The sequence below is a fragment of the Nuphar pumila genome, chromosome 2 (assembly GCF_984573655.1).
Source record: "Nuphar pumila chromosome 2, dmNupPumi1.hap1.1, whole genome shotgun sequence".
Lineage (NCBI taxonomy): Eukaryota > Viridiplantae > Streptophyta > Magnoliopsida > Nymphaeales > Nymphaeaceae > Nuphar > Nuphar pumila.
The window spans coordinates 11,094,755-11,155,702 of record NC_143250.1 but is presented as its reverse complement, the minus strand read 5'-3'; the positions used below and the strand labels follow the sequence as shown (position 1 = coordinate 11,155,702).

The following is a 60,948-nucleotide window of genomic DNA, read 5'->3' as shown; positions in this document are numbered from 1 at the left end:
AACAAAGTTGTATAGACTTACCTTCATTAACACTACTTTTTACCATGAGCATATTATACCTACAACACTAGTTATCACTTCTTCATAGAAATGATTTTATTTGAAACATTATACGAGTTTTTTCCCCCATCGATGACAACTTATGAGCATAAGAGTATTGCATCTTCCAAGGTAGATCATGATCTAAAGTCATAAAATGAGATTCTCACCACATTGAAGCAAAACATCGCAAAGGCCCAACAACACATGAAGTAGATCAAGGACAAGGGTCATTCTAATGAAGCATTTGAGGTAGGAGATTGGATGTGGCAAAAACATAATCCTAGCAGTCAAAAGACTCTTGGACCAAAAATATCATAAACTTCCGCTGAAATGTTGTGAATTATACCAGGTTGAATAGCAGATAGGAAAGTTAGCCTACCATCTAGCACTTCTTGAAGAGGTAAATATTTACCATTTCTTCCATGTATCTCGCTTCATACCATTATGTGTTGAGTCTCTAACCATTGTGGATGTGCCCAATGAGAAGGACCATGTACCCTAGCCTACCATCATCCTGAAAACCAAGAGATTGCAAAAATATGATCGGATGATGTGAAAATATCTAGTTAAGTGGGATCATAGTGGAAAAGACTCAGGAATGTGGGAATGATAATTCAACTTAAAAATGAGGTTTCCAAATTTTTGACCCTTAGGGCAAGGTATACCGAAGTGTGGTGGAGTTGCTATGGTCCTATATATAGAGGAAACATTAAAACCATTACTTTAGGATTCAAATGTCACCTCATTCAGTCAAAGAGTCTTCCCAACTCCTAGCAGGCCCCAAGAAGGTGGTGTGGTTAATGATATAACTCCTCTTTAAGAAAAAAAGTCAAAAGACACATGTCTACACTAGAATAAAGGAGAGGAAGGCTAGTGGGGCCTTGTGGGGTCAACAAGTAGGAGGCATCCCTACTTCCCTAAAATCATAAGAAGGTGATAAGGGTTCAGCTAGTTCATGCATTCTTTATTTTAATTATTATTTTTAGGTAATAAGGACAATATGATAAGGCCTAGTTAGAGTCGAATTAAGAAGGGACTCTAGAAATCCCTTTCCTAGTCTAGTTATAATTGCCATATAGGATCTCTTTGGCAGTTAGAGGGTGTTTGTGTTATTTGCATTAGATTTATTTTTGGATTGGAATAAGACTCTTACCTAAACCAAAATCTATAAACAGAGATTTGGGGTTCCCTTGTAAAGCATGAAAAATTTAGAATAGAATTCACTTCTCGCTATCTCTCTTTTCTCTCATACATCAGGGATGTCTCCATCTCTCTCTTTATCTCTCCTCTTCTCTCATTGTTCTCTCTTTATTCACTTTAGGATCACGCCCTTAGGTTGGTCGGTCACCCCTTCCGAAGAACTCAAGCTCTTGATGCCCAAACACGTACGGCCTTGCTTTCCTAGTGACTAAGTCGATTTTCCTTCATTACAGATCGTGTGCCAATGCTCCATAACATGAGAGACACCTTCCTCAACCTGCTACAAATTTGTAAGTGACACCAATCTCAAACCTCAATTTTAGCCTAGCCTTTACCTAATTTTTGGGCCAAAATCTGAAATTGCTTTCTACTGATTAGGAAAACACATAGTTTTGATCGTCTGATCTCACCAACACACTCTAAAACTTAGCATGATATCCTAGACCTCTAAAACATGTATTAGATCCCTTCATACATCCCAAGACATCCCTAGAACCCCTAGTTCAGGTCCTACAAGTAATGAACCTAAAACCCTAATTGAACCCAAACCACACCTACCTGGCTAACTATTTGACTTAGTCCTATTGTCCCTCTTTGTTCACACCAACGAGGAACCTATGTCTTGTTTTCCATCGTGTCAATAAGGGTGTTGAGCCCACAACATGTAACCTACAGGACCCACAACCTAAGCCCTTCAGGTTTGATCTGTTTGAATCCATAGGATTCTAATTAAAGTACTTGTCTGTTGCAAACCCAGATCTCCCAACCAGTCCCAACCCAAGTTTGTCTAACTCAAGCTCGAAAAATCCAAAGGGTATAATAGAGGAATCTCAGTAAGGAGAGTGTGATAAGCTGAGGTAGAGGAGACGATGGAGAAGATAGAAGAACTGCCTCTAGCAAACGAAGAGGCCAATGTTGAGTCTGAGGTTAAGATTGATGTTGATGGTGGTGAGAGAATAGAGAAGCAAGCTCAACAAATGAAGGAGTTGGTAGGTGGGGTAGAGTGGATGAATAAGGGTTCTCAAGGGGCGGAGAAGTATCATTGGAAGTCTGAGTTAGAGAGGGCGAAGCAGGAGGTGAAAGATCATCCCTTGAAGGAGAAAGTGTATACTTCGACAAAGAGGTCACAACGACAAAGAAGGTCTAGTTCTCATATACGGGTACTTTCTTAATTTGTTAGTGTATGCAATATGTTTATAAGATGTTTGCAATCAATTTCAATATTATATTTAATTATTGATTAAATTGTCACATATGTGTATGTATAAAGCATGTTTGAAAGATAACTAGTTTGAGTATTGCAGTTCAATAATTAAATTGTGATATATGTGTAAAACATGTTTGTAAGATAATCAATTTGAATATTATAATTCAATTTAAATTATCACATATATATGTGTGTGTGAAGCATGTTTGTAAGATAACTAGTTTGAACATTATAATTCAATAATTAAATTTATGATGTGTGTGTATATTTATGAAGCATGCTTACAAGATAACCAGTTTGGATAATGCAATTCATGATCATGTATTTAATGAAACAATAAATCTATTATCTGTTATTGTGTGTAATTGCATTTAGTTTACTAAAATAAATCAATTTTAGTGCTATATTAAAGGATTAATGTGTGATATGTAATGGATTCTATGCAAAATCTTGTTAATGTATGCACTAACTAATACATTAAAATTAATCAATTTAAGTATTATATTCAATAATTAAATTGTAATATGTAACTGATTCCATGAAAACTCTATTGTCAATATAGGATCCGCAACCACAAAGAGCAAATGATCCAATAAGCTATAATATGCAACCTAAATCAAAAGTCATTGTATTTATCTTTTCATTTACTTCAGAGTATGTATCATTCATGCATTTCCAAATTTCATGTTTAACTATAAAAATAACACGTTCATCACCATGCCTACATCTCAAGCATACTTTACAAAGTCCATAAATTCATATATAGTTATGTTATCTGCCTTAAAAGGCTAGATGTTATCTACATTATTGCAGCGAACATCAATTGCAATAGTTTGCTAATGTAGATCTGCATCTTCTGCAAAATATTTTTTGATCATATACAATATTAATTATTGGTGCACATTGTTAATTGTGTGCATATATAACATCTATATTCCTAATTGGTTTCAACAAATACATGCCCTTCGTGTACATGTTAAGAACAATAATATTGTTAACTGTTTGGGAAAGTTAAATGTTTGGCTCAAGACTGAACTCAATACATAGTACTTGAGATAGATGCACATTTTTCAAAGGATTATCATCATCCCCATCATCGCTTTTTATGTGGATATTTTGTTTATCAACTGCTTCTTATACGTCCAATTGCTTTTTGTATATCACTTTCAATTGTTTCTTGTTTAATTTTGAAAGCAATTAAGTAAACATCACTTCTACATAACATCGAGTTGACATCATCATCAACCAAAACTTCTATATTTGTTAGCTTTTTATGTTTGAAGAATAACTATATCAGAAGCTCAATAATTGTTCTACATATCTAATTTTACGAGACATCAAAGCTATAAATTCCTTAAAGCTATTATTTTTTTAACACCATTATAGATCTCAAATTAAGGTAATCAATGAGATGATAATGCACTTTAACCCTTTTTAATATCATCAATAACCACCTATACCAACCACACAATATATTATTCATCAAATAAAAATAACATGTAAGAAAAGGTCATCCATATAACCTTCGTACATTTAATTAACACAACTACCTATAACAACCACTCTGAAAACCGATCACTATAACCATAACCTCATTATCCTATTGAATGCTTATATATAGTCAACCCCAACCCCATTACACTAATTAAATATTTGTGCACAGGCAAGCCTCCCTTATATGCTTAAGCACAATCAACCCTAACTCCATTACCTCAAGTCAAAACCATCAAGTATTAAATAAAAAGCAAACAAACATAAATCATGCACAATAAAAAATAAATACTATAACTCCAATATATATATATATATATATATGAAAACAACCATAGCATAGTCAACCCTAAATATACAATGTGATATCAAATATTAAATAAAACACAAATAAACATTAAAAAAAATCATCCACGACAACAACCAAACATAATTTCTGCAAGGTTATTAAATATATATATCTACAAAAAAAACTTCAGAATGCAATAAAATAATACATATATATAGAGCTCACCTTTCACCTGTACTAGAGTTGACTAGAAGATGAGGAAGTTGATAAAAAAGATATTGCAACCTCGTTGGAATCTGCAAGGTGAATTTCATAAAAATCACTGCAAATGAAAGAGGAAAAAGGGTTAGGTTCTAGAAGAAAAATGGTTAGGGTTCTAATGAGAAACAAACAAAAAAATAAAAAATGAACCTCAATGACTTTATATATGAATCAACAAGCATGTAAAAGTAAGAACATTCGTAAAATGATATTGAGAATGTCATCCCGGCTTTACGCGAATGTAAGAACATTTAAGCCGTATATTACAAACATCATGATTTTATGCGATTTTAATTAAAGGAGGTTTACAGGGCAACATAAGTGAAGGTCATAAGGTCCGCAAAATTGTTGAGCTTAAATTAAACAATATGCAAAGGTAAGCACATTCACAACACATTTTCAAATGTTAAGATACATTTGTGGTCATATGTTACAAGTATTTAATTAAAAAAGGTTAGCACAATATCTACACAAAAGTCATGAGGTCCACAAACCTTATGCGATTTCAGTAAAAAGAATGTATGTGTCAATGTTAGTGTCTACACATCCAAGTGTATCCGCTCATGTCACTAAGGAGTCAAGGACAACCAAAATGGTGTGCCCTTATGACATAGAAAGGAGATGAAGTACATACTTGTTATATGTAGTTGAAAATGACTCATCTCCACCCCCTTCTCCACTCCCAACACCATTCTACCCTCAACATCATTTTCTTCTCTCAGACACTTGTGGGGGTAAGTGGAATTAATTAAACTCATTAAACACCATCTTCCCATACATCTCTAGCTCCCAAACACAACTTTAGGCTTTGTTTGGGAGCCAATGTCGAAAGTGAGAACAGAGATTTCCAATATCTTTGCCTTGTCTCTGCTGCTTGTTTTCCTGTAGTTGGAGGTGAGCCGAGTTGGGTAGCTGGTTTTGAAGATGTTGTTGTGAACTCCGCTCCCATCTCTGCCAGCCCATGTCCCTCTTAACTTAGGCTCCCAAACATGGCCTTAGTTGCAATTGGTAACCCAAAAACATATGATTATAATCGGATGCGGACATAGTTTTGAAGTTTTGTTATCAAATCCTATAAAATGTCTGAATTTGAAAGATATCTGAATCCGTTTGTACGTATAAAAGCGAGAATTTCACTATTCGAATCCGAATCTGAATTCATTTAACCAACATCCGATTAGTCAGTCGAATATGGTATTGGCCGCATCCTATCCGAATCCGAACCGTCTATATTCCTAGAATACTACAGACAGTCAATAGTGAAAGGGACGGTAGAGACCCGAATCCCTTATCACTAAAACCCTAACCTCCCAAGGTTGCTCAACAAGCGAAACAAAAGAACCCCAAGTAGTAGTACGAAGGGAGAGCCGTCAAACGATCGATAGAAGCATTGGGTAGGCTAGTTTTTTTCGTTAGGGTACTTGGGTTTGATTCCTGATGGCGAAGTCGCTGCGGTCGAAGAAGAAGAAGAGGTTGAGGACGCTGAGAAGGGAAATCGCAAAGCCTTTCTATGACAAGAAGGAGGCCGCCAAGCTTGCCGTTCAAGAGGCAGCCTTGGCCGCTCCAAAACTGCAGCTTCCAACCCCATCTTCTGCACCCAATGCCATCACCTCAGCCTCCACCAACATGGGTACGTACCACCCACCATTTCTCTCTTCTCCCTTTAATGGGTTTCTTCTTTTCTATTCACAATGGTTTTTGTTTATTTACACCCAATAGGAATCGTTTCATAGGTATTTGGTTTCTTGGTAGTTATCTTTCTTTTGCATCTGAAGGTTTCTGTTTTGATGATTTTGTTGCATTACTTCAGGAGATATGTTTAGTTTACTAACCCTTTTGTGCATCCTTTCTGTATGTGATAATTAGGTCTTGTGCGTAACTCATACTTGTTAACCATTTCATGTGTTGTGCCTAAAGATCATCATTTTTAAAAATTTTCTGGCTGCTAATTTAAGATTTTTTCCTGTTTTCATGGAAGTGGGTTCTGAATTTGTGTCCTTAGGTGGTGTTACTTTTTTATATTTTGGCGTACATCCACATGTTGCAACGTGTAACTCTGAGCAAATTCTTAGACGCGTTTTAGTGATAACTTACCTTCACTAGGATTCATTTCGGTACGGTAGGCATGGGCTCGTTCCTTGTGTCGGTTCATTTTGGAATAGTTGTGATCAGAAGGACCATATGCATCTGATGTCATGGACAGATTTGTTGGGGGGGGGGCGGTCTTCGTAAATTAGTGTATGTGAATAGAGCCAATCTGGCATTCCTTTCAGTGACTATTCTTGAGTGTAATTCATTATAGACCAGATTCATGTATTCCAAGTATCTCCATTTTAAGAGCCTTTGGTCGTTTGATCCGGTACGTCATGCATCTTGGGCTTGGAGAGAGCTTATTTGGGGCTGCCGTGCTATTAAGGCTGATATTAGGTGGCAGTTGGGAAATGGGTGTCATATCAAATTTTCGTCTGATCGGTGGCTTGATTCATCTACTTCCGGTTGCCTTAATGCCTCCTATGACATGGTCGTTGATGACCCTGCCTTGTCCCAGTTCTCTTCCATCTTATCTTGTTGGGTTCCTCAGCTTATCCACCTTCACCTTCAATCAGGAGCAGATAGTGTTGTGTGCACACAGATTTTTTCTCGTACTTTTACTCGTTACAGCTTGTGGGATTCCCTCCATTTCCATCATACTATAGACCCGTCAACTTATGATTTGGGATTCTAAAGCTCATCCAAGGCACTGCTGGACATTGTATCTGGCGCTTGAAAACAAGTTCCCAATTCTAGACCGCCTACAACATACAGGTATTCCCTTAGCTAATTGTTGTGTGCGACATGCGGAGGAGTTGTGCCAACATATATTCGTGGACTGTATTGTGATGACTAATGTCTGGAGGGAGGTAATGAATCAGTTTTCTATTAATATCTCCCCTTGAGAAGAGTTTCAATGATGGAGGGGTAGGAAATTCAAATGTTCTTGGATTCAAGCTTGTTGGAGATTAGCCTTTCACATAGTCATTAGACATATATGAGCCATTCACTATAGAATTGTTCATGACGGTTGGAGTTATTCTATCAAGCGTGAGATCTGGAACTCATGCTTTGATTACTTTCTGTGTTATCCTTGGAGGCTGGACAAAGAAATCCTTATTTGATGTTGGCCCCGCTTCAACATAATACTGGATCCTTGCCCCCCCCTCCACATGTTGGCAGCATTGATATTCAAATTGTGTCATACTGCAACCACTTCAAGATTACATTGCTTTTGTATTGAGAGCAAGCGATGGCACTTTTATTACAGCTGGAGTATCATGTTTGGAGCCTCAATTCCTCTTTCCTGAAACTTATTTTCTGGAAAGTTGTTTGTCTTTTCTTCCGGTAGGGAAGCGAACCATTCCTGTGTCCTCCAATAGTAAACCTTGGAGGATGCAATCAGTGTTGGAAGGAGAACCCTTTGTGGGAAACCAATTTCCCTGTGTCCAGCAGGTTCTCCGCTTGATGCATACAGTGCCTTCTAGACCTAGTGTTCATTGCTGTCTTTTGTTGTCCAAAGTCAGAAGGTCTGGTGACTTATTTGGAGAGAGCGACCGGAGTTCTGGCTGTCATTTTGATGTATATCTCCTTGTCTATGTACCTGTTGTAGCCTGTGTTTATATATCACCTCAACAAAGGAAGGGGCCTTAATCTTCCAGCTTTGTTACCGGGAAAAAAATTCTATTCATATTTGGTTATGTATTTAGGTTTTCTCATTAGTGCCTGTCCTTTGGATGGGCTGCTCTACTAGCAATATAGCTTCATTTGGGTTGACAGGAACGTTGAAAAGAGCTCATGGTGGGGACCTGGAAAAGGCCTCACAAGGAGAATATCCTGTAGTCTGTGATCATCAATCTCGCTGCAACAATAACAACAACAACAACAACTACGCCTTCATCCCAAAACAATTGGGGTTGGCGATATGAACCAAAAAAGAAAGTCATTCTGGGTCTTCCACATGAATCCTTCTCCTCCAATCATTTCTATCCAATGCCATGTCCTCGGTGAGGTTCAAAGCATTCATATCATTTCCTATCATCTCCATCCATATCTTCCTAGGCCTACCCCGACCTCTTTTAACTAATATATTTTCTCATTTCTCCATCCTTCTAGCTGGAGCATCATTAGGCCTTCGCCGAATATGTCCAAACCATCGTAAACGATTCTCTCTCATCTTATTTTCAATGGGTGCAACGCCTAGCTTCTTACGTATCTCCTCGTTCCAAATCTTATCTTTTATTGTATTTTCACACATCCATCTAAGCATACGCATCTCAGCTACACTGATTTTTTGAATATGATGTCTCTTGGCAGCCCAACATTCCGTACCATATAGTAAAGCGGACCTAATAGTCGTCTTATAAAACTTTTTCTTCAACCGCAATGGCATTCTACGATCGCACAACACTCCAATTGCACTTTTCAATTTCATCCACCCAACCTTTATCCTATGATTTACATCTCCATTAATTTCTCTATACTTTTGAATGATAGATCCCAAATATTTGAAACATTCATCCACCGGTATTTCTTGCTCACCAAGCTTCACTACACTCCCATCACTACTTCGTTGCTTACTAAACTGACATTCCATATATTCTGTCTTACTCTTACTCAACTTAAAACCTCTTGCTTCCAATGTCTGTCTCCATAATTCTAACTTAGCATTAACCCCAGCTCTAGACTCATCAATCAAAACAATATCATCAGCAAACAACATACACCACGGTACATTTTCTTGAATTGATCTCGTAAGCTCATCCATCACTATAGCAAATAGGAAAGGACTTAAAGCAGATCCTTGATGTAACCCAACCGTTATAGGAAAATTGGTTGTCACCCCTCCACAAGTGCGGACATTGGTTACTACTCTTTCATACATATCTTTAATTATACTAATGTATCTGAGAGAATGTCCTTAGGTACTCTATCGTATGCCTTCTCCAAATCAATAAAAACCATATGCAAATCTGTGTTCGTCTCTCTATTTCTCTCAATAAGTTGTCTAAGATGATGTATAGCTTCTATAGTTGATCTTCTAGGCATAAAACTAAATTGATTCTCCGATATCATGAAAACCTTCCTAAACCTAGACTCAATCACCCTCTCCCAAAGTTTCATAGTATGACTCATGAGTTTTATACCACGATAGTTTGTGCAATCTTGTATATCACCCTTATTCTTATATAGAGGCACCAAAGTACTCTTCCTCCACTCATTAGGCATCTTATTTTTTCCCCAAATCTTGTTAAAAAGATTTGTCAACCATTCTAAACCTTTCTCTCCCAAGCATTTCCAAGCCTCGATAGGTATACCATCTGGGACAACTGCCCTTTTTTATTTCATTTTCTTCAAAGCTTCTACAATTTCTTTCTTTTGAATCTTGCGCATGAAGTCACGATTCATCTCATGAAAAGGAATGGATAAGTCTCCAAGATCCTGAGCATGACTTCCATTAAATAGCTTATCAAAATAATATTTCCATATCTCCTTAATCTCCTCATCTTTGATTAAAACCTTTTGTGTTTCATCTTTGATACATCTAACCATACCCAGATCCTTTGATTTCCTATCTCTCATCTTTGCAAGCCTATAAATATCCTTCTCGCCCTCTTTGGTATCCAACTTGTCATAAACCTCCTTATATACCTTATCCCTCGCGTTTCGAACTACTTTTTTAGCTTCCTTCTTTGCTATCATATACTTCTCAAAATTCTCATTATCACGACTCTTACTTAGATTTCTATAACACTCTCTTTTAACCTTAATAGCTAATTTGACATCCTCGTTCCACCATAATGTGTCATTACCTAGCGGTGCACCGTCTTTAAACTCACCCAATACCTCCTTAGCCACCTTTCTCATGCCACCCGCTATCTTATTCCACATTGATTCTAAATCCTCCTCGAGACACCAATCAACTTTTTTAACTACCTGCTCTACAAACATTCTTTGTTTAGCTCCTTTCAGTGCCTATCACTTAATTCTAGGATCTATCCTATGTTTATTCCTTTTGCGGCATTGTCTAATTCTAAGATCTAAAATTAAGACTCTATGTTGTGTAGCTACACTTTCTCCCGGTATAACCTTACAATCGATTCAACAACCCCTATCTTTCTTTTTAAGTAGAAAAAATCTATCTGACTCGTATTAACCCCGCTTTTAAATGTTACTAGGTGAGACTCCCTCTTCCTAAACCAAGTGTATGCTAAGATCATATCATAGGACAAATTAAAATCTAAAATCCTTTCTCCATTTTCGATTCTTTCTCCTATACCATAGCCTCCATGGATACTCTCAATCCATCCCTACTAATGCCTACATATGTCCATTAAGGTCACCGCTGATGAAAAACTTTTCTCCATAAGATATCCCTTGTACTACTTCATCTAAATCTTCCCAAAATTGACGCTTAATGGAATCATCTAAACCTACTTGAGGTGCATAAACACTAATAATATTAATAATATCCGTACCTAATATTAATTTAATAAGTAAAATCCTATCACCCTTCCTACGGACCTCAACTACATTATCTATAAACTCACGACTCATAACAATCCCTACTTCATTCCTATTTTTATTTATTCCTGTATATCAAATCTTATATCCCCAAGGTTCTATCACTTTTGCCTTCTCACCTACCCATTTGGTCTCTTGTAGACATAAAATATCAATCTTTCTCCTACACATAACATCTACTAACTCTACCAACTTACCAGTTAAAGACCCTATGTTTCAAGTGACTAACCTAATTTTATGATCTTGGACTAACTTCTTTACCCCCACCCGTCCAACAAAGTGAGGGAACCCTTGCCTATTTGACACCACACCGGGGCGCCGGTGTGACGTGTCGCTTCCGGGCGACGACCTAGCAACCCTTGCCCATTTATCACTGCCTCTGGGCCTATAGAGTACAATGCGTCGCTCGGTAGGGAATGCCCCAACGAAATTCTCATATTGGTTCATATTCATAGGGTATGACTAAGTTTTTATGCTGGCTGTCACTGGCCTACCGCAACCCTCCTTTATCCAGGCTTGGGACCGGTAGTGTATAACTAAACAGTTATACACAGGCGGAGTTTGAGATCTCGCTGCATGCCCTCGAATTCCAGCATCCTTATACTTAACGAGTTTGAGATCTCTCCAATTCCAACACATTTATTAGGAAAGATAAATTAATTCTTGATGGATCTCTCAAAAAACCAAAAGCCAAACTGGCCTCGAAGAGTTGGTAATTGTTTGTGTAACAAAGAACAGAGGGCAGAGGAATCCAAATTATGGCAGTTTAGTTACCGAACTTTGGGCACTTGTGCCAGCCTTGCAATAAGAAAGTCAACAAGGACTCGTTATTTGCTTCCATACGTTGTCATCATCTCGATAGATAGCCGGCCTTTCCCAGTTATCCAATTCCTGATCTTCTTCAGAGCATGATTCTTCAGTAACTAAAATAAACGTCTACTTGTGGTGCTGTTTGTAATAGATTTTGTCATTAAATGTTTTGTAAATGTGTTGAAATCTATGTAAGATCAATTTATGTGTAACATGCTGCAGGTATGCTGCCAGCGGTGTTGCCATGTGAAATGTCCATATTTATTCTGTTTTACGCTAACAGCTCAATTATCTGCCCTGACATGGTAGCTTCTTAAAATCTTGGCACAGCACAGTACCATATGCATTTTTGCGTTTGACCAAATTGTTTGAAGCAAATACCAAAAAAAACAAAAGATCATATATCCGCCAAATAACCTCAAGCTTCTTCATCTGTAAAGTGACCTAGAAGGTGTACCAAGATAAACTCACATGGTTCTTATGATGTATGGGAACTAAATAAACCGAATAGCCAGATGCGGATAGCTGTATAATTCCTTTCAATCACATGCGGTGGCAGTTTTATTCAAGTAATATTCTGTTTGTTGCTTTTCTACAGATGTGGATATGACTGAAAGCAAACCAGCTGATGGTGTTGCTGAGTTGGTGCTCAAGCCAACAGGTGGTGTGAAAAAGAAAATGAAGAAGATAGCAAAGCTGAAGAAAGACGTACGCAAAAAGAACAAGAAGAAGCGTAGATTTTAGCCAAAAGTACAAACTAAGGAGTTGTACCCATGAGCGGTGCTGGTAGATTTACTTCAATTTTGTGCTGTTTTGTTTTCAGTGGGTGAATCAAAGATAATGTTGACATTATTGTTTCTAGTTGCAGAGTTTTGCAGTAGATATATTGTCTCTGTTGCTTGTGTTTTTCTCGTGCAATTCTAATTTCAATGCAAGGAACAAGTTAAATTATTTTGTTTTCCACTTGAAAGGGGATGGTTTTCCCTCAGTCACAACTGTCGGTATTTTGAAATTATTGTGATCTTATTGTGGCATTTTCAAAAACTTATAAAATCCCAATGATATTTTTGAAATATTACTTATTTTTAAAGTATCATGATTGTGTCGATGTCTTATCACAATTTTAACCTTTTAAAAATTTTATATTTGATCTTTTCCTATATTATAAAATTATAAGTGCTGACAATTTTCCAAAATTTTTAATTTTTTTATTTAAATCATGATATTTTCAAAATAATTTCCAAGAAAGTGGTGTTTCCAAAATATGATTTATTTTCAAAAATTTCATGATTTTGTCGTGATAGACAATATTCACACTTTAAAATTTCAAAACAGTTATGTTTCTGTTTATATTATATATTTCTATGTTTTAAATTTTATAAATGCTGATATACTTCCAAAGATTTTCCTAAATAACTTTTTTTTAATTTATTGTGAGATCTTCCATCGCCAAAGAGATCCTGATGCTGATGTTCGGGGCACCGGTTTTTCTCTAATGGCGCATGAATCTCTTCTGCTGTGAAAATAATAGAATGCTGAAATTTAAAATACTTTGATTCACCCAGTAGTCTTTACAAGAACATAGAAGGGGACACATTTCCTAAACTTTTGTTGGTACAAATTCATATTTTTTTATCCTTATTTTATCATGAAACCAACTGTAAAAATGTGATCTGCATGTTTTTCTTAGTGGGGATCGGCTCTTAGAACGTCCGATTAGGACAAGTAGGCAGGTTTTTATATGGCCTTAAGATATCACCAGCTTAAGATATGCAATACTTACCTAAATCATAAAATCATGTTTTTTTTATTAAAAAAACATGATTAGTCTCTACTATTTCAGATATAGTGAATCCATTTATAAGGTCCAATTGGATCAAAACAACCTGCGAAATTGAGATCTAGAGCCGGCCTTTGTACCTACAAAGGTTTGTAGCAAACATTATCCCAACACAGTATCTTTAAAACTATGAAAACTGTTTATTTCCAGGACAATAGTTTCTCTGCAATATAATTTTGGAACGAACTTGTAACTTATACATAACAATCACCAGTTCACCACATATGTGTTGGTTCTTCATTACTCTTGAGAGCATGACCGGGGCTTGTACATATGAGCAAAGCAATGGCTGGCTTCTTCATGTGAATTGAAAGGGTCCTCTCTTTCTTCTCTTCACTCGCATCATGCAACATATAGCTGGTATGAGGGACTCAAACAGGACGTTTTTGACCATTTTCAGCCACTCTTTATCTCCGTACATTGTGGGCCATAGATGTTTCACCATCTTGAGAACTGAATCTTATGGTATATTGAAAAAACCTGTTCCTGTAATAAATAAACCATTTCAAACACATCTGCACGGTGGGTTTAAAATGGTATATTTATTATGGAAAATAACTGTACTATTCTTGTAAAATAACGTATTTTAAAAAATGCCTCACAACTTGCCGAAATCCTTCCCATGTCTAAAATTTTGATTTGACTTTTTAAGGATATTTTTGTCCTTCCGCCTCATTTTACAAAAATTGCATAAGGGGCAAAGGCCGGAAGACATTCACAAATGTGTGAGGACATTCAAATGTGAAGGCCAGGACATTCCCAAATGTAGCAGTAACGATTTTCACAAATCATGTTTGTGAAAGTCTTAAAAAATGTGTAAATCTTCTTTTACTAAAAAAAATGGCATAAGGGGCACATGAATGAGGGCGTTCGCAAATGTGTGAGGACACTCTCATGCGAAGGTTAAAATATTTGCAAATGTGAGAATATTTATTTAAAGGAAGTTCACGCATTGGAGACATTCACAAACATGATTTGCGGAGGTCGTATCATATTTGTGGACCTCCTTTAACTAAATACTCTCACATTTGCGAATGTCCTCACCTTCACATTTGAATGTCCTCACACATTTGCGAACATCCTCCTACCCATGGCCCTTATGCTATTTTAGTAAAAAGAGGTTCACACATATTAGGGACATTCACAAACACGATTTGCGAAGGACATACTATATTTGCAAGCCTCCTTTAACTAAATACTCTCATATTTGCGAAAGTTCTGACCTTCGCATGTGAATGTCCTTACACATTTATGTATGTCCTCCTGCTTGTGCCCCTTATTCGATTTTAGTAAAAGGAGGTTCACACATATTGAGGACATTTACAAACATGATTTGTGAAACACATACTATATTTGCAAACCTCCTTTAACTAAATACTTTCACATTTGCAAAATCTGACATTTGCATGTAAATTTCCTCACACATTTGCAAATGTCCTTATGCCTATGCCTCTATATTTGTAGAAGGGCAAAAATGTCTTAAAAAGTTTATAATCAAAATTTTGGACATGAGGAGGATTTTGGCATGTTGTGAGGCATTTTAAAAAATATGCCATTTTATAAAGACAATACAATCATTTTTCATATTTATTATAGGCCGCCTCTCTATGCAAGTTGACACCCAGCATTGGCACCAAGGGTGAGGGTTCTAGCCTAGGAGTTTTACATCGCCGACACGATGATCATAGTTGTGTTGGGTGTAGTTTCTTCAGGTAATAAATAAAAAAAGAAAAAAAAACACATGAACAGTTAGATCTAAGATTTTGTGATTAGATTGACACAAATATAACCATGATATATTTCTTGTGGACCATCAATTTTCACCTTGTTCGAAAATTGAATTGCACAAAATATTATTAGAGATATGATCATACCTAGTAACATAATAAATATGAAAAATGATTCTACTGTCTTTGCAAAATAGCATGCTTCCCGAAATACCTAAAAATTTAAAAAAATCCCCTGCATATCCAAAATAGTCGATGCCAAACTTTTTTAGAACATTTTTGCCCTTCACACATGTGGACTTACTAAGAATTGCACGATATATAGGTACATTGTAGAAAGTTCATAACCTTTCAATAAAAAGAAGATTCTGCGAACATCCGCAAATACATTGCGACATTCATAAATTCAGTACGACCTTCATGAATATAACATGCGGACCTCACTTAAGTAAATACTCATCAAGAAGCTTCGCAAATGTATGTGACATTTGCACATACCTATTGTAAATGTACTTAATGTTCGCTCTGATGAGACCTTCGCAAATACAATACGATATTCACAAATATAACCTATGAACCTCCTTTAAGTAAATAATCCTCGAGGAGGTTCGTGAATGTCTACTAACATTTGCAAATAGTTGTTGTGAATGTCCCTGACGTTCGCACTCTGATGAGACCCCTGCAAATACAATACAACCTTTGCAAATACAATACGACCTTCGTTTATATAATCTTTGAACCTCCTTTAAGTAGATACTCCTCGAGGAGGTTCACAAATATTTGCTGACATTTGCAAATACCTATTGTGAATGTCTCAGACTTTCGCGTGCTTGCTTATTCATATATAAAGTCATTGCAGTATTTTTTTTTTGTTTCTCATTAGAACCATAACCATTTTTCCTCCCTCCCTCCCTCCTTTGCCGTGATTCCTGTGAAATCATCTTGCAATATTTTGACAAGGTTGTTGCATTCTTTTGGTCAACTTCTTTGTCTTTTGATAAGGTCTTAAAATGAGTTGCATTATTTTCTTGCATTCTTAAGTTATTTTTTATAGATTTGTATATTTAATACAACCTCGTAGTATTTGTGTTTGGTTGTTGTTGTGGAAGATTTATATATATTTGCATGTGTTTTATTTAATATTTGACACAAAAATTTCTATTTAAACTTTACTATTTTGAGGGTTTTTTTACACACATATATTTGTTGATGTTATAGATGATTTATATTTGCTTTTTTATCTTTTATTTAATATTTGGTAGTTTTATCTTGGGATAATGGGGTTAGGGTTGACTGTGCACAAGCATTCAATTAGTATGATGATGTTGGAGTCGACTGTGCATGAGCATTATGTTAGAGTTTTTGTATGTAGTTAGTTTTCAAAGTGATTGTTATAATTAATGATGGCCTATGAAAGGGATAAAGTATAATAGTGTATTTCTAATCACACTAACTGGAGATCTTTAGTGGCCTAATAAACAATAGCTTTAAAGAATTTATGGCTTTGATATCTCGTAAAGCTAGATATAAGAAAGAGTTATTGAGCCTCTGGTACAATTAATCTCCAAACATAGACACAACCAACAAATATGAATATATATTTTGGACAATGATGATGTAGAATCGATGCTATTTAGTGATGATGTTTACTTGGAGGTTCATAAAGTTAAATAAGGAGCAATTACTTACATATCTAAACAAGAAGTAGTTGAAAGTTATATACAAGAAACAACTGATAATGAGAATAATGAAAATCTTGTAAAGAATGTGTATCTATCTCAAACACCATCTATTGAGCTAAGTTCTTTGGTAAACATCCAAGTATCCTAAACAATGAATAATATTGATGTTCTTAATATACACACAGAAGGCATGCAGTTGCCCGAACCAATTAGGGATATAGATGTTTGACGTGTAGACAATAAAAAACTCTATAAACAATTGATGCTATATATAATTAGAGGATCACTATAGGGGATGTGAAACTACATCAACAAACCAATGTTATTGATTTTCTCCCAGAATAATTTTGATAACATCCAACCTTCAAAGGCATATGACATAACTATATACAAGTTGTTAGACTTTGTAATTTATACTTGAGATGTAGATGTGTTGATGGCATTACTTTTATGGTTATTCATAAAATTAGGAAACGAAAAATGTTGCATGTATGAAAGCAAATAAAGTGATAAATATGATGACTTGATTTAGTTTGTTCATCCATATAATCAATTAATTATAGCAGTGCAGTGAAGAATCAAATGATGATGAATATTATATGTCAGATGAGGATGACTTAGAAAAAATAAGAGACAACTAAAACACTAGTGACATGAGACACAAATGCAAATGATGCACAAATTACAATTGAAAAGTTGAACCTTTGCTATGTTGTACAAGCTATATATACATTTATTGGGTAATAGCATTGTTTTCTGTTTTTATACTAATGAGACAAGGTTGGATAAGTTCTCATTTAATGGATTATCATAAAATGATGAACATTTGAAAAACATTGAAACAGAGGCATCATAGTTGATTGACGAGTTGCACTACGAAAAACTTAATAATCAAGACTTTCAAATGGCTAATAACAAGCTCAAATGACAAAGACACTGTTGTCGAAAAAAGGTTTAACGGACATGCACACATGAAGAAAGAACTATATGGTTCATATGAAGACTTCTTCAACAAGCTTCCTGTGTAGTGTTGTCGGTATCAATGTGTATTGATTTATATTTGTCGATACATATTATATTGCCAAAAAATTGATATGATATTAACCTGAATCAACTATTTTTTAATAAATATAAAAAATAGCTTAAATAAATTTTTAATAGTATTTTAACACGTCAATTTCTGATTGACATGTAATACTTTTAAGTTATTTTTGGCCGATTCAGAATGATACACTTGAGTATTAGTATCGACTACACCTGAATCGTTGGACAAATGATAAAGGTCTAATTCCAATGCTCACAACATTGTTCATGCCCATTTGGATCATTTGATTATGAGAAACTCAGAAATGGTAGGGTTCATTAAGGCTAATAAAAAATATTGATTTAGTACATGTTCTTATTATTTCATCCATGCATCGATGACTTTCTAAAAGGGTGTTCTTTAGTCCTTATGGTAGATGACACATTCCTAAAAGTAAAATATAAAAGTGTATTGTTGTCGGCTCATAATATTAATCTTTATGGTGAGTTTTTTTGTAGCATTTGCAATTGTAGATAAGCAGTTTAAAGAGTCAAGGACATGGTTTTTAGAGTCTTTGAATCATGAATTCAGATACTTCAATAAGTTTAGAGAGCGAACAAAATTGATTATTATATCATATAGGCACCCAGGGCTAAAATATGTGGTCTCCAACACATTTTTTACCTGTCATGTTGATATTGCATGAAGCATTTGACATTAAACTTTTCTAAAAAATCTCGTTAACTACTCAGTGCACTTTGGTAGAGCACAACTCGAGCAAACACAAATTTATAGTGTAATTAATTTCTTAAAAAAATTTGAGAGTAAGATACAACCCCATATGATTCATATTGCCACCAACATGAAATTAAAGTTTTGAACTACATCTCACTTTTCAAAAGAAAGATATGGGGGCTTGACATCTAATACAGTAAAATGCTTCAATTATTTGGTTCTTCCTATATGTGACAAGCCCTTAGTGCCTCTTTTGGAGAGGTTTCATCTTATGTTGATGACATTGTTTGAGAAAAGAAAGTATATCGAGCAGAAAATATCAACCAGTGTTGTTGTGTTTGAGGTAAAAGGAAAGGTAGAGGCACAAAAGAAAAAGGTATAACAACTACATATGGTCGTTGTATATTGCTATCGATGTATGTAAGAGACCCGCGACTGATCTTATGATTAAAATGTTCTTTTGAAGAGTAGCATGTGAGTGAGATTATGTGTGAACATGCAATTATATGTATTCTATTGGAGGATTACTATGCCGAGTACTTCAAAGTTAAATTATATCTATGTGTATGCCATACATTTTTATTTATCTCGATGCCAGATAATGTTCCACATAATACTTTATTGTCTCTTATTTTAGACTATCCATTGAAGGTGATCCATAAACTAGGGCAACTTGAGTTGAATAGAGAGATAACAATATCAAAGGATGTTATATCATACAAGTACAATATATGTGGTAAGGTTGACCATAAGAAGCAGAAGCATGCATAAAAGTATGTTTGAGTACCTCTTGTTGAAAGTGAGTGTGTATTTGTATATATTTTCTTATGTGTGTATTTGTTAAGAATTGTTTGCTTCAATATATTTATCGAGAGTTTTTTAATGAACTGCTACAATGTCTTAGTCTTCTTTGTGCATATTAGGCATTTTTGATATGTCACCTAATGAAAAATGTGGTAGCAGGAAGATAACCAAACCCCAACTCAAAGCAAGGATCCTATTTTGGTAAAATGTATAATAAAATAAATTATGTGTGTATATAATTAGTGGTGCTTCATGTACCTGTTTATATTTAATTATAATTGACCATGAAAACATGATGATGACAACCATCTATATGGGCGTGAAGCTGTAGAGTTATTCAAGCATGATTTCTTTACAAAGGCTTTGTTTGCTAGTGATGTAAGTGTTAGGCTTGCATGTTTGTTTGTTACGTTTCTATGTAAACTTATTTGAATATAATATAAACACATCATGTATGATGATTATATAGTATCTGCATAGATTTATAGAAAAACTTTCAGAATCACAATCAGGACATAGCAGCAAAAAAGGAACAAACAAATACCATTTACCTTACCTCTATTTCTCAGTGAGTCTCCAAAGCGACAGTCATTCTATTTTTCTACTGACTAAGACAAAGTAACTCTTTAACACTGTTTACAACAAATGGTTGAATATCTCAATACAAAAGAAGGTGCTTGTTCTTTTTTAGAGAACCAAAACTTAATGTTTTTTTTAAGAATGTGATAAGGTACTCGTCAAACAACATTGCATACTTACATTTACGTTTACAATACATAGGATGTGTGCTCATATCTTAAAGCTGATTTATGTTATAGATCTTAATTTCTCTCAATTAAGGCAATCAACACTGAGTTTTGTGGCATATAGCTATGAAAGAAAAGAAGTTCAAACTCTATAATTCGATAAAGACTACATATAATACAGATAAAAACACCAAAAATCGAGTACAAATTTATTACTTATTTAATATTATCTTTATTTTTCTCTCATATTAGGTATAATTAATGGTCAAATGTAGGTTAATTTTTTTGCAGAATACTTTAGCTATGACTCTTACTCAGATTTGATGGTTTGTCCCTTGAATGATATTCTTCAACAAGAGAATGAGTAGTTACTTTGCATATGTGTCTAAACTCACTACGTACGTGTACATGTTGACTTTGTATATGATTGTTACAAGATTGATTGTGGTATATTGGTCCTGATGTAAGGCAAAAACATGAAACTCAATTTCATGCAGGTATGTATTTATATGTCCTATTTTGTTGTATTCTTGTGATGTAAGTTAATTTGTTGTTTGTTAATAACATTTTTTTAAGCTGATGCAATAAATTGTAGGAGGTGTATTGTTAAATACAACGAGAAATTAAGGAAGAAGAAAGAAAAAGATGAAGTTGAAAAGAAAGCAAATGAAAACAAACAAAATGATGTACAGGAAGCATTAAAGGACCTCGATGAGGAAGTTGACATGAAGGAAATGTAAGATTTTCTAAGTTGTTGACAACATTGTAATCCAATGTTATGTAAATTACATTGATTATAAAGTTATGCACTTTTACTGTTTATTGATACCTTTATGTAATATTTACTTTGATTATAAAGTTATGCACTGGTTATGTCATCACATGTTATACAAAGTTATACATTGACAGATATATAGGTCATAGTTCGTAAAAGGATTACATCAACAAATAGAAGTCTATGTTCACAAGTATAGATCACAATTAGCAAACAAAAGACATCTACAAATAGAAGCCTATGTTCTCAAATATTGGTCATAGTTCACAAACGGAGGACATCCGCACATAGAAGCCTATGTTTACAAATATAGGTCATACTTTGCAAAAAGAGTACATTCGCAAATAAAAGCCTATGTTCACAAATATATGTCATAGTTTGCAAAAAGAGTACATCTACAAATGTAAGCATATATTCATAATATAGGTCATAGTTAGCAAACAAAGAACATCTGTAAATAGAAGCTTATATTCGTAAATATAAGTCATAATTCATAAATGAAGGACATTCACAAGTAGAAGCTTATGTTCGCAAATATAGGTCATAGTTTACAAAAGAAGTACATCTGCAAATAATAACCTATGTTCACAATTATAGGTCATAGTTAGTTCACGAAGGAGCTCCGCAAATAGAAGCCTATGTTAGCAAATATATATCAAAGTTTGCAAAATTGAGGGCATATGCACATAGAAGCCTATATTTGCAAATATAAGTCATAGTTTGCAAAAGAAATACATCTGCAACTAGAAGCTTATGTTCGCAAATATAGGTCATAATTCATAAAAGGAGTATATACACAAACTAATGCCTATGTTCTAAGGTTTGTATACTCTTATGTATGAATGTCATCCAATTGAAAAGGTTAAGTCCTCAGTTGTGAATGTCTTAAGGCTCACACATTCTGATGTGTGAATGTCATCAATTTGATAAGGTTGCCCTCACTTAAGAATGCCGTGAGGTTCGCACATTCGATCATGCAATTGCCGTCCAATTGATAAGGATGCCCTTATTTGCGAATGACCTAATGTTGCATGATCGAATGTTCTAACCTCACTCTGTCAATCATGCATTCATTAAAAATAAACCTACTCATATATATATATATATATATATATATATATATATATATATATATATATATATATATATATATATATATATATATTCAATCAGAAATAAAATTGCACATCTATATAATTATTTATTTATTTATTCAAAATAAACTTGTTCATCCATAAATTCATTTCATTCATTTAAAAATGAATTTGCGAATTCATACAATCATTCATTCATTTATTCAAAATAAATATGTTCATTCATACATTCATTCATTAAAAAATAAACTTTCTCATACATATATTCATCTATTAAGTAAAAAATAAACTTGCTTATACATATATTCATTCATTTATCCATTAAAAATAAACATGTTGATACATATATTCATTCCATTCATTAAAAAATGAACATACTCATACACCTATTCATTCATGTATTACAAAATGAATGAACATGCTCCTATAATCATTAATTATTTTATTCAAAATAAACATGTTCATCCATACATTCTTTTTATTTGTTTAAAATGAACATGTTACAAACATTCACAATATATACATCAATTTATTCAAAATAAAAAAGAATAAAAAATTTATACAAACAAAAGAATATAAAAATTATATTTGTTTGTAAATGTATATATACAACATAAATAAATAAGGGTGACTCTTGTAGAGGCTTTAACTACTACCCTCGTGTCCTTAGGTCTTTAAGCTCTTTATCCTTGCTAGAAAGCAACACTCTTTGAGTTTGCAAAAGCTCTCGTAAACTATGTATAATGATGTCTTTGCTAGAGTGCTCCTTATCCTTTGCTTCAAGCACAACCTATAACCTAAGATTTCAGCTCTTGCAAGCGCTAAGTCTTCACTCTCCACTTGTAGTCCTTTTTTGCTTTTGTTTTTTCACCCTTATTTGCTTCTTCTTTCTTTCATTTGTAATATATATATATATATATATATATATATATATAAGTGTTCAAGGTAATAAATTTTTAATGAAAGTAAATTTGTAAATATAGTTAATATATGTATAAATGTATTACAATCACTGGAAGGCCAATAACATGATATTATCACAATATTTTATTTTTTTTATATAATATCACTGTAATTTAGTCAAAAACAAAAATTTTGTGACAAATACTATCTCTTGTGAAAAATAAGCTGTTTTTATCGTTCACCCAAAATCTCACGATTTTTTCATGAGAAATTTGATTTTCTCGCCAGATTTATCACAATGCCACTGACTTAGAATGGGTTTACGGGACTAGTCAAAATGGGTAAGTTTAGAGGAGAGATTACAAAAACACACCTAATTTTTCATCTATTTACAAACACATGGTAACTTTTCAAATATTACAAATACAAGCCCAACTTTTGAGAATTGCTTTGTATATATATTCGTAATATCTGTAAAGTTAAGCATATTTTTGTAAAATTTTCAAGTTTAAAACTACTTTTGTCATATTTAAAGTAGGAGTGTCAACTAGTCGGGTTTACCGAGACCCAACCAGAACCAAACCCTATAGGGTCCGGGTATGGTGACAAATAAGAAGACCTGGGTCCGACCCAAATGTCTGATTAATACATGGATCTGAGTAGTGTTTGTGAAATTTTATACCAGGTTCCGATTAAGACCTGCAAATTTTTAATGTAAAAATGATTAAAAAAATATTATTTTACCGGGTATGGTCTGGCTCTGGTTCATGTAGTTCTTATCAGGTCTGGGTATAGTTTTTCTTATAGTAGACCTGATTAGACCCGGCTCCGAACCCAATATCATACCCAAAAAACTGGTCAAAGTCTGGTTTCACCTGGGTCCGAACCAAACCCGACCAGTTGACACCCCTAATTTCAAGTACATACTTAATTCTTGCATGATTAATCAACATAATACTTGAGACAAGTTTTATGAGGGGTTCTAGATTGAAGCCGAAGGTATGAAAGGAACCTAGCATCTACTACCACAATCATCAATCAAGAGTTGATTACAAGTAGAAACGTTGAGCAGAAAAACATAGTGGCGACTTCAAAAACATTTAAGAGGTAATGGGAGCAAGGAAAGTGACCAGAGGTTCAATTTTGTAATACACTTTGGAGAGAGAGAGAGAGAGAGTAAAATGGTAGTTCAGGAAAAAAAAATATTGAGTTGCATCCAGGGGCGTAGCTAGGATTCATGTGAGGGGGGGTGGGCAAACAGGGCTGTAGCAAAAAAAAATTTGTTTGTGTGGTAGTTGGGGGTTCGGGGGCAGCGCCCCCGAAAAAAAAAATTTTTTGAGATAAAATAAAAAAGGGCTACAATTATTAATAAAAATCTATTTCATATGGACAAATCAAACTATTTGCTGCAGTCAGGGCTGGGCTAGGACTGGGCTTTTAAAAAAAAAACAAAAAAAATTAACTGTTTCGGGAGGCAGGACTGGGCTACAGCCCAGTCCTGCCCCCCCCTAGCTACGCCCCTACTTGCATCAACCAGGCTTTAACGGATGACGAGAAATGAAAATGAAAATGAAAACTAAAACTAGGTACGTATTTGGAATATAAAATAAATATGGAAAGTGTGTATGGATTATTTGAACAAACATTTCTCGCAAATGATGCCACAACACGTGTCAGCAACAGGAAATTCGAAGAGATGCATTTTGTTTGTGGAAAAAAAAAAGATATACGCTGGTAAAGAGAATGCGCCAGGTAGGGGTCGAACCTACGACTTTCTGCTTAGGAAGCAGACGCTCTATCCACTGAACTACAGGCGCTTATTGTGTGAAGGGCTCTTTTTTTATTTACAATTCTAATGGAAATAATCTCAACTAACCCCAAATGTTATCGTTACTTTGCAATTCTTATGTCAGCGTTGAAGCAAGCTTTCGAGCCCATACAACATAGAGTTGAAGATCGACCGGAAAAAATAGAAGGCCTTGTTTGTGGTTCTACCATTCTTGTACCATATTGTTACCGCAGTGCATATTCTACACTGGGTTAGCATTTGGAGTTTTGGACCATGCTGAATCCATTTATCAGATCCGATTGGATCGACGCCACCCATGTCTGGGATTTCTAGCTCACTTGGATGGTCAGATTGACATGACCAAATATTACTCATACACTATAGCGTTTAATTACCATGCAGATCCTTCACCATGTACAAAGACTAATGTTGTTAGAATCGGCTCACTAATGGATCAGATTGATTTAGAATCAGGCTGTTTCAAGAGTTATTTTTACAGTAAGACCATTTGTGAATTTCCTCTGTTGCAAATGTGTGGGAGAAATTCACAAATACGAGAGGAAATTCACATATTTGGATATTTGAGAAGGAAGTTTGCATATCAGAGGAAATTCACATGTGCGAAGGATGAAAAGGTTCTTTTACAACCGAAAAGTTGCGGTTTTGGATACCGGCAGTTTTTTTAAAATTGTAAGGATTTTCAGGAAATGCATCATGTTTACATGTAAATGAATTGATTCATGGCCCCGTTTGGCTAAAAATCAACTGATTTGCAAAAATACCCAAATCATCCCTTGTTTTGTTTCGCTAAGGGGCTGATTCAGTCTGAGTCAGTGATTTAGATCGATTTCGATAAGAGAAAAAAAAAACTAGCTTCATGGTGTTGTTTCTTCCTGAAAGTAGCATCTGCATGGTGGGGAGTTATGAAGCAGTTGAGTCTTGTTATTTCATTACAAGTTGATGATTGTAATCTAGCGAGCTCCTGATAGAGTTCAAAACCTTCACAACATAATTCTCACAAAAACGTAGACGTTGCCAGCACAGTGGTTAAACAAATTGCTCAAAGATGAGAGCGTTTAGCAGATTAGTTTCCTCCAACCACGGTTTTTTGGAGCTTTTTTTTTTTATTACGAGGAACCTGCCTGGGAACATGGTCAGTTGAAGAGCCTCCCCCCCTTGCACGCCCCAGGATAGTAAACTTATGTGGCCCTGGCTCACAAATGATGCCTTTCGGGCAAGCCACCAGTATAATCCCAATGAGAATCGATCTTAAGGTTCCATCATGCTCCCAAGAACTGCCTTAACCACTGGGTGACACACAGCATCGTGCTCGCGATTTTTGTGCACTCGTCTCTCTCAATCAAGGAATCAAATCTTGCAAGTTGCAATGAGTAAAGAGAGGATCTACATAGACCAGCACACTATTAGGAATCAAAGCACTAGTATGCTCTACCAATTTGTCACTCATTTGGCCTCACTCTTCCTTCCCTATGCCCATATATATATAAACAGGTAGAATAATTTCTTAGATTATCCGACTTTATCTGACATACACCAAACTACAAGAAAAGGCCATTAAAGGGCTTCACTATTAACGTATACCACTTGAAAAAGTTCAACAAGACTCACACATTGTAAGTTGCATTCACATTGTATAGTTCTTCAGGTGACATAGACTGGTCTAAAAGTGAAGCTTCCTGTAAAAATTAGAATGGGTTTAGGTGTCATGTTGAAAGTTGAAACTGGAAAAGTGGAAGGGTTGGACGTTGCATCCCTTGGTCCTGACAGAAGTCGCCAACTGAAATCAAAGGATACACATTCAAGCACCCAACAATTTACTAGAAAACATCTTGTTGATCATTACATAATAATGGTGTTAGTAAGATGATTATCGATGACCCATTTGACAGGTTTTCTCCCTTTTGATTAAATTTTATTTTTGCATGCATGTAGTTAAATTTCTAGAAAAACCTACTCGGTTTTTTAATTTTTGGTCTTTGGTGCCCAAATTGCACTTGTTAGCTACATAAATCAGTAATATTTCCTGAATAAATCATGATATTTTCAAAATATTGCCTATTCTAAAAAATCATGACTTTATTGTGATGTTAATGTCATATATACAAAAAAATTTATTTTTTATATTTTACTCTATATTTGTACATATTTTTCTCTATCTTTACTCTTTATGTATGCTAGTATTTTTCCCTGGATGAGAAAATTGAGGGCACCGGACTTGTGAACATTGCCTTCCAGAACAGAAAGAAGCAACCCAGAAGCAAAAAAAGCGACCAAGTCATAAAAGGGTGGGAATGAGAAGGTGAAACGACAGGAAAGCAATTAGAAAGATATATTTAATCACAAAAAATAGAAAGAAACGATATCTTGAAAATGAAGCGCCTAATATTTTCTTAGAAGCAACAAAAAAAGAATGAGACACGGAAATCCATGAAAGGAGTGCACCATCCAAGATCATTTGTCCAATATGAGTTCTCATCAAGGACATTCTAAGGAAACATTAACTTCAAGGGAAGACATACTGCTTTCACACAAGAAACTTCACCAGGAATGAGTCCGAGGGAGACGTGTATACCTGCAAATTTTCTTAATATAATCTTTCCACAAGAATATGTTGTTCTCACCTCTCTTTCTTTTCTGCTGGCATTCGTTTTCTTTCATAAGATTTTCTTTTTGACTCAAATAGGAAGTATATTTTCATAACATAATATGAAATGTTAATAGAAAATGGATTTTCCTAACATATATGAAATGTTAATCTCATATTTCCAAACAAATGGGATAATATTTCGGGGTTGTGAGTTTTGCTATGTCAAATCTTTGAAGCAACCAAACTGCTATATCAGATTTTTGAAGCAAACAAAACAGCTACTTCCTCCTGCAAATTTTACCCTCGAAACAACTAGTATGCATGCGGACCTGAGGGTAAATTGACTAGCTGGATTCATACACCATGTTTCTAGCTGTGTCACATTTCTAGTTCAATCTCTTTTGTTATGAAAACACTTGGATGATACCTACACCAGGAGACTTGCACCAAGAACAAGCCAGTATAAGCCTGCAGAGGACTGTGACCTTAAGAATGACTGTTCCTTCCAGTAAACAAAGCGTAGATAACAGCCCAAGACTATGCATGAGAGTGAAACTTTCAGGATTAAGTGCAATAATGAAGCCAATTAAGAAGTCACTTGAAAATCATCCAGAACATGGATTGAACATTGATCAGCTAAGATAATGTGGTTATATCAAGACGAGTCGAAGAAGACAAAGGAGCAGGAAGAAGTATCATAGTCATCAACCATAAGCACGAAAAGTTCTTATTTATCAAGCATTAACAAACAAAAACATCACCACAAATAAATATATACCAATATCATCACATCCTTGGTTGTCTAAAAAAAGTGTTTAAAACATACTTCAGCTACTCCGGTTCTGAGAAACAATGCCACTTTAAGTTTGTATGTAGAACAATGCACGCTCCAAGAAGTCCACTTCTGAAGTCCTCAAGAATCTATCCACAATGGCAAATACAAGGACTTAACGCCCCCGTGAACAGAAACCTACCCATCTACAAAACAAGAACCATGGTATATGCATCTGTGCATGAACCACACAATAATTTACAGAATAGAAGTCATCTCCATCAAGCAAATAGAATCACTGCAGTGCTTATATTAACATGTCAACAGAACAATAAGCATTGAAGAAACAAAGAAGAAAGATTTGTTTAAATTACTATTATTGAGTTACATTTGCTCTGGACTTCAAGGCTTTGACTCATGCCAATTCAAAAGAATTTTCACATGATTTGTCATAGCTTGAAGTGAAAAAGTCAAGTCAAAACATGCAACTAAATAAAATGGCCTAGCTACCAGAACAAATATGTAGCATTGCCTTTAATTGTTTGAAAATGAAAATATATGAAGATAGTCCCCAAACATGAATATTGAAGATTATAGGTACATATATTAGATGGATAATCAGAAGGAATGCCTACTGTAACTTTAACAGAATGATCATTCAAAGAAAACACAAACGGAATGAGAAGTGTTAATCCCTGGGAGCCATCATAAGCCACCACGCCTTCATATGAAGAGAAGTGGTTTACATGCAAACTATGTCACATGGGTGCGGGTGCGGGTGCGGCACTTTAAAAAAACATGGGTGCGGGGGTGCGGCAAAAAAAAAATCAGACCCAGGTCGGATTCGGATTCGACCCGGATCCAAACCCGATAAAACATACCCTGCGTGCTTATTTAAAGCACGAAGGGTAGGGTTTCTCATTCGAGAAACCCTCCCCCACGCTGCTCACTCTCTCTCCTCGCTCGCCTTCTCCCCCCACCGCAGGCTCCCTCTCTCCCGTTCTTTTTCCGTCCACCTGACGCTGGCAAGCCCCACGTCCGGCGAGCCTTGGTTTTCCGGCCACCCGACGCCGGTCCTTCCTGTGCCAGCCCCTTTCAGGTGAGCTCCCTCTCACCTCTCTCTTTCCTCATTGTCTTCTTCTTCTTCTTCTTTTTCTTCTTCTTCTTTTCTTCTTCTTCAAGCGAGCCTCCCTTGCCGTGTTTTTTTTTACATAAACCGCACTAGGTGCCGCACCCGCACGCACACCCGCGTCGCGTCGACACGGGTGCGACATCTGGTTAGCCGAATCCCTGTGACATAGCATGCAAAGTGAGACAATATAATAGTTTTCTGAAGTGTTATGAGTAGGACCACTATTTCTTTACAAGAGTAAGAAACTGGTACAACTTCAGTAAGACTTATCACAACCCAAAGGAAGGAAAATTAAAAGGTGATTAAAAAAAGAGAGAAATAGAACGGAACTAGAAAATCTCTAGGGGCTTCACCTCACTTTGAGCTTATTATGATGATCACTTTTCCCAAGACAAGATTAGCCATTGACTGGCATTACAATATTGAGAAACTTCATCACAAGTTTTAAACTTTTAAGCATCTAAATTAAATGGCATTATTACCACCTCTCCCAGACAAGTTTCAAGCATTTGACTGATATGCACAGAAATGTGGGGAAGCCAATATATCTCGTGTAGGTAGGAATTATATTCAATCGTGTACCTGGGAAGGTTTTGGATTTCAGCACGTGCACAATTTGGTGTAAAATCATATATAATATGTTTTACCTTGCTTGACTGCAATAACTTCTTCAAATAGGAGGGATTGCTTACATTTTTCATCTTATAAGAGATTGATTAGCAGAGAGTGGAGGACATAGTGCAGGTAGTTCTCAAATATTTAGAAGATGCATTCAAACTCTTCAATGATTAAAAGAACAAGCTGGTAGAAGACATTAAAGCAGCTGGAGCGAATTGCAAAGGAAATGGCAAATGGAAAAGAGGTACACATAACATCATGGGGATCACAAATCATAAAGAATTATAAATTATTTACCTAGGTATGAAGGAAATGGAGAAACATAACTCATAAAGCCTTTCCCATGTAATTGGAATAAGACTTGATGATGATTGAATTCATGTACAACATGAGGACCAGTGAGATTTGTTAAAATTTGATCTGACAAGGATTCATATTAAAATTGTGTGAATCTCGGGAGATATAGAAGTGTTGCATATTTATTTCCATATCTTAGTTAGGTCAGAGCATTTAACATGTAACAAGGGGGCTTCTTTGAATTTCCCTAATTTTGATTTCTCCAAAGCAAAAAAACACTACTTCCTGATAGATTAAAAGAACAAGATGGTAGTAGACATTAAAGCAACTGGAGTAAATTGCAAAGAAAATGACAAAAAGAAGAGGTACATATAACATCAAATGGATCACATATCATCAAGAATTATAAATTATTTACCTAGGTATGAAGGAATGGAGAAACATGACTCTAAAAGCCTTTCCCATGTAACTGGGATAAGACTTGATGATGATGAGGACCAGTGAGATCCGTTATACTTTGATCCGACAGGGCTTCATATTAAAAATGTGTGATTCACGAGAGATATAGAAGTGTTGCATATTTATTTCTATAACCTAGTTAGGTCAGAGCATTTAACATGTGACAAGGGGTTTCTATGGATTTCCTTAATTTTGACTTCTCCAAAGGAAAAAGACACTATTTTTTATCTTTTCTTTATCCTGATCTGTTGCTAAAGGGTCTCTGATCTGATTATTAGTCATTAGTAGAGATAGGATAAGAGAAAAGATGGATCTGGAGAAAAAATCCTCAGAAACTTCCAATTCTTACTATAAATTCTTATTACTTACTACCCATGTCACACGGACACTTCACTTAGCATGTGTATCCCGTACCGACACGTCACAATACTCGGACACTTCACAGACACAATACAACACTTCATCAACATAGTCAAACCAGTTTCACGCACAATTAACATTGTGTCATTAACTTTATCTATTTTCTTGTATGACCTTATTTACTTATTTCATATTCACATGAGTTGTTTTTCTTTAAAACTTTGTCATCAATTACATTACATTTCAATTTCAACTTAGTTTCATTATTTGATGTTTCCAATTATAGTGATTTTAAATTGTTGTTTTATACACACTTGGACATATACATACATCTATGTGTATGTATGGCCGTGTTCCCATGTCCTAATTTTTTAAAATTATCGTAACGTACCAAGTATATATGCATCTTGTCCCACACCCGCACTAGTATCCATGTGACATAGCTTACTACAATCAGAAATAATGTTTATGTCAGCAAATAAATGTACATATATATAGTATTCCTGTACCCATCCTTTTATAAATTCTTGTATCATACCCTATACCGGCACCCATTACCTATGTGACTTCGCATGCAGTAAATATTAAAAAAAGAGCATCACCACAGCAAAACATATAGAATTGCAAACAGGTTGGTTAATGTTCTTAAGCATTAAAGCATTCACATGCTTCCAAAAGTTATGAAGTCATCATAACTTAAACCCTTTTTGGGGCTAATAACCAGATAAGCATGAGGATATAACCAGCTCCCTAAAGCATAAATACTCATAATCTAATAGCTAAACATACACAGAGCTTTTGTGTGTGCATGCAGAATGAGTTTGTGTCTGTGTGTGCATGTGATAATCATAACTATAGGTCTCCACAATATTTCAGTGAGGCAATTTCTTGAGATATTGTAGGATTTCAAATAAATTTTGGAAAAATATTGACATGTTAAAATACAAAAAATCAAAAGAAAATAGGTTGTAGTAATATATTCTTTTATAAAAAGTGCAAAGAAAAAGTGGAAATGTTTCAAAATATAAAAAAGAAATAAGCAAAAATCATATTAACATAAAAAAATTTATAAATCCCTGAAAACATAGTGATAATGTCACGATACCATTGAGTTTGAAATATCACATCTGTGCCAATGAAGTATTTTTGTAGAGGGTTGGACAGGCAAAGAGTAAAGACATCACAAACTAAAAGCCTCCAACATTACAGCTTTTTATTAACAGAAAAAACCATGATACATGTTATGAATATTCTGACAACAATAACTTTGATAATTTGCCAGTAGCTTCTTATACATCAAATGTCAAATGATGACCAAATGACTCCTTGTACTGACAAACTTGAACAAGAGAACAAACACCAAATCCTATTTGTGCAATGAGATCAAGTTCAACAACTAGTCTTCAAGGACAACACTTAAGATCTTTGTTTAGCATCTCTAGCAGCTACCTAATAGAATTAAAATCGCCTTATCATGCATCAAGTCACTTCCTCGGCTCTTCCAAGTTTCTGCACCATAAAGGTTGCACAAAACTTTGATCTAATCCCCTGAAACTTCATCACACATCATCTATGCTGACTGACAAAAGTGGCAAACAACAGTATCCATTTAGTGATAATAATGGCATTAAACAATCTAAAAAATTAGCAATTAAACAAATTAAATTATCAATCAACCATTGCTCTTCCACTAGGAGTTTTCACAAAACTGAAGTGGATCAGTGAGACAGAACAATAGAGAACTTAGACATACTGTAAGCACCATCAAGAACTAAAACAACCACTGGTCTTCAAGACTAGATTGGACTAGACTGTCTGTTTCTTGCGACTACCATGGCTGTTGTTGCATGAAGCTTAACAATGGGATAACATGGAAATAAAACCCTTAGAAGTCATAAACGATTATCCTCCCATAAACTTAAAATTATAATCTTAAAACACTAAAAAAAACTTAACACTTAAATATTGCAAAAATGACTCAATATGTGAACAAGAGTTCAGAAATTATCAAAACAATTCCTAGATGGTCACAAGAATTCAACACGGCTGAAACAGCCAATTTTGGCAAAAACAGGCTGAATCTGATGTCTTTTGGCCCAGCACTCCAATATGAATGAGATGAAAGTAACAGGAAGACAATCAGATAAAACTGTCTGCCACAAACTAACTCAAAAGATCTTTACTTTACTTTTCTTTTTCCCATTCTTTACCGATTAGATATTAAATAGAGTACAGGATTATGCGCCTAGGTAGGTCCCATCCCTGGTATACAGTGCCCATTATGAAGACAATTTGATCATGTAAAGGAGGGTCAGGAACCCGGTCTAGTCCACGAATGATACAAGTCCACTGCCAATGGATAAAATCTCATTTCCCAATATTTACACAAAGGAATTCATGGTACGGATCTCATTTTGGAATCTAGATCCTTCACCTTGTCATATATGTTGAAAAATCACCCACATGCAAAGTATACAGACCAGGTTAAGTTTGGCATGAGTAGAATCGACATTGCAAATATCGTTCTCAGGAATTTCCTGTCTAGGGAGTTTGTGAGGGTTTAAAAATCGTGCTTTTCTCAAGAAAACCTGGACATCATGGAAACCATTCTCTGCAATGGAATTTACTCTTCTCTTATATCAAAGGAAGAGATAATATGTTAGCAGTAGATGGGCACCGCCATATAATCTGATAGATAGCAGTTGGTTGTGCCCTAGGTCCAGATCTTGTCAAACTGGAATCAAGTTGGATTACTTCAAATCCAAACCATTGACAGCACTACATCTTTCTCAATATTTGATATGATGTTAAATCCACTCAGCAGAAGCTAAGCACCAGCTATGCAGGATTACATCTAGAATTGGGAGTCAGCAGCAACTACACTAAAAACACCCACAGTTAAGGGTAGGTAAATGCATAAACCGCCAGCAATTTTCTTTTCAGTAAACAAAGCTAACAGGGCAAAGAGTCTGAGCGATTGTTTTTCTCCCAAATTTCTCTTTGAAATTAAACATAATAAAAGAGTCCAATTGTCCCTTTCTGCTCAATTTCTATCTCAAATTGAACATCCTATTTTTGTGTTGTGCACCTACCTTTACAATGTATTAAGGTTAGCTTTATCATCCATATTGTTGTGATGACATATGACTCACGTGAGAAACATCAATGGAGGTTTAAAACTTACAAGCACACCACGTCCAATCCTATGTCACATGGGTGCGGGTGCGACACGGATGCGGCGCAATTTAAAAAATTTTGGACACGGGGACTCGGCTATATATATATATATATATATATATATATATATATATATATATATATATATATATATATATCATTTTTTTTAGTTTTTGCCATAAAAATGGACAAATATAGACTTGGTCAATGTTGACCAAGTCCAAAACGTGGACGGACTCGGCCCCGGTGTGTTGACCGAGTCCGACTCTTCATTGACCGTGTCCGAAGCCGCACCCGTGTCGGGGCGTGTCGACGCAGGTGCGTCGACCCCCTAGCCAAGTTTGTGTGACATAGGTCCTATCATATACAAAGTAGAAACCGAAAAGAATAGTAAGTAATAGCCATGATTTCACAATGCCGCTTAAGAATAAGTTTTCAACCAGACAAATTTTACCAATCGACTTTACATCTTAGCTAAGAAAGGTAAAGGATAGGTGGTTTGTCAGATATGACCACCCTTCGTTCATCCAAGTTTCTATCACTGACTATCCAATTGCAATTAAAAAAATGTTAGGGAGGACTTCAAATCCTCGTGTTAAAGTTGTGGCTCTCAGAATTCAACGCCTATGCACCAAAAAAATGATTGTTGTATTCCAAAGTTTGCATGTAGCAAAAGCAGCCATCCATTACTTTTGCTCTGATGTTAAAAAGATGCCCAGTTAAAAATAGTTGATCCAATGGGAGGAAAGGAATCAAAATAGGGAGTCTAAATGTACCAATTAGATGGTCTTGAGCTGACCTAAATTGGGATCACTAGGTGTAACAGCCATTGTTCAAAAATATTTTCGCAAATCCAATAATGTTTATGCATCATTTCAGAAAATACCAGGAGCTGAAACATTGCAACATACAAATGGGTAGTAAGTAACAAAAACCTTAAGATAGAAAGTCTTTGGACATGATTATGGATGAGTTTTGGCCACATGTTATACTATGACCATGAAAATATAAACGATGACACTAAATAGCATACTCATGGACCATACAACGAACTATTTAGAAAGCAGTTAAAGGATGATATGAATCAAAATGTTGCCAACACAGCCCTTTGCTAATTTAAAAGATCCTAAAAATTGGGTTTAGACAACCATGTTGTTAGGGCTGTCAACAAGCAAAGATAAGCTCAATCGGGGCCTAACCCTAGGCAAAAGGTAGCTTAACTCCTTGAGTCTATTTGGCAAGCCCACAGATAACAAGATTCACAACTAGATCAAAATAAGGCTAGTCCCTTGTGTAGTTGACCAAATCCATTAGCATCACTGGAGAACTCACTTTATATGCAAAATCTCAAAGAGGGAATGTAAGAGGAATAATTCTAACTAAGACTTGATAGCAACCAGAGATATGTGGTGGTAGACAGAAAACTGTTGCCAAGAGTGGAAGTGCAGAAATGGGAATGGGAATGGCTGCATGAACAGGAGTGTGAAAGCCCAACAGCAGAAAAGGATTAAAAAAAGGATTTTTAGCCCATGTGTGTTGTGTGAATCACAGGTAACAAACTAGAAGGAGATTGTCTATTAAATTATCATGTATATGTGACTATAAGTGAATGTAGATAAGTTATATGCATTAATTTCAGATACATATTTTTCACTTTATTGGATTACTTTAATACAGAGGATATTTGAACTCTTAAATATAACTTGGACATTGGGAAGAGCCTAATCTTGAGCGCATTGAAACTCTTATTTAAAAATCAGATACAAATAAAGTACTTGTTACTTGGTTGAAAGCATATATTTCATGAGAGCATGCTCCCACTGAGATGGGCAGGACTTCTCGCTAGAAGTGAGGTTTTAATTGTACTTTTGATTCATTGTGCATGAACATAGAGAGTATATATGGCTCTATGATAGGGTCCAAAATCCAATCTCTTTTCTCTTGATGGGTGCAAGCTCTCACTTAGTTGGGAGCAGAGAGTTGAAATCTTGATTTTGATTTATTGTGCATGAATCAAAAGCCAGAAGATGAATCTACCAAGTCCATATCGAATCTTGGGGGACCTTTCTGGAGTCCATTCATATCAAATGTAGATGGCTCTATGTTAGGGTCCAAAATCCAACTCCTCTTTTCTCTAAGGCAAGAAAATAGAACTTTGTTAAAACCAATGAAGAGTGGACAAATACAATATGATGACGAGATGTCATCCAATGATCAAAAACATGATAGAAAGCAAACCAAATTTTATATTACTCTATGTTATCCATATCTCATCTGATCCAAAAAGGCACATTCATGAATTAGTGAAAAGTACACAAGCCATTATCTCTTGATAAATGTGGATGTAAATAAAGCATAGAGATAGCATTTCCCAAAATACTATAAATTCATCTCTAGGCAAAGGCTACACACAGAGGAGTCTTTATCCACCATCTTCAAAACTCATTGATATCTTTCTTCCAGTTCCAAATTGATGCTGCCCGTAACCGGTAGTTTTACACCAACCTAAATGCTCAAATCTTTTATGCCGAGCAATAATAAGTGCCTAAAGCAACTGCTCTCTCCCTGGTCACTGCAGAGGGCACATATATCTTTCAGAGGAAGAAAAAAATATCACAAAGAACGCCTACTCCCGCTAGATAAAGGCTTTTTCTATCTTATCCATGATAACTTAATCTAACCAATGCAAAAGTCCTAGGCTTGGACACTGACTGATCTCTTCCAAACTGTCACACGGACTCTTCTATCAGGGCACCGCACCCGCACCCAGGCGGGAGTGACACTTGAACACAGCTTCCTTTGTGTTAGGCTATGTCACAGGGATTCGGCTAGCAGGGTGCCGCACCCGCGTCGACGCGACTCGACGCGGGTGCGGGTTCGGGTGCGGCACCGGGTGCGGTCAACCCGATCCTGGGTGCGTTGACCGCACCCAGGATCATTTAGGTCCATTTGTTTTTTGGATTTTTTTTTAAAAAAAAAATTGCCCTGTGAAATGGGCTGCGAATTTGATTTTTTTTAAAAAAAAAATCTGTTGTCAGGGCCCTGACAGACAGCTGCTGTCTGTCAGGGCTGACAGCCAGCTGCTGTCTGTCTTTAAAAAAAATCTGCATGTCAGGGCTGACAGACACCTGCTGTCAGCTGCTGACAGCAGCTGACAGCAGAAAAACCCCGATCCCCTTATATATATATATATATATATTTTACATTTTTGCCCCTGCCGCACCCCCGCACCCGGGTTTTTTGGAAGTGCCGAATCCCCGCACCCGCACCCGCACCCGCGCCCGCACCCGCACCCATGTGACATAGGTGTTAGGTGAAGTCAACCACACTGAGGTCCATTTCCATCCAAAAAGTGGATTCAGTTAACCCTAGTCAAGTCCATTTTTATCAATATTATATATATAAATCCATAAATGCACACAAATACACGAAGTGTTAACTTAAAACTGTTAATATATATATCCTCCCCGCACCCCTGCACCCAAGTTTTTTTAAAGTGCCGCATCGCAGCATCCACACCCGCACCTATGTGACAGCTTCCAAATGATATTGGTGGAGAAACTGTTCTACACAATGTGAACAAAGTTCAATATCAAGATCCACTAGTGGAAGAGCCTTTAGGTCCTCTTCTAGCAGTGATGTTGACCTTATATAAATCATCAACCTGCCATCTCTCCAAATACATCATAGGGGTTGATCACCAGTGTATTCAGGAAAGTCACTCCTTTAAAATGCACCGGAAAACTGTTAAATAATGTAACATAATTCAATATGTAATCTCATAGTTTTAGTTTACTTTTAAGTTTAGTTAGGATTAGGTTAGTTTATTTAACTAGGTTAGGTTTCTTTTTCTTTTTTAGTTTAGTTTCTGGACTTATTTGGCTTTATGCTTTTTTGACCAAAGTCAAAAAGCATAAAGTAGAGAGAGATGTTGGACTCCCAACAGCTCTATTTAGAGCCGTTGGGAGCCCAACACTCCCTCATTCCCTCTCTCCCTTGTATTATAAATATGGGGTGTTACCCCCTTGTAACTTACACTTTTGTAAAGCCCTCTTTTGGGACCCAACATATTGAAGTTGATATTTTTTTACGTTTGTGCATTTGTATTCGTGCCTTTGTGCACTTGTGAGAGTTCTCCTTTTATGCCTTTGTGCATTTGTATCCGTGCCTTTGTGCACTTGTGAGAGTTCTCCTTTTATGCCTTTGTGCACACTTTGTGTTTCTAGTATTGTGTTTATACACAAAATCCTTTTTTTATAGAGATTTTCACATGGTATCAGAGCAAGGTTGCTTGAGAAGGAAAGTCTTGTGATTCTTCACAATATTGAGTGCCTCGAAAAGCGTGCCTTCAATTTTTTCGAGATTGGCGTGAAGACTTCTCTTCATCAAATATTTTGGAAGATTACTACAACAAGAGTTAAAATCTCTTTGTGGTACGCATTTTTCTCCTTCATCTTATCTCTCTAATGGGTGAAAAAGACTCTCATTTCTCTCTTGGCTTTAAGCTCAATGGTTCCAATTATCATGTATGGGCCGGAAATATGGAAGCTCATATTAAAGGAAAGGGGCTTTGGGGATATGTTCAAGGTTCCATAACGGAACCCGAACCAAAAATTACGATGGTTGAAAGAGGAGAAATCAAAATTCTTGAAGGAGAAGAAAGACAAAAAGCTCTTGAAGAATATTCAAAGAAACATGAGGAATGGGAAATGAGAAACTTCACGATCCTATCTTGGATCTTCTCATCCGTTGAAACCAAGATCAATGTCAATATCATCAAATTCAAGAAAGCCTCTGAAGCTTGGCATTATCTTGAAAAGATGTATACTTCACGAGACTTATCTCACAAGTACTATCTTCAAAAGAGGGCCTTGACCCTACAACAAAATGAGATGTCTATTCGTGAGTACTTTGCTGAATTATCCTCTATTTGGGATGAGCTTGCAATGCTTGAGCCCAAGTGGAGTGGCGAAGCTATTGAACTTAGATACAAGCAATTAGAGGAAGATCACTTCTTTAACTTCCTAAATGGTCTTCGACCCGAATTTGAACAAATTTGGTCCTCTCTTCTATCTTCTTTCACATCTCCTTCCATTGAAGATGTTATTACCAAGTTAAGTGGAGAGGAAACTCGTATGGGCATTAGCAAGCAAAATCCAAGTGTTCTTGCAATGCCCACAAATCAAGATGAATGTGATGGAGCTAATGTCGTGTCTAGGCCTGGCAACAACTTGAGGACATATAAACCTCCTCACTTTAAAAACCAAAATCAAGGATACAATGGTGGTCAAGGCGGAAGAAGGGACAATAGCAAAATTGTGTGCCACTTTTGCAAGGAACCCGGTCACATCAAACCGGTTTGTCCTAAATGGAAGAAACTACTTGCAATGGCAACCACATCTCAATCACAAAAAGAGGAATCTACAAGTGGAGCTCTCTCTCTAAATCAAATTATGGAAGCTCTTCAACCTCTTCTTAAGGGAGCTATTTCTGGTGCCGCCGTATCCACTCCTCCTCCAGGTAAAACTTCTTGGCTTTTAGATTCGGGTGCATCTTTTCATATGTCTCCAAACATCTCTTCTCTTTCTGAATATTCTAAAAGTTTATCACCATCTTTTGTTTCAACTGCGGATGGCACTTCTCTTGAAATTAAGGGGATTGAAAACTTTGAAACTCAAAATTTTTTTATTCCTCAAATTAGATTTATACCTAAATTGAATTTGAACTTACTTTCCGTCTCTCAACTCTCGGACCTTGGATGTGACATTCAATTTTCATCTAATAAGTGTTTAATACAGGATCACCGGTCCGGGAAGTTGATTGGGGAAGGCTCTAGGAAGGGAGACTTGTACTATGTGGATTCTCTCCAAATTCCTAAAACCCCTTTTTGTAATGTGGCCCAACATAAAGACATAAATGTTTGGCACAAAAGACTTGGTCATCCCAACATCACCAAGTTATCGTATTTGCATTTTATTAAAAATCTTTGTAAAAATACTTTCTCTTGTAATGATTGTATTCTTGAAAAAATGAGAAGTATGCCTTTTGAACAAAGATCTATGTTTACCACAAAACCTTTTGAAATTGTTCATTCGGATGTTTGGGGACCGGCACCCGTCATATCCAAGGGAGGCTTTGCCTATTATGTGATTTTTGTAGATGATTTTTCTCGATATTGTTGGATATATTTCCTTAAACATAAGCACGAAGTGTTTTCATGTTTTAAATCATATCATATGATAATTAAGAATCAATTTAATAGTAATTTAAAGATTTTTAGGACCGATTCCGGAGGCGAATATCTTTCCAATGAATTTAAGAAATATCTTGAAGACTATGGTATTGTCCATCAAAGATCGTGTCCTAAGACCCCACAACAAAATGGGTTAGCCGAAAGGAAGCATAGGCATATCATTGAAACCACTAGAACCCTTCTTATTTCCCAAAGTATTCCAAAAAAAATTTTGGGCCGAAGCGGCTCTTGCTTCAGTTTATCTTATTAATCGTCTTCCATCCAAAAATTTAGATAAAATCTCTCCTTTCGAAACTCTATATGAAAAAGAACCCAATTATAATAGATTGAGAGTTTTTGGTTGTAAGTGCTTTGTCCTTACAGATAAGAATGATAAACTCTCACCTAAAGCCATTCCTTGTGCTTTTCTTGGCTACTCCGAAACCCAAAAAGGGTTTCGATGTTATGATACTAAAAATGATAAGTTATATGTCTCAAGGAATGTAACATTTTTAGAAAATGATAGTGGTTTTGAAAAGAATGAATCTCATTTAGAAATTGTTGACTATTCCTTTCTCTTTGATCTTTTATCTAAAGATGATGATATCTCTAGTGATGATGAATCAACATATAACAGTGACAATGAAGTGGTTGAAATCAACAATAACTCTAACCCTACTACCTCTCAAGAAGAAAATATAACTAGAGACCCTATCACCTATACTCATAGAGATAGACTCCCCTTTAGAAGTGCTATTGAGCAATATAGTGAACCTAGCGAATCTATCCCCTCACATGATTCAAACCCTAGAAGAACCGAGAGAACTAGAAGAACTCCCTCTAGATTCGTATCTTTTGATTCTTTCTCTCCTAAATATCGGGCTTGCTTAAGTGCCATTCACTCATATTTTGAACCAAAAAATTTTGAAGATGCCAAACGATGTATTGAATGGAGAGAAGCCATGGAGAATGAACTCAAAGCGCTTAGGAAAGCCAACACTTAGGAATTTCAAACGCTTCCCAGTGGAAAGAAAACTATAGGATGTCGATGGGTGTTCAAAGTCAAAACAAAGAGTGATGGTTCTCTTGAGAGGTATAAAGCTCGTCTTGTAGCTAAAGGGTATAGTCAAGAATACGGGATTGACTATGAAAAGACATTTGCTCCAGTAGCTCGTATGGTTACTGTTAGATGTCTCGTCACCATTGCTTCCATTAGAAAATGAAATATTTACCAAATGGATGTCAAAAATGCATTTCTAAATGGTGATCTTAATGAAGAAGTCTACATGGATGCTCCACCTGGTATGAAAATTCCTAAAAATAAAGTTCTTCGTCTTCGTAAAGCTCTTTATGGCTTGAAACAAGCTCCCAAGGCTTGGCACGATAGGTTTAACAATGTAATGACTGAAAATGGTTTTACTTCATGCTATACTGACACTGCATTGTTTGTTAAGAAATCTGATGCAGGAATTGTTATATTACTGTTATATGTTGATGATATGTTAATAACAGGTGATGATGTCAAAGGAATCAAGAGCATTAAATCTATCCTGACTTCAAGATTTAAAATGTCAGACTTAGGATTTCTGACATATTTTTTGGGAATTGAGGTTGCCTATTCTCACAGAGGCTATTTTTTGTCTCAAACTAAACTTGCTTGTGAGATTCTTGACAGATCAGGAATCACAGATGACAAGGTCTGTGAAACTCCTGAAATAGTAGGTTCAAAGATAAAGATTGATGATGGGATTCTCCTAAAAGATCCCACACCTTACCGGCAACTGGTTGGATCTTTAACGTATCTCAGCATTACGAGGCCTGATATTTCTCATGCTGTACATGTTGCTAGTCAGTTTCAACATGCACCTACTTCAGTTCATATGAGTGTCATTCTCCGCATCATCAGATACATAAAGGGTACAGTAAACAATGGGGTATTTCTATCTTCTTCTTCTGAATTGAATTTAATTGCTTATACTGACTCTGATTGGGGAGGTGACCCAAATAACCGTCACTCCACCACTGGTTTTTGTATTTTTTTAGGGGAATCTTTAATTTCTTGGAGATGCAAGAAACAACATAAGGTCTCACTTTCATCCACAGAAGCCGAATATAGAGCCATGACATCTACTACCATGGAGATTGTTTGGATTCGCAACTTGCTAGAAGATATGAATATTCAAGTTCAAGGGCCCACAAAACTATGTTGTGATAATAAAAGTACAATTTATATTGCCAAAAATCACACATTTCATGAGCGCACGAAGCACATTGAGATGGATTGCCACTATGTTCGTGAAGAATACTTAAGAAGAACTATAGACCTTCCATATATTACATCAGAATACCAACTAGCAGACTTCTTCACCAAAGCGTTGTGCTCTCCAAGATTTAACTTCCTTCCTGGCAAACTTTCGGTTATGTCACCCTAAGTTTGAGGGGGGGGTGTTAAATAATGTAACATAATTCAATATGTAATCTCATAGTTTTAGTTTACTTTTAAGTTTAGTTAGGATTAGGTTAGTTTATTTAACTAGGTTAGGTTTCTTTTTCTTTTTTAGTTTAGTTTCTGGACTTATTTGGCTTTATGCTTTTTTGACCAAAGTCAAAAAGCATAAATTAGAGAGAGCTGTTGGACTCCCAACAGCTCTATTTAGAGCCGTTGGGAGCCCAACACTCCCTCATTCCCTCTCTCCCTTGTATTATAAATATGGGGTGTTACCCCCTTGTAACTTACACTTTTGTAAAGCCCTCTTTTGGGACCCAACATATTGAAGTTGATATTTTTTTACGTTTGTGCATTTGTATCCGTGCCTTTGTGCACTTGTGAGAGTTCTCCTTTTATGCCTTTGTGCATTTGTATCCGTGCCTTTGTGCACTTGTGAGAGTTCTCCTTTTATGCCTTTGTGCACACTTTGTGTTTCTAGTATTGTGTTTATACACAAAATCCTTTTTTTATAGAGATTTTCACAAAAACAACCCAATTATTCCTTCAAAAATACAGTTTGCAATCTTATATTATTTATTGGGATGGAATCAAGTGAAAATGCCAAAGAAGGTGCATGGTAGGTGGGATACTGAATTCAGTGGAGAAAGTTTGGAGGCTTGCTAGAGTGGATGATAGTCAATGGTTGCCCTTATTAGAAGCAATAATGAACAGGGTGCTTAGCCTTGGTTGCAGATAGTACCCAAAAGAAATGTTGCTCAAGTTTTAGAAATTGAGGTTGTGCACAGGGAGGCAGTCCTAGTCTCACTAGAAGATATATGGTGGGTGAAAGTATGCATGAGAAGAGAAGAGGCAATAAAATGGCTTTGTAGAAGATTGCTAGCAGAAATAGAAGACGAGGCATTAATGAAAGTAAACAATGGCCAGAACATTACAGGAGATCTTTCTATCATGCATATTCTCATATCATCCAAGACATACGTGTTATTTTTCATATCTCACATTGAAAAAGGAAGGAGAGAATGCAACAACGGAGCAACAGCAACATAAGAGCAAAATTGCCCCATTGCTTTTCACTGTAACAACTGAGAGCCTTATTTAGGGTTTCAAGAAGTACCTTTAGATGCAAATGTTCATGAATGCATACACAAAATTAAAAGTATAGTCCCTTGCAGGATTCATCCCGGGCCCCTCAGTCAAGATAGCATGATTTTGCCTGGTAGAGTTGTCCTATTCACTCTGTTGATTACAAGATAATTTCCAACTAGCACAAAAGCTCCATGATAAAATTACAATTTGTTATACCACAAATTTTGGATGTAATTCTACTAAACAGGATCAGCATAAGGAATTATAACTGTAGGAATACACACACTTGTGTACTCCAGTCTCCAGCACGTGCGCACACACACAATGCAACACTCACGGAAAATGTCAACTGTTGTTCACTACTTGAAATTTCCAGCTATGATTCTGAACAAATTTGCAATGATTGAAGCAATGTTATCAGTATTGTATCGGATTGTACTATTGTAGTGTCGGTAGGGGAACCGATACAATATGAGACCCAAATCGTATACGGTGACCCAATATAATGATATGATGACTCATACGATACATGGGTGTATCGTACGATACACCCCATATTGTATAAGACTATCACTTTTTTTTAACTTTTCCGGCACCAGAAAAGTGGCAACCCGTCACTTACGGGGACCATTTTTAGCCTCCAAGGGTCGTTTTGACCTCATTTTTTCATATTCTCCCTCCCCAAACCCCTTTTTTAAGCCTACCCATCCTATTTTGAGATCAAATTCACCCTGAAAGTTAGTATTTTTGCTAGATCTGAACCCTAAAAGTGAGATTTGCCTCAAATCTCACTCATTTCCATCCTATCCAACCCTTTTTTGTATCATTGAACCCTAAAGCCCCTCTTTTACCTTCAAACCCCTCATTTTCATCCTATACACTTGTTTTTTGGCTTCTAACCCTCAAAATCGAGTCATAGTGGTGTGATTTACCCTAAATATGCCTATTTTCATCCTACACACATTTTTTCCCTCTAACCCTCAAATTCAAAGACTAGAGGGTTTGATTCAACATATTTGGAGCATGGCTACCTATGTCACAGGGACTCAGCAAACTGGGTGTCGCACGCGACGCGAGTGCGGGTGTGGTCAACCTAACCTTGACCGCACCCAGGGTCATTTATGTCCAACTTTTGGACTTTATATATATATATATATATATATATATATATATATATATATATATATATTGCCGCATCCCCGCACCCAAGTTTTTTGAAAGTGCCGCACCCCCGCCCCCGCACCCGCACCCATGTGACATAGATGGTTACATTAAGAGACCCAGCATGAGATATTGTACACTAGTTTATGAAGGAAATAGGTTGCTCAACCGGTGCAACTATTGTAAGAGGGAGATTCGTGAAGGCATTTCTAGGATGAATCATCATTTAGCCAACACAAGGCAAAATGTGGTTTCATGCAATTCTATGCACCTGCCTGACGGTGTAAAATGGCAAATGAATGAGCTATTGAAGGAATCTCAAAGAAAAAGAAGAAAAAATAGTAGAAGGTGACAGATATTAGGGGCTACGATATGTCCCAGCCCTGGAAAGAGCCAAAAGTGCCACCTGAGGCATATGAGGAAGCAACTGACAGCACACCGGCCCCACTAAAGAGAAGTTGAAGAATTTACAGCAGCAGAAGGGCAAGGGGTGGAGGTGGGGACAGGAAACAGTGGTAATAGATGTGCACCAACTCGTGGTGGACCTGATGGTAGTAGTAAGGGAAGGAAGGGAGGAGATAGGGGATTTATTTGTCCAGGATGTGGGGATTGGTACCTATTTCCCACCTAGGACAACCTCTGGAGTCCAACCAGATATATGTTCTGTCATGGCCTCTAAGAAAATGATTGAGCAGGTAAATCTAACAGTTGAGTGTTTTTTTGAGTTGCACGTCATTCAATGCTGCAAACTCATATCATTTTCAGGCTATGGCTGATGCATAGCCCGCATAAGAGCTGATTACAAGATTTTCTCATATCATGCATTGAGGGGTAGGATTTTGAAGCAAGTTGTTGCAGAAGTGAAGCAGTGGCGTCATGAGTTCAGAGAGTTTTGGAAGACTACGAGCTGCACCATCATGGTAGATAGGTGGATCGACAGGCGACATCGAAATCTAGTAAAATTTTTGGTTTCTTGTCCTAGAGGTGTCATATTTTTGAAATTTTTTGATATATGTTTGATAGACAAAAAGCGATAGAGGAGTTATTTCTAATTTTTAAATATATGAAGGATGTTACAATTCATTACTGATAATGCAACAAACTTCAAAGTTGTTGAATTAATGTTGCAAGAGGAATATAGATGCTTTGTTTGATGTTCATGTGCATTGCATTGCATTGATCTCATGACTGAAGATATTGGTGAGATGGAGAGCATTTCTGAGTGCATTGAAATATGCAAAAAAATAACAAAATTCATTTATAATCATTCAATCATCCTAAACTGATGAGAAGGTTTACCAAGAGAGCCGAGATGATACGCCCTACATTGACAAGGTTTGCTACAAAATTTTTTATTGTACAGTGCCTTGTCATTCATCAAAATGAAATTAAAGCAAATGTTTGTTTCAGATGAGTGGTTTGCAATGAAGATTGCGTAGAAACCTATTGGGGTTGAGATAGTGGAGATAGTCTTCTCTATAAAGTTCTGGAAGAGGTGCATTATGTTTTTTAGGATGGCAATGCCACTCGTAAAAGTGTTGGGGAGAGTAGATAGTGATGATGCTCCAGTTATGCACTACTTGTATGATGATATAGACAGGGCAAAAGAGCATATTAGAGAAAATTTCAACAACAAGAAAAAGTATTATATGCCAGTTTGGAGAGTGATTGCTAAGAGATGGACTCACCAACTCCTTCAAGACATTCATGTCGTTGCCTCTTCAATTCTGCTATCAAATTCTCCCCCATATTTGTACAAACGAGTGTCCTAAACTCCATTGAGAAACTTAATGTAGATCATAGTCTCTTGAGACAAATTCATGTGGAGTTAACCAAGTATGAACAAAATGAGGAAGACTTTGGACGAAGGAACACAATCCAACTGCGTAGCTCATTGTGGCCATGTATGCATTTGAAATTCAATGTTATAATATTTAATAATGTATTTTTGTGTTGCAAGGATTTTCTCTCATGATATGTTTTTCTTTTGTTGGTTCAGATCAGAGTTACCAGTCGAGGAAGCGGGAGCGGGAAGCGATACGGGAAGCGGGAGCGGGAAGCGAGGCACTTTCAAAAATTTAGGAAGCGGGGAAGCGTGGGACCACTTAGAAGAAAATTCCGAACCGTCTCGGAAACGACCTAGGAAGCGAACCGGAAGCAACCTAGGAAGCGAACCGGAAGCGAGGGGGAAGCGAAAAAAATGAAAAAATGGGGAAGCGAGGGGGAAGCGTGGGGGAAGCATGGGGGAAGCGCGCTTCCCATTTATGGGAAGCGCGTTTCCCATAAAAGGGGGACGTGCTTCCCATAAAAGGGAAGCGCGCTTCCCAAAAAAGGGGGACGCTTCCCCTCACGCTTCGGAAGCGCGACGTTTCGCGCTTCCGAAGCGCGCTTCCCCTTTTGCCTAGGCGCTTCCGGTAACTCTGGTTCAGATCAATGGTGGAATATGTTTGGTGGAGATGCTCCTGCATTATCTAGGTTTGCATAATGTATTTTGAGTTAGGGATATAACGCAAGTGGATGTGAGAGAAATTGGAATTTTTTTAGTGCATCCACAAAGAAAATGAATAGATTCGAGCACTCTCAATTAAATGATGTATTTGTTGCCTACAACATGAGATTGAAGCAAAAGTAACACTAAGATATATGCTAGTAGATCTACTTTAATGTAACTTGTATTCTAATGTATATGTGAATGTTGCAACAAATACAAAGATAATCGAGAAGACTCCAAAGGAGCAGCCACGATCCCATCAATAGTGACAACTTTAATATATTGGCTGAGTGGGTAGAAGAAGAGCCCAGTGTCTTGAATGATGATGAGGATTGGAGGCAACTGGAGGCTTAGGTGGATGATGACAATGATTATGTTGGCCCAGAGATGAATGTGGATAAAGGAGGAGAAGAAGACGACTTAGAAGAAGATCCATAATTTAAATATTGTTTTTGTCATCATTGATAAATTGTGAGTTGTGACTTTTGTTAAATGTTTGTGAGGAGTGTTATTAGTATTGTATCCAATATTTTACTAGTGCATGCTTATGTTTAATTACTCATAATGCATACATTCATGTTCCTTTTTTCTATTGCATTCTATAACTTTTTCTATTTTTTTGAGATTTTTCTCTATTTTTTTGTAATTTTTCAGATTTTTTGTGATTTTTAATTCAAGTTTTTCCCATATCTTATGATACGATACACCCGTATCTCAGGCTCATGCAATATGGGTTCCGATACACTAATTCCAAAATTGGATTGAAGAAAATGAAATAAAAAACGTGAACAGAGAATAATATTATTATCATAATCCAAACATGCATATCATTCCTTTGGCATTTTCTTTCTATTTCCCCATTTTATTCTTGTTACTTTATCCACTTGTGCTCCACAAGATAAGCTTGACAAATTTGCAATGAATTGAAGAAAATGAAATAAAAACATAATCAGAGAATAATATCGTTATCATAATCCAAACATGCATATCATTCCTTTGGCATTTTTTTTATTTCCCAGTTTTATTCTCGTTACCGTATCCACTTGTGCTCCACAAGATGAACTTTCTAAGAACAAATTGACCTTTCTTTCTCAACTCTAGAAAGCATTGTGCAATTACTCGTTTGGAGAAGGAAAGAGAACCTTACTGTCCAAGGTAAAAGTGCAAACAAATATGTGAAAATCAGGTAATAGCAGGTCTTGATTTCACTCTTTTGCTATTGCCAAATGTTAGAACAGTACTTTCCATTTCTTATACAGTTCATGCTTCCATTTTTTGTCTTATTCTATTTGCTAAATTTCTATTATTAAAAGTTTGCTATTATTTTCCTTTATTTACTAGATCAGCTTGATCAAAACCAAAATGAAAATCATTTCAACATGCCAACTTATGGAGGCCTTAAATTTTCTGTTTAACAGGTTGGAAACACTGATAGCAAGCTGGGTCTCATCAATAACTCAAGTGTTGGTTGTCAGTTTGGAAGAGCCAAGTAGAAAAAACAAAAAAAGCAGTCACACTCTTATACACATTTTCTTCTCACAAATAAGCTGCCATGATTTGGTTTAACACATTGGGTATCATTTGGAAAACAGAGCATCATGGACACATGAAAGTATGTAACATATTGGCTTGCCCTCTGGGCCAGTTCACATATCAACATCAAAAAAAGAATTTATCTTCAAAAACAAGGAAATTGAACATCTTCATTAGCAGATCAACTACACGGTCTCTAAAAGTGCATGAAATCCATTTTGTAGAAGTCCACATGTTCTAGCTTATCAAACTTGCAAATGTCCTTGATCTAATCAACTGAGTGACCATCATACATCATCATTGCCCACTGATAAAAATATAGCAACACATGCCCAATTAGCAAGTATGATAAAAGTAATAACACAATGCAGTATAACTGTTACATCAAATAACCAAACATTAACACGTTGCTGAATGTTGAGATGTATCGATCAAGAACGACAATTGTAGAAACAAAAATCTTAAACAGACTAACAGAAAGAGTCCACTATACTCCAATACTGGTCATGAAACAATGCATAAAAAAAAAGGTGCATTAAAGCTGTCAGAATAATAAACTAAAAAAAATCAGTTCTGATATCAAAAGAGAAACAATGTTCAAAATCTACAACTTGATTCAGATCTCCACAAGGGATTTGTTCCAACTCCAAACTCAAGCAACCACTAACTGATGAAAATGGTAGATCAAGTTTTTATTTGTTACATCTTGGGTTATTGCACATTCGAACCTTAAAACAAGAAATTTTGTGAAGAAAGAGAAGAATATGATAGAAAATAGGGTTAGTGTTAACGAAACCAATACTTTTCGCACTGGTCCAGTAGCATGAATGTAAACCTTCTGGCTTCAGACAATATCCATCTTGGGAATTAGTTTTGACAGTTGACATACTTTATGCAACTTCATATTTATTCTTTGACAATTCTTAAGAAAACAGCTCAAAAACGAGGACCAATCATACATATAAGCAACCATCAGAAACTGATTAATATCATATGTACGTATATGACAGAGGGCCACTCTGTTGAGAATTAATAGAGATGAACAAGAGGCAGGCCCAGAGACACATTGCCACTTTTCTATTAATTTATTAGTAGGACACATACTGTAGTAAAATGTTGTGAAACTAGAATCTACTTGAATATCGACAAGGTTTGAGGGCAATTCAGATTGGAAAAAGTCAGCAAACAAAAACAAGACTTGGATCAGAAGAAGCAGGGTTGGCGTAGTGGGTGCGGCCTTGGCTGCTAGACGGGCAGTCAAGGTTCGATTCTCATAAGTGTCGCCCCTCTGCGCAAGCCAATGCGTAGCATAGGCCCTAGGGGCAGGGGTCCTAGCCTCGGAGTTTTACGCTGCCGGCACGATGACCGTAGGTATGGCAGGCTGAGCCAGCGTGACCAGGTCTTCATGCTGGGTGTAGTTTCTCAGGGTTATAATTTCAAAATAATAATAATAATAATAATAATGTATCAGAAAGGGCAATATTGCAAATAAGCAAAATGGCAGTGCATAGAGTGACATATTTTAAGTTCTCAAACAAAAAAATTAATTGCTCTTCAAAAAAATCCATAAATTAATTTTCAAAATGCTAAAATGATAGATAAATAATAACAAAAAAAGTACAGATTTTCCTACAACAATTCCATATACAAGAGCCCCATACCCCCAACAAACAATATTGCAACCAAGCTTTAGTGTCAATATATGATGAAGACCAAACAGATTTTTGAAATGAGCAAAAGATTTAAGGATTCAAGAGTTCATCCCCCTTCATTCTTGAGTTCTGAGACACCTTTCAAATCTCCAGACTCTTTGTTTCACAATATATCTTCCAGCCACAATTTCATTTTTAAAGCTTCACTAAGTAGAAAATGGATAAAAGAGATGGTAGAACCAATGTTGTAATTATCATATCGATACCCATATCAGGAGGGCTGGCGATACGGGTGTATCAGACCATATCATATCGTATTGTAAGATACAGAAAAAAAACATTAAAAAAAAAAACAGAGAACTTCCAAAAATCAGAAAAAAATTAAAAGTCATAGAATGAAATAAAAAAAGAAAACAAATTTAAGCATTATGAGCAATTAAACATACACATGTATTGCTATAATATGTGAAATGATATTGTAACAATACTAACAAACTAACAACTAACAAGCAAAAGGTTTACTATTAAAGATTCATATTAGATAACAAACAAAAGAAAAAAGTTTTGAATAAACAAACTATAACAATCACATCATTCAAAAATAAAATAAAATTTAAAATAACTATAAAATAATTAAAAATATAACCACAAAGAGAAATGAAACACATTTAAGTAGTTAAACTACAATATTAATGTAACAACTATCATAAGAACCAACAGGGGCTCTGCTTGTTTGGTAGGAGCTGTTAGTGCACGTCACCATGTGTTGGGACGTTGCAAGTTCAAAACCCAATGGTATGTTGTGTTGTAACTGGTGGGGGTCTGCCTAACCCCAGCTTGCCTTTCGAAAAAAAACTATCATAAAAGCTATAATTATGATGTTATAATAATATATCCACTACATATATCAAAAGGCTCTGAAATTGAACATTAAAAAGTTAAAAAGAAAAGGTAGCACCTTGGCAGAAGTTTTCACAACAGAATCTGAGTGCTGTTCAAGGATATGTCTATAAGATGGATCCCAGGGAGTTATGATGACCATTACACACTTGACAGCCTGAGCACTTCGTGATTGCAGCAAGCAATGGCGCTAGAATGCACGTCATGAGTTCTTCTATAAAAAAACTCTGAATACGTTGTTTATTTTTTCACTTACATAGCATGACAGGCTGATGGATCTATATTAACTTTCCAGTGGAAACTAAAACTGTGTAAGATAGAGAAGGGTAATGTTGGCTTTCAAATAGCACAATAGTCTGACATGAATCATCATGACCTTTCAAGTGGTATTTAAACAATATAGGATTTACAGAATTCTTTGTTGCCCTTTGGGTTGAAAAGAGCCTGAATACATTGTTACTAGGCTGCTCTTCTACCCTTTATCTTATGCCAAAATTACCCTTTTCAACATTCCATATAGAGTCAGGTTTATAAATAGTGATAAAAAAATGGTGCATGTCAACAAGCAACTCTCACATAATATACTTTGGATGCAAATGTACCAAACCTTTTGAAAGTTCTAATAGGATTAGGACTTCAGGAGCTCTCTACCTGTTGTTGTGGAAAATGAGCGTTATTAGGTTCACACTGTTGGAAATTCAGCTGGAATCTGGCCCTTCAGTTGGAAATAATTATCCATATATGTCATATAATTCTCGAATAAACATTGTTCTACCCAGTGTTATCAATATTGTATCGTATCATATGATATGATACAGTGTGTCATAGTATTGCTAGCACATGTGATTCAATATACCCACTTGAATTGGAAAATGCAATGTATCAGACCATATTGTACTGTATTGTATGATACACACCGTATTGTAAGATACGACTATTTTTTCACATTTTTTGTTGAAAATTTTCAGGTAATTTATTTTGGATCCTTTTTCACTTTTATTGACAACTTTTTACATAAATAAGGCTTTATTAGAGTCCTATTCACTTATTTCTTAAGCTACAGGAACAAAAATGTAAAAATTTCTTCTTAATTTATTGTGATTAGTGAAGACAATAAAGAAGATATGTATTATTATGACAGAGCATGCATTATTCAACATTTGTGCTTATTGTAATTAGTGAAACTAATTAGTAAAATATATTGTGAAACTTCTTTGCTTTAGTGCTTACTACTTATGAAATGACCTATTACTTTCCTACCAGGTGCTGAAAAAGAAAAGCACCATCATGAATGAAAGGCCAAGGGGTGTCCCGTGAGACTAATCTTTGCCATAACAATAGGAAGCTGATGAAGCTCCGTTTGATAGATATTGCTGATGCATTTTCCACAAAAGATAAAGAAAAAGCAAACTGACGAAAAGAGGGAAACAGAAAACAAGGGTCATAAACAATCAGCTTCTCTCAAGCAATTGAGACCAAGTAAATGGATGCTCTCAACCATAGTCACCTATATCGTTCAAGGTAATTTCTTAGAGAGATTTTCAAAAGTTTGTATTTCTGGGAAAAACAACAGGAGTTTAAAATTTTGAAAAAATACAAATAATAACCAAAAAGGTAAGAAAATAATAAGTTTTGCATTACTTTCTTCCAAAAATATAAAGAATCAAGTTTTAAAATGTTTTAAAAATATAAAAGAAACAAAAAAATAGGAATGCAAAGTTAAAATATAAAAAAAAAGGTTTTTTCCTAAAAATATTGTGACATTATCGCAATATTTTTGTTATAATACGGTGATATTTTGAAAATATCGCAAGATATTCCCGATATTATCAGCAACCTTGAAATAGCCAATATTAAAGTGATATTTTCAAAATATCACCGATATAGGTGACACTGCTCTCAACTCACTAGCATTTACCAACTACTGTGACCAACATTATAGATGGCCACTGCTATGACCAACCCCTTCTTAACACACCAGGTTGTATTCTTTCCAAGACTTACAGTAGAAAGGATTATACTTGTCTACCATGTCATAATTTATTTTAAGAATGAACAATGAAGCAGTTCCTTTGTGATCCAATCAATAGCCTTATATGACACCTCTCCATGTTCAAATATGTAGTTACCTCTAAAGAATCAGCTACACCTAGAAATCATTGGCTTACTCTTCTTTTACAGCACTTTTAATAATAGCTTGCGTTATCTCGATTCCCCTTGTATTGTAGCTCAAGATTTTGAGCCGTCAGAAATTACCACAAAATTAATTTGGGAATGGACCAAGCATGAAACTCCTTCACATGGTAACTAACATGTTCCCTTCTTCTGCTATCTCATAAACTTGCCGAATATCCACCTGAAGCCACATCCATATGGTCCAATAGAGATATATGTTTGATTAATGGACTTTCATTTGCAGATTGACTGGGACATATGAATTATTTTTATACTAGTATTTTACAGATTGTTCCACAGATCACAATACAAGAAGGTCAGTTCATGTTGGAGCCTCATGTTTCTTAAAAGGGACAACACCTATGTCACACGGACTCGGCTCCAAGGTCGCCGCACCCGCGTCGACACGCACCGACACGGGTGCGGCTCGGACTCGGTCAACCCGACCCTGGGTGTGGTCAACGCACACAGGGTCATTTTGGTCCATTTTTTGGAATTTTTTTTTTTGAATTTTTTTTTTAAATTTTCTGGGCTACAGCTGTAAGGAAAAAAACCCATCACAACTAAAAAACCTGTACACTTTCAAGTTTTAAGTACAGAATGGGCACAACTCAAGTTTTTGTGGTTTTTCCTGTATGAAGAAAGTGAATTATTACAGTGTATGAAGAAAGTGCCCAAAAGTGAATTATTCCTGTATGAAGAAAGTGTACAGAATGCCTTCACAACTCATCACCTGTCCCCTAATGGGCACAACTTTGACCGAGTCTTATATATATATATATATATATATATTAATATATATATAGCCGAGTCCCCGTGTCCAAAATTTTTGAAATTGCGCCGCACCCGTGTCGCACCCGCACCCATGTGACATAGGACAACACTATGTCTTGCAACGTGCACTACCTACAATCCTCAAATCATGAAAGCAACTGCGTCCCTTAATTTTATCACCTCATACAACTTCCAATGGAATTTGAAAAGGAAGAGCAATGCGTTGCCAAAGCCATGTTGTAGAACATCTCGAATTTCCTCCACAAGACTTTAGAGAGCATTACTTCTTTGGTTCCCATGAAACAACCACATCCCTAAAGCAATAACTCGATAATATATGATGATCAAAACCTAAAATATATTACCACTCTAATTTTGTAATCTTATGGCCTAAAAAAGAACAGCATCATCACTACGACAATATATGGCGTGCAACTGAACAAGGCAAAAAAGGACATCAGCAAATGGAAAACGAATCCATGAAACTGCAGCCTTATCTTCTCACTGCCCATTGCTAATAACCAAGCAGATTTTCATTTTCTATTTATTTTGAGCAGCGATAGAACCATATAATTTGAGAAATCACAATGAGGAAGACAAAAGTGCAGTAAAAGATAAAGACAGAAAACGAACAGCAAAAGGATACAAACACAAATTAAATTCAACGAACCATATTGAAAGCATTTAAACGAGAATTATCCAAAAGATACAAAACAAATGATTGGTCAGAGAGGCGAATCACTAATATACCTTCAGAAAGCCATCCCCGGCTGCTCGGAGAAGAGGATGAGAGCATGGAAGTGAGCAATGCAGATGCATTGGCGCTGTGAAGAGGCATCATGGAAAGCAGAGAACTGCTCAACTCTACTGGGTACCTGCAAAAAGAACGCATGAAAGACTGAACCGAGCGAAACCATCCAAAGGATAAGAGATTTGAGAGATACCATCGTGTAGAAATAGGAAGAAGAGTAGACTAAACGTGTTGGGGAAGATGGGATTTACCTGAAGGAGGAGGGGTTCGTGCTGGGGCTTGAGAGACGAGAGGAAGGACTGCAGCGGGTGGGGTTTTGTGGGGTATTGGCGGGAGAGAAGAGCTTCGCCGGGCGGGACGCATTCCTCACGGTGGTTGGTGCACGAAAGATGGTCCTCGCGCACGCTGCTGCTGCCGCCCTCGACATGGTTGATGCTAGGGGAGGCTTGCTTCAGACCTACAACTACGGCCTTACGGCCTGTGCTAGCTTTCTAGAGAGAGAGAAAGAGAGTTCTTTTGGTACAATTTGAGGAAGGTCGGTCGTCGGTCCGGGTCTAGCCAGCACAAGCAATATAAGACATGCTTAGCTTTGAGATACACTCGGACACGAACGTTGACTCGACACGAGTTTCAGAGCCAGTTCGTTTTTTTTTTTTTTTTGAAAAATAAAACACGAGGAAACGGAATTTTTTCATTATTTGATGAAAACAATTTTAGATTTTAATATATAAAACATGTTTAAGCTAAAAATATTATTAAAAATAAATTTATTTGCTACCAATGAAGGTAGGAAACTAATGAGCTAGAAATCATAAGTGCAAGTGGCATCCAATCAATCTAACCACATAGATGTGTTTACGAGGATTGGTTTGTTGAGGGTCAAACTTCGGGATTCTGCTTTTTTAATGTAAAAATATTTTTGAATTATGAAATTTTGGCACATTGTGGGCCATTGATTTTTTTAACTCTTTAAAAACCTAAATACTTGTCATGATTATAATAATGTTATTCAAAACAAATTTCCTATTGAACAAACCATGTAGACCACATCATCTGTAACATTTAATCTACAAAAAATTTGCAAAATTTTAAAGAAATTCATTAGTTATTTACCTTCATTAGTAGCCAATATTATTATTTGAGTCACTAAAATATGAAAACTGAAATATGAGAACTAGAAATATGGGCATTTTCAACAGTTTTTTTTGCAAATCCAACCATGTGGATGTGCTCTGCATGGTGAATTTGCTAGAAATAAAGGATTGGATTAGATGAAAAATATGATTTTTGAATGCTTGAATATTTATGAAGATTTTGAGCCATTAATTTTAAAGCCTTCAAAAAATCTCATCTATACATCAAAATTGGAGGATTCAAGAGCGGGTTCTTATAAGCATGCAGCTGTATGGTCAGATTCAAGAGAAAAGAACAAAGAATCCATGAAAAAAATTACACTTCACACATTGGCTCTCATATTTCAGTGATTCTTATTCATTACCCTTAAAAAGAACCAACAAATTTTATTAAAAATAGAGTTTTTTTCAAAATAGTCCCATCTTTATTGGAGATTTACAAAGTAATACCTACCTTATGAGATTTTTCAAATTGGTCTTTGCTTTAAAATTAGTCCTTGAGGTTAACAACCGTTGGTAGACAAATTAATGGTTTTGGCCTCAAAAGAGGAATATTTTGCAAAACCCGAATATGGCAGGCACTAATTTGCAAAAAGTGAGTAAAAAATAACTACTCTGCCCTCATCTAACACCATTTTGCAAAAAAAAATGAAATAAAGTAAGGATTGATTTGCAAAAAGTTAGAACACATGTCAAAAGGTATAATGGTCATTTTTGTTAATATATAACCATGATTAATGCCTAACCGTGGTTGGCTTCACGAAGGACTACTTTGCACTAATGGTGCAAATGTTGGGTAACAATTTGCAAAATCTCATAAGGCAGAAACTATTTTGCAAATCAATAATAAAGAAGGAGTTTTGCTAAAAATACTGAAATGTTATTTGTATGTGTTACGAGTGTTTCACGTGTCAATGAAGGTCAAACATATGCTTTTGTGCATGACCAAGCTAGCCCTGTCCCCCACGTAGCTCAGCAATGTCAAGGGGTCGGGTTTGGCTCAGACTCAAGTAAAATCAGACCCAAATCTAGTTTAGGTGTTAGACCCAGGTTCAATCGAACCCACCGTAAGAAAAACTATATTCAGATCCTATAAGAATTACATGAACCAAACCTGAACCATACCTGTTAACATAATATTTTTTTCCTTTTTACATTGAATTTTTGCGAATCTTAGTCGGAAGTCGGGTCGGGCTCAGGCCTGGTATACAATTTCACAAACCATACTCAACTCCATATATTAATGGGACCCTACAGGTCCGACCCGGATCCTAATTAGACCTTATTTATCATCAAAACTTGACCCTATAGGGTTTGGTATGGGTCACATCCGGATCAAACCGACCCATTGACACCCCTGCTAAGCAAAGGCTAAAGCTCTGGCATTATAAGAGCATCAGTTGTTTTGAATTTGGGTTTCTCATTTGGATATATTATAATTGCATTCATGACTGTAAATTATGACTTTTAAATTAGGGTTGTATACAAATCAGATATGGTTGGATATCAGATCGAGTTTGACTTCTTATTTTTGGATTTGGATCTTTTAAGTAAAATCAGAATCTGCATTCAGATCAAATTCGGATCTATTCAATCTGATCACTTTTGGTTTTGGATTTAAATTGGTCCAAATCAAAATCTGATCTGGTTGCATTTTTTACATGTAAATAGCTTGTTTTTGTTTCATTTTTTCATGATCTATTATTACTACATATATTTTGGATTCATATTTAACTTTACCTCATCAGATCTGATTCGGATTCGGATCGACTTTTTGTATTTAGATCTAGATTCAGATGTGACAAAATCCAGCCAGAGTCCAACCCATTCACACCCCTAATATAAATGGTTATAGTTGAGGCTTTGAAGACTTGCACCTTAAATGCCTTTACCTGCTTTAGAGATAGGGAGGGTGGACATAGATTTTACGGTCTTAACCATCCGATTAGGGCGATTACCAACATTAATATGATTTTGCTTTTGGCATAGTGGGATGAGACTTAGGCCGCTAGGCAGGTAGCCTAGGTTCAAATCCCATGGTCGTCACCGCTTACGCAAGCCGAAGCGTGGCGACTCCCTGGAGACAAGGGGTAAGCTCAAAGAGTTTTATGCTGCCATGACGGCGATCATAAGTACAGCAGGCAAAGCCAGCGTGGCTAGGTCTTGGGGTTGGTTTCTCCATGTAAATATACAACAACAACTACGCCTTCATCCCAAAACTTCTCCATGTAAATATAAAAAAAAAAAAAGTAAAAAGGCAAGCAAATAATCATATAACGCCATGGAACAACATCAATTTCAGTCGACCAACAATAGAGAGCCTTACATTTGTGGAGTTCGTATTAGAGAAATTTATAAGCAGACACCTGACCTATTCATTTATTCACCAAGGAACCTCATAACTTTCATTTATTACATTTAACCCTCTACGTTTTTCGTGTTTGCAGTAAAGCCAAAACCAGTTCTAGATCCATACATGACCTTAATTTAGTCAAACAAAATTTCTAAGCTGTCCATGACATTCATTTTTTTTGAAAGGCAAGCTGGGGTTAGGCAGACCCTTACCTGTTATACAACTATACCATTGGGTTTTGAACCTGCAACGTCCCAACACAAGATGATGTGCAGTAGCTGCTTCTATCAGACGACCCCCTGGAGTGAATTATATCATTAGGGAAGGGCTAAAAGGCAATTTCATGATTAGGACTAATAACTAAGATTAGGTTACCCAGTAGAGGTAATTTTTTAGGCAGCAGTACTGCTGATCACCATCCATCTCAACATTTCTCAAGATGCACACCACACTCATCTCGAGAAATACCAGGATGGGTGGCTGTCAGGCAGGTCGCTGCATGCCCACCCTGCAGCGTCACTACATATAATGTGAAGTCTATCCAGTATTATAAACAGGTTATGAAAGTATTTTTTTGGATTTATAACCCGAAAAAACCACACCCGACACAAAGACATGGTGGCGCTGGCTCAGCCTACCATACCTATGGTTGTTGTGCCAGCAACGTAAAACTCCAAGGCTAGGACACCTGCTCCTGGGGCCTATGCTACGTATTGCCTTGCACAGAGGGACGACACTTATGAAAATCGAACTTTGACTGCCCGTCTAGAAGCCAAGACCCCTGTGAAGCCCTAGAGACCTAGTCACATTGCCTTTGTTGGGCGCACTTACAATCGTTGTCCTGACAGCATAAAACTCTATGAACTTACCCCTTGCCTCCAAGGAGTCACTACGCTTCGACTCGCACAAGGGGTGACACCTATAAGCACCTGCCTAGTGGCCTAGGTCCCATCCCACTAGGCCAAACCCCTTTGGGGCTTAGGTTATGAAAGTATTAGTCTCATAGTCAGCATTTTCTTTTTAGTCTTAAAATATTGTAGTAACTAGTAAGTAGCCATGTTGGAGTCAATAACATGCCCTTAGCCTCAACAACCCTTTGAATAAAATCTTGTCCTATGTCTTTTTTTTTTAATGTGCTTCTCTTTAATTTTGTTTTTGTTTTGGTTTTTATGATAAAACAAAATAATAAATGTGGAAAAGAAGATTCCAGGATACTACTACCCACCCCCACCAAATGTTCAACCACTTAGTGCAGCTCAAGGTTTTCAAAGCCAACACACTTCCTTCACCCTCTAGCCATTTCATCTTACTTGCACTGTTCAAAAAATGCCTCATTTGTCCTTTAGTTTTTGCTGCTATCAAGTTCCAATTAGATAAACTACAATTTAAAACCTATAAAGCCAGAAGCAAAATTATACTTATTGTTAAGAAATTGCTTAAGCTAGGGGCTCCCACGCACACTCGCACACACACACACTCTCGCGCGCGCACACACACACACACACACACAGAGAGAGAGATTGTTTTGAAATGGATGTGGTAGACGGTTTGTATCTTTACAAGAGAGTCAGCACCAAGGACCATAACATATACAAGAGAAGGTCAACCAAAAGCATTGTGCATTTTTATGCATCAATGAACTTAAAGAAGCAACTAACCAACGTCATTCTTATGTGTATTTGATGGAATTGGTCACATAACAAAAGAGAGTAAAACAATCCCCCAAAGAGGAATAATACAACTATAAAGACAAAACCCAAAATGATAAGCAAAAACCAAAACAAACCAAACCAAACCAACTAAAAGGAGGGGGTCAATCGTAGTTGGTAGCAGACACCCTTTTGGTGCAGTTGGGGGTGGT

At 36.2% G+C, this 60,948-nt stretch overlaps 3 protein-coding genes and 1 non-coding gene across 8 annotated transcripts in view; 1 reads left to right on the top strand and 3 right to left on the bottom strand.

Annotated features, from left to right (window-relative positions):
* The first annotated feature begins 5,830 nt into the window (after positions 1 to 5,830).
* Positions 5,831 to 21,264, top strand: LOC149844746 (uncharacterized). 2 transcript variants are annotated; one of them, XM_089995249.1, is made up of 3 exons: positions 5,831 to 6,120; positions 12,454 to 12,605; positions 21,009 to 21,264. In XM_089995249.1, the coding sequence occupies exons 1-2, from the start codon at positions 5,928 to 5,930 to the stop codon at positions 12,597 to 12,599; spliced, it is 339 nt and encodes a 112-aa protein (XP_089851375.1). In that variant the 5' UTR covers positions 5,831 to 5,927; the 3' UTR covers positions 12,600 to 12,605; positions 21,009 to 21,264. The 2 variants fall into 2 exon arrangements, with proteins under 2 accessions (XP_089851375.1, XP_089851374.1); XM_089995248.1 differs by lacking the exon at positions 21,009 to 21,264 and having other exon boundaries at positions 12,454 to 12,735.
* A 3,665-nt stretch (positions 21,265 to 24,929) lies between these two features.
* Positions 24,930 to 25,002, bottom strand: TRNAR-CCU (transfer RNA arginine (anticodon CCU)). Its single transcript has one exon. It is a non-coding gene; the product is annotated as a tRNA-Arg (tRNA).
* Positions 25,003 to 28,267: 3,265 nt separating this feature from the next.
* On the bottom strand, positions 28,268 to 56,084 carry LOC149844744 (uncharacterized). Of its 4 annotated transcripts, none has more exons than XM_089997327.1 (3): positions 55,853 to 56,084; positions 55,601 to 55,725; positions 28,268 to 28,560 (listed from the first exon to the last, which is right to left on the bottom strand). In XM_089997327.1, the coding sequence occupies exons 1-3, from the start codon at positions 56,026 to 56,028 to the stop codon at positions 28,553 to 28,555; spliced, it is 309 nt and encodes a 102-aa protein (XP_089853453.1). In that variant the 5' UTR covers positions 56,029 to 56,084; the 3' UTR covers positions 28,268 to 28,552. The 4 variants fall into 4 exon arrangements, with proteins under 4 accessions (XP_089853453.1, XP_089853452.1, XP_089853451.1 ...); XM_089997326.1 differs by having other exon boundaries at positions 28,268 to 28,503; XM_089997325.1 differs by lacking the exon at positions 28,268 to 28,560 and adding an exon at positions 32,536 to 32,799.
* Positions 56,085 to 60,900: 4,816 nt separating this feature from the next.
* The window catches only part of LOC149844743 (uncharacterized), a 7,599-nt gene continuing 7,551 nt past the window's right edge, over positions 60,901 to 60,948 (bottom strand). Inside the window, exon 2 of the mRNA XM_089986133.1 lies at positions 60,901 to 60,948. This exon is cut by the window's right edge and continues 341 nt beyond it. Within this exon, the coding sequence (XP_089842259.1) occupies positions 60,901 to 60,948 (48 nt within the window).

What these genes read in the sequence shown, in the direction of transcription:
- LOC149844746 (XM_089995249.1), top strand. Translation starts at nt 5,928, where the DNA reads ATGGCGAAGTCGCTGCGGTCGAAGAAGAAGAAGAGGTTGAGGACGCTG. An exon ending in CTCAGCCTCCACCAACATGG is followed by an intron (nt 6,121 to 12,453) that starts GTACGTACCACC and finishes GCTTTTCTACAG; the next exon opens with ATGTGGATATGACTGAAAGC.
- LOC149844744 (XM_089997325.1), bottom strand. Translation starts at nt 56,028, where the DNA reads ATGTCGAGGGCGGCAGCAGCAGCGTGCGCGAGGACCATCTTTCGTGCA. An exon ending in ACGAACCCCTCCTCCTTCAG is followed by an intron (nt 55,726 to 55,852) that starts GTAAATCCCATC and finishes TTCTTTTTGCAG; the next exon opens with GTACCCAGTAGAGTTGAGCA. An exon ending in CCGGGGATGGCTTTCTGAAG is followed by an intron (nt 32,800 to 55,600) that starts GTATATTAGTGA and finishes CACTTTTGTCAG; the next exon opens with TCAGCATAGATGATGTGTGA.